Source organism: Vipera berus (genome assembly GCF_964194415.1).
Source record: "Vipera berus genome assembly, chromosome: 6".
NCBI lineage: Eukaryota > Metazoa > Chordata > Lepidosauria > Squamata > Viperidae > Vipera > Vipera berus.
This window is the reverse complement of record NC_138208.1, coordinates 58,299,670-58,371,758: the sequence shown is the minus strand read 5'-3', so window position 1 is coordinate 58,371,758 and position 72,089 is coordinate 58,299,670. Positions and strand designations below refer to the sequence as shown.

Below are 72,089 nucleotides of genomic sequence, written 5' to 3'. Positions count from 1 at the left end.
GAAAATAGTCAGAACATCCAGAACAGATTTGATTCTAGATTCTAGCTAGATTCAGAAAAATGGGGGCGGGAGAACGGGGAAGCTGGGTCATCTGAAAGAGCTTTTGTGTATTTGGGAAAACTGTCATTAGGAGTAATAAACTATTTTTTCAGGCAACAGATTTTGGGTGAAGAGAAAGAAAATAGATGATGTAGGAATTACACTAAGAATTGAAGTTTCAGAGCAGGAATCACTAATTACAGTAGGTTGACAGCCAACTGCCACTTTGTACCATTTCTGAAAATCACAAGGAAAGGTGTCTGTTAAGCCAGGGGAAAGATGGGGAAAAGAACGGTTGGGTTTCAATTTCATTTCATATAGGAGAGCGCCACAATCCCTGAATGACAGAAGGAATGAGTTACATAAGTGGCTTCATTCTAGCATGCATTAAAGATTCTTATCTAATAGTCCTATGCTCTGTTCAGCTTTTAAGTAGCTTTTGTTCAGGTAAGCTGGGAATCCTGAGTAATATGACAAGTTGGCAGACAAGCTGTATATGTGCCCTGAGCAGTATATAGACCCTGTGTACGTATCCTTAGGCTAACCAACTGCCTTCAAGTATGGAGCAGCCAGCCAATGACTGAAGGCAGACTCAACAGCCTGTCTGGCCAACTTCTAAATGAGGGAGGGTAGTGCCTTTTTTATTTGCTTTAGGCAGCAAAACATTTTTTTTTTGGTTAGCCTAGGAAGAGGAAAACAGGCAAGAACAAGGCATCAGCTGCAAAGCAACAAATTCACATCTTCTGACTTGCCCAGCTTAAGGTGCAAAGTAACCAAGGCCACCCAAGTTCTGGCATCTGAGATGGAACATTCCAAGCTCATTTCTCTCTCTCCCTGATGTTTAAAATGTATTGGTATGTAATAAGTAAGTTTGTTGTCTTTCCAAGACACCCCAAAACTGATAGCTCTCCCTTGGGGTAGACCCAGATGACCAGATTGTTGTCTTTCAGTCCACAAGCTACAAAGTATACACAAATTTGTTCTGCTTACATACCTGATTTCTACCCCATTATGGTTCCTGGTCATTGCTTCTTTAATGAAGCCAGTGAATGGTATTGTTCTATCACTTTTGTTGTTGTTGTTGTTAGCTGCGAAGTCGTGTCTGACCCATCGCGACCCCATGGACAACATTCCTCCAGGTCTTCCTGTCCTCTACCATCTTCTCTATCACTTTAATATGGGGCAAATTAAGGTACGATGATTGATGGCTTTCCTAGGGCTAGAAAAGCATCTACCAATTTCTCTCCTTAATATGCTGGAGACTAAGGCTGGAGAAGTGAAATTTGATAGCTAGCTAGAGCACTGGGTTTAGCTTTGTCAAAGGCAAATCCATTGAGGCATTTGTGGGGTTCAATCCTCCTCTCCCAGGATACTCTGTAGATTCTGCCTGATGCAGAGGGATGGGATGGTAGAAGCTTAACCGGCTTCACTTAATAGAGCAACCAACTGTGAGTTCATGGCCTTTGGCCTGGACAGCTGTGCAAAGCAAACGTGTCTGTCAAGGATCACTCTGTGAGATAATGCAAGCTCAAGTGTCTGCACTATCCCACTGTGTAAATGATCAGCAATGTGAAACGCTGAACAGCACAGGCCCTTTAATCTGCTACTTCCCATTAAATGATCTGATGGTCAGTTGGGGCACTTCTTTCTAATCGACTGGGTTAGGGGGGAAAATGCCTTTAGAGCCCCACCATGCTCCCTGGCAAAAGCAGCCAAAAATCCAAAGAAAATATACATTTTTTTCTTTGTTTCCATCTGGATTTGTTATCTCTGTTTTCTTTGTTTCTTTTTTGTTTTGGGTTGTTTTCTTGTTTTTAACATTTTAATCATTAATGAACTAACCAGAGTCACTAGGAGTTGAGCAGCACATAAATGTAATAAAATATTATTCATTAGATTTATACGCCCTTCATCCAAAATGGCACTCAAAAGATCTAGGAAATTCTTGATTTTTCCTTTAATAGATTGAGAGCATTTTGTCTCATCTAGATTAAGAATCAATGTACTTACTTCAGTGCAGTATATTATTGATATCAGATACATCTTTTCAAACTCTCTTGGATAAATCTGTTGCTCCCAGAACAAGTGTGTAGATTTAAGAATATCTGCATGGTATAAAATTAAAGGAATGTAAAAATTGCATTTTTAAGCTGTTGGGAAAAAAGTAGCTTCTCATCAATTTATATCTAAACCAATGGAAAAAAGCACTGCACAAAAAGCATCTGTTGCTACTCTTTACAAAATAACCAGCATCCTTTTCAAGAAAAAGACAGCTATAGAGTCTCTCCTCTGTGTGAAAAGGTTTCCAGAATCCATTTCCGACCTCTTCAGATAGGGCCAAGAAAGATTCCCATTTGCTACTCTGAGGTGCCAGGGAGTTTCTATACGTCATCTGAATTAGTGGAAAGAAAAAGGGAAACTCATAAGGTAGCTATAGGTTTTTCAGTGTTGTAAGAATGTCACAAGTGTGGTACATCAAGAGTCAGATTTGAGGAATTTTTGAAAATTGCTCCCAGGTCATTTTTGCTTCATGGAACAAAATATCCTGTTGCCACTGCTGAGCCTTTTATGATCTTAATCTGTATTGCAGAGTTTCTCCGCCTTGGTGACTTTTAGATGCCTAGACAACTCAACTCTTCAAATTCCTCAGCCAGTTTAGTACTGCACTAAACTGCACGGTGCTATCGACATTGACACTGACTAGATTGATCCTGTGTTAACCAACCATATTAAATGTGAAACTATCAAGATGAAATACAACCAGAATGGTCTTTTTCAACCAGGTTTGTAATAATAATAATAATAATAATAATAATAATAATAATAATAATAATAATATTTATTTGTATACCGCCCTTCTCCCGAAGGACTCAGGGCGGTGAACAGGGCAATAAATAGTAAAATACAGAAATACAAAAATTAAGAATGGATTAAACAAAGAGCCCAGTATTTCAGAACAATAAGTTAAAATACATTTAAAACATTAAAACAATAATAAAACCCAAACCCATCAGGCCAGGCCAGCTTGTTCAAACAAGTAGGTCTTTAGATCCCGTCGGAAGGAGCGAAGGTCGGGCGCCATCCGGAGCTCAACCGGTAAACGGTTCGACAAATCCGGCGCACCCACAGAGAAGGACCTCCCCCTGGGGGCCACCAGACGACATTCTCTGACCGGTGGCACCCTGAGGAGGCCCTCTCTGTGGGAGCGCACTGGGCGGAGGGAAGTTGATGCCGGCAGCAGGTGCTCCCTAAGGTACTCCGGACCCATGCCATGTAGAGCTTTAAAGGTCATTACCAGCACCTTGAATCTCACCCGGAAGACAACTGGCAGCCAATGCAGCTCACAGAGCAAAGGTGTAACATGGGAGTATCGGGAGACCCCCAACACAACTCTCGCAGCTGCATTCTGCACCAGTTGTAGCCTCCGAGTGGTCCTCAAGGGCAGCCCCATGTAAAGAGCGTTGCAGTAGTCTAAACGAGAGGTCACGAGCGCATGAGTGACCGTACGCAAGGCATCCCGGTCTAGATAGGGCCGCAACTGGCGCACCAGGCGAACCTGGGCGAAGGCCCTCCTAGTCACAGCTATTATATGATCTTCTAAAGAAAGCTGTGAATCTAGGAGGACTCCCAAGTTGCGAGCCCTATCTACGGGGGGTAATAGCTCACCCCCCCCCATAGAAAGAGATGGAATATTCTGAATATCCCGAGATGCCGGAACACACAGCCACTCAGTCTTGTCAGGGTTGAGTTGAAGCCTGTTCCTCCCCATCCAGACCCGAACCGCCTCCAGGCAACGGGACATCACGTCGAGGGCATCACTGGGGTGGTTTGGGGTCGAAATAAAAAGCTGGGTATCATCAGCATACTGGTGATACCCAACTCCAAAACCACGAATGATCTCACCCAGCTGTACCCTTACAGCTGAAAAAAGGCAGTCCTGTGACTTGAATATACAACAGGATTTGTGCATGGTGCATTGACATGATTTGGGAGTCACGCTTGCATCAATGCCCTTTTGCATATAGCATATTCTGTATGCTGTTCGACTCACTCTGTAGGAAGTATGGTGTTCAGAAAAGAATCCCAGATGATGCTGACCTTTTCTAATCTATTCCTTGAAGAGGAAAGGTTACCTGAGATAGTCATCCCAGCCCCAAGAAAAGTCACCAGATTGCTTAACCTTTGAGTTCCATGGTTGACAGGGGGAAAAAAAATCACAGGCATGTCAAAACAAGGCATGGATCTTATTTTTCAGTAAGTACTGACATGTATACAGAACGAGGGTGAAATTATGTCAGGCTGAGGCTAAGTAAGAAGGGATGAAAGGGGGGGGAAATCTCAGCTTCTCCTCTGCTTTACATCTGCTCATAAAGATTTCCTTAATATTTTGACTTCACTTTTTTCCCATCATCTTAGCTCATTCAGCAATAAGGTATGAAAACTGTTTGCCAGATGCTTCTGGAAAAAATGTAGGCCAGGGAGTGACAAGAATTTGTATTATTTCTTTTCTGGGTTGCCAGTTATGAAATAATTCTTATCTTCTTGTGATTTCTTGCACTTGGGAACTATAGGTAGTCCTCAACTTACAACCATTTGTTTAGTGACTGTTCGAAGTTACCACAGCACTGAAAAAAGTGAGTTATGACTGTTTTTCACACCTACAACCATTGCAGCACCTTCCATGGTCACGTGATCAAATTCTGGATGCCTGGCAACTGACTCATATTTATGACGGTTGCAGTGTCCTGGGCTCATGTGATCACCTTTTGTGACCTTCTGACAAGCAAAGTCAAAGGGAAAGCTAGATTCACTTAACCGTGTTAATAACTTAATTGCTGTGATTCACTTAACTGTGGAAGAAAAGTCGTAAAATGGGGCAAAACTCACTTGACTACCTCACTTAGCAACAGAAATGTTGGGCTCAATTGTGATGTAAGTCAAGGACTACTTCTATATTTGAATGTTCATGCCTCCTGAACTGTCTCTTGGATTAAAACAGTCTTTCAGAAAAATGGAATCAAGGTCAGAAAAGAGAAGAATATGTACAGATAATCTAAAACTTTTCAACTATATCAATAGGAAAAGATACGATTTTTATTTATAATAATAAATGTATTTACAGCCAAAGGATCCATGTAGGAAATTACAAATATAAACTAAAATTTGGCATTAGATAAAACAGTTTAACAAAATAAGTAAGAAACACTACACAAAACATTTAAAACTCTAGGTTGTTGATGTATTAAAAAAGACCTTGTTTTTATAGCTATAGTTAAAAATCTGTTGCCTCTATAATTAAAGGAATTTCATCTGCAAGCAAAATTTTAGCATACTGAGAAATATCTCTTCTTGTCTTGGTTTTAAAATAGGCCAGATAATAGCCTGCCTAAAATTCTTGTAAAATTCGCAGTACAATGAGTGTACTGACCAGTTGGCCACTGTTCTCACAGACATCTTCAATCTCTCGTTGCATCAGGCTATGGTTCCACCATGTTTTAAGACTGCAATCATTGTACCAATGCCCCAAAAAACTAAAATCACATGCCTTAATGATTACTGTCCAGTTGCACTCACTTCCGTTATGATGTTTCGAGAGATTGGTAAAGGACTACATGGTTTCATGCCTTCCCCCTACATCGGACTCTAGAAGATGCACTTTCCTGTGTGCTTCATCTTAGCCTGGCGTACCTGGAGGGGAAGAATACTCATGTGCAAAGGCTATTTGTGGATTTTAGTTCAGCATTCAACACAATCATCCCTCAGCATCTGGTGAGCAAACTGGGCCTATTAGGTTTTAATACTCCTTTATGTAATTGGATACTTGATTTCCTTATTGATAAGCCCCAGGTTGTGCAAGTTGGAAAGAAAGTTTCCAGTTCCACCTCCTTGAGTACAGGTTCTCCACAGGGCTGTGTCCTGAGGCTACTACTGTTCACCTTGATGACCCATGATTGCTTCAAATCATATTGTGAAGTATGCAGATGACATGGCAGTGGTGGATCTTATCTGGGATGACAATGAAGATGCTTATAGGGAAGAGGTGAAGACTCTGATGGACTGGTGCAATAAAAGTAACCTGGTTCTAAATGTTGATAAAACAAAGGAGATCATTGTAGAATTCAGAAAGAGCTGGAATAGTCATACTCCACTCAGTATCAAGGATGCAGCTACAGAGATGGTAAACAATATTAAGTATCTGGGCATGCAGATAACTAACAATCTGAATTGGTCTCTCCACATGTCATCCTTAGTGAAGCTTGTAAACCAGCATCTGCATTTCCTGTGTCAGATGAGGAGAGCACATTTTTCTCCTTCTGTCCTGGCCATTTTTTACAGAGGGATGATTGAAAGCATTTTAACAAACTGCATCACTGTCTGGTTTGATGGCAGCAGTGCCTCAGATAGAAAGTCCATACAGAGAATGGTAAGGACAGTTGAGAAGATCATAGGAAATTCGCTTCTTCATATCCAGGATGCTGCTTATAAGTGCTATATTCTTAGAGATCAAAGCATTGTTAGAGATCCCACAGACCCACTTTACGGTCTGTTTCTGTTGCTCCCCCCTGGGAGGAGGTTTCAAAGTATTTCCAGCAGAACTACCCAATTCTGTAATAGCTTTGTTACCTATGCTATCTGTCTGGTAAACTCACAAGATTTGTTTTTCTCTCCATGCACATGTGTACATAATCTAAACTAGAGCATTGTTGCTCTGTGTCGTATAATATATCTGGGTATGAGTATAATTCTGTATTTGTTTATTTTTGTCATATTTATGTAGTGTATATTGGAGGTGGTGACCCTTTGAGAGCTGAATGCAACAAATGTATTATTCTATTCTATTCTATTCTATTCTATTCTATTCTATTCTATTCTATTCTATTCTATTCTATTCTATTCTATTCTATTCTATTCTATTCTAATTGACTGTTCCAAAATGAATACCACTACAGGGACAACATCTTTGAGAGATAGGAATCTTTTGAAATCTATCATGTATCATATGTTTTTTAAGACTTATTGTGTCCTGCCTTTATTATGTTTATAAATCTCAAGGAGGTGAACATTCTTAATACTTCTTCCTCTTCCTAATTTTCCCACAGCAAAAACCGTGTGAGGTGGGTTAAGCTGAGAGAGAGAGCTCAAAGTCATCCAACTGGCTTTCTTGACTATGGCAGGACTAGAACTCAAAGTCTCCTGACTTCCAGCCTGGTGTCTTAACCACTGGACCAAATGGGCTTTATTTATCTATTTGATGGCAACACATTTAATCTGCCTTTTGAAAAGGCTGTTCTGTATTTACTTACATATAAACTAAAGATAAATATGGAGCTGAACAATATATTTGCAATTAATTCCAAAAGTAGATGTGAGGGTGATTTGGTTGCAACGTCAGCCACCAGTGATTTTTACTTATTATTTGTTTTCTTTTATTAAGGAATCTTCATGCTTCACTTAAGAATATCATTTGTACTAACAATTGTTGGATTTTATATTTTCAAAAATGTGCATCAACCATTGCTTACTTGTTTCCAAACAAGAAATGTTTTACCAAGCTAGTTTTCAGCATCTGTATCCTTTCACATACTCTATAAATAAATGCAGATTATGTGACTTCAGCAGCATCATTTGGCTGTTTGTTATGTTTTTTTAAGCAACTTGTCTGATTGAGATTTCTGGGTAATCTGGAAGTTTCCATACTTTATCATGATCTTTGAGCTGCTAAGTGACTGGCTTCAAAATAGTTCTTGGATAAGGAGTTGTCCCAGAATCTGAGGTCTGTAGACTAGATTGGAAAGTTGAAAAAAAAAATCCCTGAAGAAGGCAAAAATGAACCATTTCTGATGTATTGCCAAGGAAAAAAAATGTGTTCATGAAATCATTAGGAGTTGAGCCCAGTATATTCTAATACAAAATAAGCACAACAAACTTTGCATTCTTAAACTAATTTAAGAAACTTGCATTTTCAGATAGGAAAGCCAAAACTGAAGACTTCATGATTGTTCTGAGCTTCCTAAAGATATCTGTGCTAATGGGAGAGTTTGTTCTGTGAATGAAAACTCTTTGTATTCCTCCACTTTTGACTAGGATATAGCAGGAACTGAGTTTGCCTTCTGAATTTTTTTTATGTATACAAATAACAACTCATCTTGGCATTAGAAAATACATGTTAGTAGAACAATGGAAAATTTATGCTGATGAGTTGCATCCCATAATGAGGTTATCATTGCAATGATAATCAATATGTCGTATTTTAATATCATGCTGTACCTTAACTGCAAACTAGTATGGGAAACATTGGAAATGCTTTATCCAAGAGAGGCCCAAGTGCGACAAATATCTGAGGTTTTTCATTGATAATCATTTGAGGCCCTAGAAATTAAGTGATGCATTGGTGGCTCTATTTGAAAGCATGAACCAGAACAAAACAAAAACTAAATTTAGTATAATTTAAATTTATTGTACTTATCCATTCTTAGCATTTAATAATTTTCCCCTTCTATAACATTAACATTTACAGTTCACTGACAATTTTTGAGCTATATTCACAAAACTGCCTTGCCTGGTCTCATTTCTAGATCCTGCTATTATGCTAACCCGGAAATCTACTCAGTCTCTAAGCCCAACAATTGGGTTCGTTGTTCATTAAACCACTTTCTCCCAGTTAGAGGTGTACAAACTAGAAATCCAAATACTTCTAAGTCACTGGCCTTGCGCTGCCATTTAAGAAATGAGGCCCTAGGCCTAGGTAAAAAGCAGCTGAAATTCTGTTGTCATGCCATTACATGATGTACTGCAAAGGCTAAGGAGCCATAGAAATGTTTCCCAAATATTGATTAGTTGCAGCTTTCAAATCATTCTCACTACTCTCAAAGGTGCTTTTTCAAAAGACAACTGGACTTTCTTGTTTTTCCTTGAAGACATTTCACTTCTCATCCAAAAAGCTTCTTCAATTCTGTCTGTCAGAATAGAAGCTTCTTGAATGAGAAACTAAATGTCTTCAAGAAAGAAAAAAGAAAGTCTTTGAAAGCCTTTTGAAAAAATACCTTTCGGACAACCATGACCTTGTTGACCGAGAATGTCCATAGACATTCTCACTACTGGCTGCCTGACCATTTTGGAAGGGTGTGTTGATAAAATGAAGGCCTACTTGTACTTTCTGGCACAAAGGCCTGTGGGATACCAGGCCGGGCTATTTCCTAAAATTGTAATCCTTGAGGCAGTCCACATTATTGTGTGCTGCTAGAGCTAATATAAAGGAGTTTATACTGAGTAAATAGCTGTGGGTTAAGCATATTGTGTGTTTGTGTGTGTGTGTGACTGGTCTTAGATTAATTCTTGGAACTGTACCCAAGCTCTGCAGTCAGATTTATACACCCTTATGTAAGTATATTTTATTCCCTATAGAGTTAATATCAGAAATACTGAGAAAATACTTAACAGGTAGGAATACACATTTGTATGGTTACTGCTGCAGTACTTTAGAAGGATCTTTTGCATCACTAATGCCAGCTGTGTTTGCACAAAAGGTGAAGTGGAAAGATGGAAAACAACAAGAAGTTGTGGTCCTGCTATTTGACAACAAACCAAAACAAGTGAGTCAGAACATATATACGGAAATAAGGCAGGTTGAATTTTATGAGCAACTTCACCCAAATCTGGCATCAACATTGCTGATTCTCAGCAGGGTTCAGTTAGGCAGAACATATACTTCATGTTACATTATGCATCAATATGTGCTTATTTTGAAAAGCACACAGCTGGGTTAAAATGTAAAACTGGATTAGATTTGCCTCTTTCAAATTTTTCCATTTTTGTGTTTTCAAATGCTTAAGAAAATATGAGCTCCACAAATATTTTCAGTCATGGGTGTTGTAATCTGTATTTGTAACTGATTTAATGAAGAAATAATGTATTGACTATTTTAAATTTAGGTTGTTTTAAACTATAGGATAAAGCAAAAATATAGCCCAAGTTGATAGTATGAACCAGCTGATTTCTGTGAGGATTTGTGGCAGAATATGGCAAAATGGTGACAGAGAGGAACAGATATAATGACTTCATCAACTCTCAGCCCTTCTGTTTTTCCAGCCTTTACACTGCATATTAAATATAATGGGAATTCTTTGAGAGATCTAAGCTGACATTCATAGCTTATAGAGCATGTCATCTAACAAGTCTTTGTTCTTGCCATTTTTAGACTGCTCAGTAGGGAAGTCCCCTTTCTTCCAATCTGCAGATCCTGCCCACTGTGCATTTGAACTTTTACAAGTACTTTTTACAAGCAAAAAAAAATGCCTTAATCCCCCACTTCAGAAAAATAAAACAATTTAGTTTTTCTTCCCCCTTTTAACTGCTAATCCATATATTTGTATGGATCTATTTTGTTTAGTGTTTGCAAGAGGGAAGAAAAAAAACCCTTCTGAGAGGCTCTTGATGGAGAAGGGAAATAATTACAACATGTAAACAAATACCTCTGGATGGAGCAGCAGGGTGGCAATATAGTATATGAAAACGTCCTGGAGAAGCTGTAATGTATTGGGCTTTGTCTTGCTTTGGAATATCACGTGGGGTTAATTGCTGGAAGGTTGCTTAAGCAGAGAAGCTGGCTAATGGCTCCTAGCTCCTCAGACAACCCGTCTCCAGCGCCGCCATTGGCTGCCTCTAGGGCGGCAATAGGTTGCTTTAAACCTATTGGCCACCACCTAGAGGCCAGAGTATAAATTGCTGCATTTGCAGCCCTTTTCCTCAGTTCAGTTCCTGCAACCAAATAAATAATAATTTTTGCTGAACTCACTCACCTCATCTCATCAATCAAGCAACGAACCCAGTATCTAACAGAAGCATTCCTAAATAGCAACAAATATGATATGACACCAGCAAGAAAGCTACATTTAGAAGCCCTCCCACGTGACAGCAAAATTGATGGTATCACTTTAAGCACAAAACAAAAATATTTCTGTGAAAAGTAATGAATACACAAATACCAATAGATGGCTGCTCCATGAATGAGGGGGTAGATGCAATACGTTTACAGGTTCAGGGATAGAATTGATTACATATCTGTAACTTCTGGTTACAGATGAAAATAAAATTCTGAAGCTTTGTACAGGCATAGGGAGATAGGATTTTAAGGATGGCCAATAGGACCAGACCCATTTAAACATAAGGAGAAATGATTTTCCATAGGGCTGCACTCCAACTGTGAAGGCATACCTCCTGAGTCCTGCCAGATGACATTATTTGTCTGAAATGGTATAGGGTTTCCTGCCTGAGCAGAGGGTTGGACTAGATGACCTCCAAGGTCCCTTCCAACTTCTTCTTCTTCTTCTTATTATTATTATTATTATTATTATTATTATTATTATTATTATTATTATTTATTTAGAGGAGGCCCAAAGTTGCCCATCCTGCTGGATGAGATAAACAAAGACAATTGTAGATTGGGAGTCCTGGAAATAATCTGGCATTATGCCATGAAGAGTGATATAGGTGATAACCAGCAACTTGAATTTCATCCAGAAATCTACAGGAGGTAGTGCAGTTCACAAAGTAGAATGTTACATCAAGGTGCACCCATAACTATTTCGGCCATGCGGTCTGGATCATTTGCAGCTTCTTGAAGGTTTTCAACAGCAGATTCATGTAAAGAGCATTATATGGTTCAAACAGAAATGTGTGATTGTAGACAGGGCTTCTTTATCTAGGAACAAATACAGTTGGTGTTTAAAGTGGATCTATGCAAAACTCTTCCCTCCAGCAGCCGCCAAGAATTCAAGAAAAACCCCTAATAGTGCACCAGTTCAGTCTGGGGGAGTGCAGCCCCATTCAGAATTAAAGGAACAGATTCCCCTGAAGTCCTCAGCCACTTGATGTTTTCTATGCTTGTCTACAGATGCTCACCATCTGTACGATCTTTTAGACATTAATTTAGAAATTCTGTTGTGTATACTGAACAGAAAGTACATCTATAACATGATGTACATATATCCATGTAAAACAGCGGCTCCCAACTTTTACTATACCCCACACTTCTAGAACGCTTCTGATATATTCTCACACGCCTTACAAAAGTTCGAAATAACATCAATGAATTATGCACATACACTATAATTTTGAAAACCCAATTTTTCGCACCCCCTGGAATATTGTCTCACATCCCCAGGGAGTGCGAGCACCCCCGGTTGGGAACCCCTGATATAAAAGGTCATGTATGCTAGAGTTATTAAATCTAGACTACAGAAATCTGGATGACCTGCATCTGGGAGCAATGGTGTATAGTTTTCTTTATCTCTTTGTTACTGCCTCATGATCATCTGGATTTTTGCAGCCCTAATGTATAACATAGGCATTCCCCTAAATATCTTCTGTGCTCATAAACACAGGAGCAAATCTGTTCCCTGAATAGTTTTATAGCTTTCTCTTACTATCAAATGCCAGAGGCCAGTTTAATAAACAATTATAGAGATGCTCTTATGATATATTTTGGACCACTTTAAGTGATTGATTTTGTCTTGAATGGTAATTTTTTTCCTCACCAATGGCAATAATGAATCTTCTGTTGGTTTCATAATCACTTGTGTGCTTGAAAGAAAGGCCAGTTGTCTCTTGCTGGAGTTGTTGATTCTTGCAGCACATCAATTTTATTCATCCCTTGAATACATAAACAACCTTGAGGTTTAAACAAATCCCAGTTCGTATCTTACTTTAATATGCAAATGCTTTGAAATGTATCACTCTTGTTTAAAAACCAAAACAAACAAAAAGTATTTATATGAGAATTGTCCAGAGCTTGGAGAAGTTATTGGGGAAGAGCTAAAGAGGTTGACTTAAATTACCCTCAAATTCTCCCTTCCCTTTTTGTTGAATCCTGGCCCTCCCCTTGCAAGACTAACATAGAGTGGAGGAATGGATTGGGAAAATGTCAGAATTTACAGAAATGGAAAAGTAGATTTGTTTGGTCAGGGGGAAAATGGCCTTTTTGCTTAAAAAAAAGAAAGAAAAAATGATATAATGATTTATAGGTTCAAAATTTTTAAAAGATGTAGATTAAATGAGGGCTGAAGGGAAATGCATAATATCTAAGAGGGAAGTGAGATTATAAAATTGTACTCATCTCTTGAAGAGAAAGTCAGTAGTCATTATTTTTCATAACTTTAGTTTCCTTCCTTCCATTCATCTTTATTTTAAATAAATAAATAAATAAATAAATAAATAAATAAATAAATAAATAAATAAGTAAGTAAGTAAGTAAGTTTAATCTGCAGATCTTAAAGGCAAAGTTACAGAATATTACCTTATGGATTTTGTTAAGATGTATGACAGATTGGAATCTTTATCTTGAAATGTTAATCCCCCAAAACATTCACAGCACACAAGTCTTAAGGCATAATAACATTACATGGTCTGGACTCTAAATTTGTTTTTCAGTCACAGTAAATTCTCTGACATGGCATTAATGCATTAAAAAAATAAACCATGGTCTGAGATTTCATTTTTACCATTAGAAATAGAAGCTCTCTTTTTCTCAGTTTGGGGTTTGGATGTTCTGATTTGTTAAAGCAGGGGAGGGAAAAAATTAAACACAGCTTATATTAAACAGCATACACCCACATTTTTAGAACAGGATAAGTTTTCAAAATACTCAGCTTCCAGGACATATGACTAATATAAACTGATATTTTTCAGTGCTTTCATTAGGAGATTGTTTCCTCCCAAGTTGGGTTCAAGAAAACATATTGGAAGGTTGTTTTAATAGACCTAATAAGATTTGTGAGCATAACACTGGAGTGCCATTCAGAGGTCAAATTTATGACTTATCTTACTTTAAATGGCCCCTTCATACTCTATTATGATATGACCCAGGGAAAATTATTATGGCAGATTTCTATATGGTTTCTTGGAAGGCCAGAATTATGTATATCTTTGACATGCACACATATGCGTATTGGCCAGAAATATTAGTCCTGTTATCTCTTTGTTATTTTAGGTTGGTTTTGCTTTTAAAAGAAGGAATGCTTTTAAGGATTATATATCAAGTTGGTGTTCACTCAAAAGCAGATTTTCTCCATGACAATTTGTCCCTAACCTGGTCCTTCAGGTTTCCAAAAAGTGATGGTTATCCTCTTCTTCTCAAGGTATTTGCATAATATGCCTGAAGTGGGATAATTTGAACCTGGTCATTTGGGCCTCAAGTGAAAATTCTGTATTCTGTTTTATGATCAGTTTGTTTCTTTTTCTTGGCTCTTGGTGGTATTCTTGGGAATTTTCTCCATCAAAATTCAAAAGTATCAATCTGTATTGCATCCTGCTTCTTCAAAGTCAACTTTTGCTTCTACTAAATCACAAAAAATATTATTGTCTATTTTCCATATGTATAAAAACATCATGGCTCCTGAATATCTTTTCCAAGACCTTTGTAGGTACTTACCAAGTACTAGTCTATAGCTTATTTCTTGACTGCTTGTTCCTTTATTTTTTTTTATCTTCAAGTCAGTTTTGACTCCTGATTACTCCCTGGACTAGTTCCTGTAATTTTCATGGCAACATTTTTGGGAGTAAATTGCTCTTGCCTCCTTCCTTACTTAGGTTGAGAGAAAGTGACCAGGCTGTTTCATGCCCTAAGGCAGGATTAGAATTCACAGCCTCCAGGTTCCTAGCCTGATGTCATAACCACTACACCAGGGGTGTCAAACTCAATTTCATTGAGGGCCGCATCAGCATTGCGGTTGCCCTCAGGGGGCCGGGTAGGTATGGCCAGTGTGGGCATGGCCTACTGGGTGGGCGTGGCTAAAGTGTGTATGGCCTACTGGGTGGGCATGGCCAGGTCTACATCATTCGCATCAAGGGTGCCTATGAGGGCCTGGGCAGGAGTGGGACATATCTGAGGGTCTCTGGCAGAAGAAGGGTCTCTGGGCCAGGGCCAAGGCAGTGGGGGCCGTTCCCTCACTCTTTCCAGGATGGCTTCGCGGGCCACATGAAACCACTTCGTGGGCCGGATCCAGCCCCCGGGCCTTGTGTTTGACATGTCTGCACTACACCAAACTGGCTGGTGGTTGAAATTATCTATGATTTCAATATCTTTGTTGTCACTTCTAAAGCTGATAGCTGTGCCTATTATCATTACCGTAGTTTGATCTTCTTCTTCATACTGTGACTTCTTGACCTGTGTATTACATTTCCCTTGAGGACAATGAGATCTTCTGGGATTCCCATTTTTCTAAGCACTTTTCACAGCTTGATATAATCAATACAATCAAACACTTTTCTATTTTCTACTGACTCTTTTTTATATTCTTGGCTTTCCCAACTAACTAGCATGCATCAGCAGTAATACCTTCTGTTGTTCTGCATTTTCTGCATAGAACTGTAATCTGTATTGCATGATCCTAAGCATTAGTTTGTTAGCATGTAAAAATAAGATTACCAAGGGACAGTTTGCCCACTCTGTTAAATCTCCTTTTCTTATATTGGAATTTGATTTTTTCCAGTCTGTTGGCTATTGTGTCATTCCCCAGATTTGTTGCCATAGCTTGGTTAAAATCTTTACTGCCTCTTCTTTTGTTGCTTGCCATGTTCCTGTAGCCTTCTTACTTGGTAAAGACCGAAGAATTTATCTAACTTCGTCCTTTAGCACTAGCGGTTCTTGTTATTAGGGAATATCTTTTGAAACATATTGAATGTTGACATACTGTATTTCAGTATTCGCCTTCCATATTTGTTTGATCACCTATGAATTAGTTACTATTTGTTCACTGATATCCTGCAGGATAGCAATTCAAGGTTGCAAACTTCTTCTGAGTTCTTTGGAAGGCTTTCCTTGTTTTTCTATTCCATCTTCTAATCTGTATCTTTACATATGTTGTTGTAATACTACTACTTGTTTCTTCTGATTGGTTTCTGAAACTCATTGTTAAGTATCTTCTTGAGATTTCCATCTTTCTTGGCTTTGGTTTCTATTCTCTTCTTGACAATTACTATGGTTGGTTTGATTTCTTCTGTTTCTTCATTTTTAGTATTTTCTTTTCACAGTCATGCTTGATAACATATTTAAATTCCTCTCGTTATTAATGAGGTTAAAGACATCAAAGTGATTCATGATGTTCTCCTTGGAAGGGTGGGCATATGCTCAAGAACACATTATGGAAACTGGTTGGCTTTCTTCTGCTTTAGCTTAACTTGGAACTTGCATATAAGCAGTTTATGGCCTGTTTCACAGTCAGCACCTGGTCATCCCTTTGATGTTGTAACTAAGTTCCTCTATCTTGTTTTAGCAATAATGTAGTCAATTAGACATCTATATGTTCAATACAATCAACATTTTGGTTGTTTGAAGACATTGTTAGCAATGAACGCAACACTACAGTGGCTGAAATTGATAAATCCTTCTCCTGCCTCATTTTGGTTTCCTACACTACATAGTCCAATGTTTTCCTTCTTAATATTTCCAGTCACCATTCACAAGAGGCATATCTTGCTTACATATTATGCCAATTTTAAATTGAACCTGGTCATAAAACTCATCCATCTCCTCTTCATTTGCATCAGTGATCCCAATTCACTGAGATGCCAATTTGTAGTCATTTTATTTCATCTTTCATCGTGTTGAATTTTCTTGCATTCATACATCTTATATTCCGTATTTCCACTGAGTTTGTTTTTGCAGCTTTAGATTTTTTTTCCCTTTATGGAACATCATCAACATGATGTCCAAAAGGTTTTAACGTAGCCACATCATTAGTAATCCAAAATATTATCAGCTTTTCCTCAGTAGGATTTTGAGTGCCATCTGATCTGAGGAACCGTCATAGAGTAGTATATTGCCAGTTATTTTATGTTTTCTATCCAGGTGTTTTTCTCGGTAGAAAATATAGTAGTGGTTTACTATTGCCTTATTCCATACAAATAAATAAACAAATGTTGTGTCTCATAGTGTGTTCCTCCTGTCACAAAACGTCTTCAAAAAGAAGAAGCGTGGGATGATGAGGCTTTGGCATTTAACCAAAGTGACACCATGCACAAGCTAATGCAGTAGGAAACTCTCTTGAGCCTATGTCACTTTTTCCCTTAAAAATAATTGCTATGTAGCTAAGGTTTTATTTTTACTTGCTGGTGCAGAATAAGGGTCTGTTATTTGACAGTATAATGACACTTAGGAAATGTTTCTTCCTGTGTAGAGATTCTGGTAAGTCACTGAATATCTCCAAGAACATGTTAATATTGCATCTTTTATGTTCATGTTACTTGTTTCACTTTTATATTCAAGCAATTATCACTTGCTTACAATTCATTTTCAACTAAAAATTTGGTGTTCAGGCATCCTTGATTTAATAGGGTAGTAGAATATCCTATCTTTTGTTTTAGTACAGTTTCTAAAATTATCAAGGAATCATCAATCACTCTTTTGACACAGGAAAATAATCATAAACAATCATTCAATTATTCAGTGTCCCTTTTATCACATGAGAACTGAAAATCATGCTTGATATTCAGGAAGTTCAGAAAATATAAATATAAATCGAATAAAATAAATAAATAAATAAATAAATAAATAAATAAATAAATAAATAAATTCTATTTCAAAAATTGTAAGTTCAAAAGATTGTAAATTGCTGGAAAAATATATTTTAAATAGAAGCAATTTCTAAAAGTAAGCATCTTTGTTGTATCATATTAATTGTCTTCCTACATCTTTTCAGGCTTCTATCTTACTTTCAAGTTCTACTTTTGAAGAGTTGTCTTAATTTTAACAAGTAAATTCCTTCAAACAGTAGCATTTTCTTTTTTCAGTCTCATCCAGGAGCCTGAATAAAAGGTTAGGTTCCTTTGACAAATAACAGAGAGATGCTATGCTTGCACAAGATCCTCATCACTTGTCTGATTTTTGAAGGATGCACAGCCCAGGTGTCTAGACATGTTGATTCCATATCTCAAAAATGTAGTTTTGAAATTCTAAAGAATTCACTATCTTCTAGTTGAACTCTTCATAATTATTCCAGGGTCTTCTGAGGACATCATATTACAGCTTTCTATGTTTTAGTACACGTTGGTCATGGACAATGTAGGAGAATTGGGGCCTTCTTAGTCAGACTGTGGTTCAGGGGTTTACTGTTTGAGATGTGCTCATCTAGACAAAAAATAGAGTGGATTAAACTTACCAGTGTGCACAACAAGCTTCTTTAAAAAGTTGTCTCTATAATTATCTGTGTAGACGTGCAGTATTGTGCCATGTATAATTCTTCTTCCAAGAACATAAGCATAGCCACAAGGCCCTGTTACAGTCTCTTTTATTTTCCCTCTAGTTTGCATGTCTAAAAGTGATTTTCATTATTATACATGAGAGGCTAATCAATAAAGCGGTTCTATCCCTTCTTTTGTTAGGATGTCGCTCTTCTCTACTGCTTACAGGGTACTTTTGGCCAAGCCATTTCCCTATTTATAAATATTGCAAGTATTTCATGAAACTGAAATATTAAAGTTTCTTTCAATACCTAGTGTTCAGATCAAGGAAACAATTTTAGATTCAATGTGGAAGATATCCCACACGGCAGACACAATTATATTAGTGAAGAAGTTCACCAAATTGTTGGATTAATTTTGCATACACATATGGCCCTTTCTTTCAGGTGTTTGGAGTTGAAGGGGATTCAAAATTTCTCTGGGGAAAGGAAAAATTCTTTAACCATTTCTTAAGAGTAGAATTTCCTATAACACCACTGCTGAAGTAATCTAACTAAATGAATTCCTTCTTAATCGCTTTCCCTGGGATTTAATGGACATGAAGAAAGGATTATATAATAAATGTCAGGCCATTCAAACATAGCCTTCAACTACCTGGTAACAAATAATGTAGAAGAAAATCACAATCCACCATAAAAAAATTCTCCTTTGATAGAATTTCTAAAGCAAATTCTCTTTCCTCTAATTGAATGATAATTTCTAGGGGAAAGGAAGAGCATCGTTTATCTGCAGAATGCTACTCCACAGGAAGTTTGCAAGTCTGCAAGTCTACTCTGAAGACTTCAGTTGCATGGTAATATGTGCCGTGTGAAAGCCTAACTTGTAATAAGCAGGCATCAAAGTAATTTATGGGGGACAAATCTTAATAGCGACCCTAATACTAAATTGGCTTTAATCAAGTCACATCTGAAATGCATTGGGAGAAGCGATCAATTTAAGCAGAACAGCCAATCCCAACACATTATACACAATGCAGCCCTCTGTATGAAACCTCCATCTGTCTCTGTAGCTGTTTTGAAAGTCGACTTACTTTTTAAATAGGTAAACTTGAAACTGATGTGAAAATTGTACTATTGGAATCAACACATTCTGAGTGTGGAGTATTTTTTAAAAAGGGTCCATGCACATAGGGCAGGGGTAGGCAACCTCGGCTCTTTTATGACTCATGGACTTCAACTCCCAGAATTCCTGAGCCAGCTGACTCAGGAATTCTGGGAATTGAAGTCCATGAGTCATAAAAGAGCCGAGGTTGCCTACCCCTGACATAGGGGGGGGAAATCCTTCCAGATCAAAATTTACTGTTGCTTCCCCAAGAGGAGAAGGGTTATTTTATTACTCTTTAAACAACTGAGCCTTGGAAATCTTTACTGTTTTATTACTCAGAATTCTATCAATAGATCCTGATCAATCTCCCAATTAATCTTGGTGTTTATTAGTAAATTATTAGAATCAAATTAAACCCACTAGTTAAAAAGTGGAGATATTTTCTATATTTTATTTATCTATTTGGGGACCAGATTTGCATGTGTTGTGTGTGACAGTGCATGCAACTGCTATGTGTGCCTATGTATATTGCTGAGTGTTTTTCTGATTGGATGCTCAGGGCAAATTACAAGAGATTTGCTTTCACAGGTCTAAGCATCGAACAATCCAATCCTCAGCTGTACCACTTTGATTCGTGCAGCCCTGCCAAAATACCATAATTTTGGCTTAATGATTCTGGTTGTTGATTAGTTCAACAAAGAGTAGAAAAATGAAGTTTGGGGATGAAAAAAATTAATGAGATAAAAATGAGACACCAAATGCATATAAAAGATTACTTTTATGACCCCTCGTTTTTTCTCTTTTTCATCCTAGAATTTCATGTGGTAAGATAAAGCTTTCCTTCAGAACCATTTTCCTTATATGGATTATTATCATACATTAATTTTGGAAACTTCAGGCTTCAAAGATGGTGGCTGAAGAAGATAAAGAGAACAAACCTGTTTTTTACTCTCAGCTGTGCTCTTTGGGCCAATCTCACACAGGAGCTGTTCTGTGATTTCTACTTTTGCCAGTTCTGAGCAGTTCTCTTAAAGCTGAACCCTTTTCAAAGAGACAGTGTGGTGACTGTTTGATGGCAATGGCAAACATTCCGGCTAGAAAGGGCTAACCATTCATGAGGCAAACACTTTGGCAAGGCTTCAATGGAATGAATCAATTTAAAGGAACAGAACAGGCTGCTTAATGTTCCAGTGACAAACATTTTTTGCAAAGGGCTTTACATTTACAACATAACATTTCCAAAGAAGGTGCTTTTATGGAACCCTGATTTCCTTTGTTCTAAGAGCGATGTATAAAAACAAACAACACATCCCTTCACGATGGATATGAGAAAACAAAAGCCTGTTACCCATTTTTTATTATATTTTTCATTCTGATAATGACAAAATTCTCAATGGCTTTCCTTATCTGATGTTTCTTTGCCTTTTTCATATTTCTCATTCCCACATTTTTAACTTTTGTACTTCCTATTCATTTGATTGAAATATCTTTGATTCATTTATTTCATATTAACTCAAAAGAAAATCTTAAAAGATTCCTCATCATGAGAAATTACTGTAAAAGTTTCTCACCTTCTTAAAAAAGAAACATCCCTCAAGCATTTTAGGAAATTTTAAACAATTTGTGAGAAGGAAAATTTCCCATCATGTAGGCATATTAATTAATTCTGTTGCTATCACAGTTCAGACAAGTTTATGACATAAAACAAAATCTGAAAAATCTGCTTATCAAAGGCAAAAAAATGAGATAAATGTATACAAGACAAGCAGAAATCCTAGGTCAAGCTACAGTATATTCAATACTATGTAAAAAGCTATTGTCTATTTCTACCATTGCATATTAACATTCCCACAACATAGAACATATTTTGGGAATATGAGATTTTTATTTAATATACAAACTCACAGCTTTATTTATTCAGCCATGTAATATAATTTATTCAAAATATAATGCAAAAAGTGTGTAGTATCTCCAAAATCGAAATGAAAGAACACAGTGTTTGAAAACTCAGTCAACACTTCTATGGAAATTGATTCCAGAACAGAATCATAATCTGATTTAAATGACAACCTCATACAGAGAAGGCATTTTCCTAGGTTGCTATTGATTATAGTAATTATAGTTGTCATATTTCTGTTATGGAGCTGAAAAAAATTCAGAGTTCCTCTCTGAAGAGTTTGTCCTCTGGTTTAGAGGTTTTTTCCTGAAACAAAGAAGAATAAAGAGAAACACATCAAATCACGAAAGAATATATATATATATATATATATATATATATATATATATATATATATATATATATATATATATATATATATATATATATATATATATATATATATATATATATATATATATATATATATATATATATATATATATATATATATATATATATATCTACGGGGGGGAAAAACCCAAATGACCAAAGATCTACATACAAACACCCGCGAAAACCTCAGAAAACATATATATATATATATATATATATATATATATATATATATATATATATATATATATATATATTGTGTGTCTGTGTGTCTGTGTCTGTGTGTTAAATCTTTGTCAAGTCATTTGAATATGCCTTGCTAATTAACTCTTTCTTTCCTGTTTTGGACTAACTCAAGGCTATCCACAGGATATAGTCACAACTTATGACAGCTCATTATTTGTGTAAATTATTCAAATTGCTAATAAAGAATTTTAGGGAGGCTGAAATGATCATTTCGAACTTATGTTCTCATCAGTCAGTCATACCCTTTTTATCTGAGATCAGATAAAAAGGGTATGACTGACAGATGAGAACATAAGAAGTTTGAAATGATCATTTCAGCCTCCCTAAAATTCTTTATTAGCAATTTGAATAATTTACATACACACACACACACACACACACACACACAAAGGAGTTAAGCTTAAGCCCTTCCACCTCTAATTTATTTTTTAATTTTAGCTCAGTGTCACTTGCACAAATCAGAAAAATGTAATCCTGAAAATTAAACCACCTTACCATAAAAATGAATTCCTGATCACTTCTTGTAGCTTAATGACAAAATAGATGTTATGTATTTCAAAAGCCCCAGATTCAGTTTCTATCATCATCAGGTAGGACTGGGAAAGTCTCATCTCTAAAAACTTGTAGAACTTTATGCATTAACCTTCATTAACTGGACCAACAGCCTCCTTCAGGAACAAAGCATTTTCCTCATTTCTTGAGTAATACATAAATGGGATATTGAAGCTTAATTCTAATACTTTAAAAGTAGCGTTTTTTAAAAATTTAATTCTCCTTATGAAATGAACATATAACTTTCATGGGAGCTTTCTCTTTAGGACTCAAAGACATATTACTGACACTAAAATTATGTTTAGATCTTCTTAATCTTAAATGGACAAATGCTAGAACAAATGCTGGAAAATATGCATGTGGTACTTAACCATCACTCAATTATATATTCCTTGATAAAAGCAATTTCTCCCATTGTCCTCATGATATTCTCATTTCATTCCCAGCCTCTGGCAAGCCCATGTTAAGTTGTCTCTAAGTGTTCAGGTATTAAAGTAGTCCCCCCCACCCCACCCTATTTCAACACCATCCAACAACAGATGGCAGGTAAGTAAAATCTGGTGTGTTTTGCCACCTATTCAAGGAGAAGGGTATTCAGGTGAACAGTAGTGGGTATGAGCTTCTTCAGCTGCTATTCTGTAACTTAAAGAGGTAGTGTATATATACTGGCATGTGCAATCTCAAAAAAAAACTTACAAAGAATCAAACAGTAACAGACAAAGCAGCCTCAGGAAAACAAAGCCTTGAACTCAGATCCTCCCCATTTCTTCTCATTGGCGGGTATTTTTCTTGTTAGCTGATGTAATGTGAAGATGGAGGAGGACACAGCCAGAGGATTAAACTAGTTACTTTGCATACCAAAAGTGTTACACAAAAAATTAGGATAACATCATTGGCAATGGTGGCATTAGGGACTGTATATTGTATACCAATATTGTTTTCTAACAACAGAGTAATTGATGGAGAGCACTTGTATTTAATAGTGGAGAGAGGTCCTAAGGCAGGGCTTTTCAACCAGTGGTAGGGGTACCACCTGTGGTACTTTGGCACCCAGCAGGTGGTACGTGACCATCCTAGAAAAGTTGTAGCTGGGGAGGGGAATGAGCTGAAACGGTGGCAGCATCGCACAAGGCTGAGCGAGAGATGGCTGGAGCTTCAAGGTTGTCAGGGCTCAGCGGAAGTGCCAGGATCAGTGCCACTTTCCAGCTGATTGGGGCTTCTTCGGGGCTGTCAGGGCTCAGCGGAAGTGCCAGGATCAGCGTCAGGCTCCAGCTGGAGCTCAGCGCTTCTGAGCCCAGAAGCTGGTGCTTCTGAGCCCAGAAGAAGCACCAATCAGCTAGAATGTTGCAGCATTTCCAGGGTCTTGTGATTTATATTCAGATGCTTGACAACTGATTCATATTTATGACAGGCACAGTGTCCCAGGGTCATGTGAAGTGACCAAAACCTGCTGCAACCACCCAGCAGACAGGGAGAATAAAAATGAAATACACCCCACCCCATCCCCGCTACCAATCCTCAACAGAAATGCTCACAACAATGAAAACCTTGGAAAGGAGGAAGAGTGCCGCCAGGCGGGCAGGCAGGCATCTTGCTAAGCTGTAGCTTGGGGGGCACTTTTTTCAGTGCCATTATAACTTCAAACAGTCACTAAGCGAACTGTTTTAAGTTGAGGACTACCTGTACTTCATCACTTTTTTCCTTTTTTTTTTTTTGGTCATCAAGTTTTTGACACCTTGCTAGGTGACTGGTGGTACTCAGATGTTGCCATATCCTAAAAGTGGTACAATGGGTGAACAGGTTGAAAAGCCCTGTCCTAAGGTACTTAATTAGCAGATTGTTGCCTTTTTTGGCTAACACTCTTAGCTTAAGAATTTGTGCAATGACAGCATTTGTATGACACATGGCATCTGATATGCTGAAGTAGTAGTACTCATGAATCAACTACCAGGCTGCAAAATCAGGTTTGAAAGGAGTAAGCTAATTATTGTTCAGTGACTAAGTATTTTATAAAACCGTTAAGCCTAATACCTTTTCCTTAAAGCAGGTGGCCTCCTAAATGTTCCTGTTTTTTTATAATAGAGACATTGTAATAGAAATGCACAATAGATGTATTTTGCCTCTAACAAAACACAATTCCTTGGTGGGAGACAGTGGTAGGCAACCTGGTAATTTAGGGAACAGAGAGCGTCAGGGCTTTTGACAACAAACGCATGTCATTTCTGATTCTTTACATTAGAAGAATAGGTCTTCCTTTTTAACAACATGGGTAAGGTTTATAATTAATTCTTAAGATTGCTTCTGTCAAAGAAGTGAACCAATTTTATGCCTACTAATTCCCAAACATTGCCCATGGTCTGAAGTATCTGTACACACAAAGTTTACCACAGTTCTCTATTTTTCCATGAGTCTAAAGCTTCCTTTCTCCAATCCTTAGAAACACATAAATAAACACCAGAACCCAGAATTTCCAGAGGTAGGGAAAACAATTTGTGCAAAGGAGAAAACATAACACACTGAATATAATCATTCACACTAGTCCAATTTGTATTACATAGCCCCATTCTAGAGTTTCAGGTTTAAAGATTAATAACCAATAGAAAATTTCTATATGTTATGGAATTGCACAGCTTTTCAAGAGGAGAAAGCAGTTCTTTTCATGTGAGCATTTTTATGGATAAGCATGAGCTCCAAAGACACTTAGAGAACACTAGATTTGAGAAAGAGATTGGATCAAGAATAGGAAGAAATGTTTTGAAATTCTACAGTTTTTTCAGGCATAAAGTTGGAAATGATATTGACAGGGAGAGAAAAGCTTGCACCAAATTACCAGAATGATGTCAAGGGAACAGCAAGTGGTTGACTAGTCAAGGAATCATGTGTGCAAAAACTCATTCTGTACACTCACTCCTTCCTTTCTCTCCAAGAAGGCATTACAAAAATCTGTTATTTTCTCCACAGAGACTTCATCCAGAAGCTGCACATCCTGCTCCTCATCTGCAGTATAGTAGGCAGCCAGGGCAGGTAGTTGGGACTTCTTTAAGTGGAAATAAGACAGAACGCGATCATTACCTTTGACACTGATGTCCACCAGGATAAATAGAGCCTTCAAAGAAAGAACAAAAACATAATTTTAAAAAGTTCATGGAGCAAATAAATATGATAACACAGATTTATAATGATGAAGAATTAAAGGATGATAATGTTTTGCCAGAGTTGTCTTTCCATACCCAATTACTAAGGCTTCCAAATTTGTCCAAAGAAGTGTAAACCTGATGCAAGTTTATTCATTAATTTTATTTATAAGTAATCATAAAGAGTATTGTAGACTTAATTCCACTATTGAAAAAGCCAGATTTCACCATGGGAAAAATATTTATATCAGTAGTTATTTTACCATTATTCCCTATTTTAATAAGCTTTACATTCCTCTATGCATCAAAATATATATATTGGCTTTGTTAATGCAAATTAATTCAATATATATATATATGGGCTCACATTTGATGAATTGGACCATTTTGTTCAACAAAAGATTTGTTAATTGTAAATTCTTTAAAGTTACAATTATTTTCATACACATGCCCCAGATACTGTATAATAGAAAAGCTGAAGAAATAGAAACATAGAAAAGTATAGCCTGAATGTGCTATAAGATACGCAATATTTTTACAGCTGCAGTTGACTACCAATGTTAAACAAAAATGACCCAATTAACTTGTCTTTTCACTGACAAAATAATTTATCATTGTAGCATGGAGCCATTGGGTGGTAGAATGGAACAGCTGAATGATGAGCCTTCTTCATTCCATCAGCTTTCCTCTAGACTAGAAAATGTACGTGGACGGAGCATATGTTCCAACTCTGTGTTTACAAAATTTTCCTACCCATTGATAACTTTATGGAAAATGAACAAATTCTGCTTCACCATAAATAACAGGGGTGTGTGTGTGTGTGTGTGTGTGTGTGTGTGTATACACATATACATTTAGTATACACACACACACACACACACACAAACAAACACACAAACCTGTTATTTATGGTGAAGCAGAATTTGTTCATTTTCCATAAAGTTATCAAAGTTATAAGGTTATCATATACGTATTAGTATACGTATATGTATATGCGTATATGTGTGTGTGAAAATATGATGAAGCTTATAATTTAATTTAATAATATGAAATGAGAGTAAGAGAAAGAAATGTGCACTTAAAATTGGGTCCTTCCACCTCCATGCATTTGTTATATATGTTTTTAAAAGTGTTCTGTGTCAAACTGTTTTCCCCAAACAAAATGCTTAACCTGGATTGGTGGACAGTGGACACTACACAGCCTGGGGAAAGGAAATGGGGGGTTTACTATGCTATGCTTCGCGCCAAAACCTTAGAACTGGCTTTGCTTCTTCTGTACTTATATGGATCTGTCAGTAAAGTTATAAAATGAAAAATGTCCAAGGAGTTTCTTTTAATGTATATGCCAGTGGGACAGTTGGCAGTCGTAAAATGGGGCAAAATTCACTTAACTAATGTTTCACTTAGCAACAGAAATTTTGGGCCCAATTGTGGATGTAAGTTGAGGGCTACCTGTATATGAAATTTGATATAAGCAGTATTACCACTTCTAAAAATCTTGTGTGGTATTGACTAGGTTTATTTCAGACTTACCTTGCCTTGAAAGGCTACTGCTGCTTCACGGTACTTGTTCATCCTCTCAGTGTGCAGTGGGGAAGTCTTGTCACTGAACAGAAGAAGATGGAGCTGAACTGCACTATCAAAAAGGCCTACTGCAGTCTGTCATGATTAACAGAACAGATGAAGGAATATGTTGATTAGAGAATTTAAGCATTAATCCTTGCATGTTCAAAATAACCCTGATCCATGAATGAATTTATAGTCAAGGGTTAGAATAGAATACAACTGAGTTGAAGGTCTAGAGCAGGGGTCAGCAACCTGAAACAGTGAAAGAGCCACTCGGAACCGGTCCCCTCACAAAAGGAAAAACTGGGAGCCGCAAAAAATGTGTGCGCATGCGCGTACATGCGCGCATGCGCAGAACAGGGTTTGACTGAAGAGTGGAGCCAAGGCGAGATATGCACCTACCCTGCATATTTGAATTGATTGGTTGAACTTTTTTAGTCCCACTTTTTTTGGGGGGGGGAACTGCACATGGCAGAGGACTGGGAGCTGCAGGAGATGGCTGAAAGAGCCGCATGCGGCTCCGGAGCTGTTAGGTTTGAATGGACGATCGACACAGTGAGGTTTTATGCAAGAACGTTTATTAACACACACATAAGTCAACTGCTGATTAACCGTTTAACTCCCCCTTATATAGTCAGATACGTTCAAACAGTGGCCAATCCCCTGCCCAGAAACTCCCGCCTAAAATGCACCAACCAATAATTGCACTCAGAGTTTCCCGCTTCAAGGAAGGCCCATTTAGTTACTCTACAGACACAACACCCCTTCCCCCCCACTAATGTTATTTATTAACATAGTCTTTCAGATATAATGGTGGCTTGTGAACCCTAGTAGGGTATCTATTATTCTTGTTGGTAACAGTCTCATTCGCTGTCTGGCAATTGGCTAAAGGCCCAGATGTTTGGGGCAAGGGCTCTGTTGACGCAATGTTAGTGTTTTGTTGTTGTTGTGTTTGTTGTTGTTGAACTGGACGTCTATGCGATACACTTGTGCTTCCCACCGGAAACAACTCCCAATCAGCATTGCCATGCTGTGGCACTGTTTCCGGTACCCTGATTTGCGTTTCTACTCCTCCCTCTTCATGCCCACTAGTTGCTGAGCCCAGCTGGTCAGGATTGAATGTGACATCATGAGTCTGTGTGTATTGACCCACATCATTTTGCACAATTTCTGGGGCCCTTTTTCTTAATTGGTCTATATGTCTCTTAATTACTCTATTCCCTTCCCCCTCAATAGTGTACGATAACGGCCCCGTGACATCAATGACCGCTCCAGGTACCCATTTGTCCCCCGGACCATAGTTCCTGGCCCATACTAAGTCCCCGATGTTGAGAGACCGGGTTGGGATAGCTGCCTCAGCTTCTGTGGGTAGTCTATCAGGGTGAAGCCTGTCCAGCTTTGTGGTTAATCTTCGTCCCCACCTCATTTCAGCCGGGCTCTTCCCTGTGGCTGTGCACGGTGTCGTATGCTGTGTCAGTAGGAATTGTGCCAATCTCTGTTGCCAGTTGCCGCGGATGATCCGTTTCAGAGCGTCTTTTGTTGTTCGGACGTTCCGTTCAGCCAAGCCATTGGTGGACGGGTGAAAGGGTGCCGACGTCGTGTGCCTAATCCAATTGGCCCTGAGGAAATCCTGAAATTCAGTAGAGGTGAATTGGGGCCCATTGTCAGAGACAATCACGTCAGGTAACCCATGGGTGGCAAAGAGGCCCCTTAAAACCTGAATTGTTTTAGCTGATGACATAGATTTAACAGGCACAACCTCCAACCACCGGGAAAAGCTGTCCACCACAACTAGGAATGTCAGGCCCTGAAATGGCCCTGCAAAGTCAATATGAATGCGTGACCATGGATTCCTAGCCACCTCCCACTTGTGGGTTGTTGTGTGAGCCTGTTCCGGCCTAGATCGTTGGCACAGATAACAACCAGCTACGCACTCTTCAATTGCTGTGTCTAACCCAGGCCACCACAAGTGGCTTCTAGCAAGGGCCTTCATGCGGACAATTCCCGGGTGACCTTCGTGTAGTTCTGCTATTACTGACTTTCTATGAGTCTCAGGAATAACCACTCGGCTGCCCCACAAAATGCATCCCAAATGGGATGATAATTCATCTTTTCTCCTAAAATAGGGTGTGAATTTAGGGTCCGGATTTTTATTGGGCCATCCCCCTTGAACCCAGGCTGAAATTCTGTTGAGTATTAGATCTTTTTTAGTGGCCGCTGCAATATCCTTTGCAGTTAACGGGCACTCAGGTATTTTGTGTAAGGACAAAATTTGGCCCGCCGGAGCAGGATCACTCTCAGTGTCAATTAGAGGCAGTCTGCTTAAAGCATCTGCATGGCCCATCTCTTTGCCTGGTCTATGTTTCAGGGTGAACGAGTATGCTGACAGGAAAATAGACCACCTAAGCATCCTAGGAGACATGATCTGAGGTGTCTGCTTATCTGTAGTAAACAATCCCAGTAAGGGCTTATGGTCAGTATATATAGTAAAGTTCCTACCATAAAGGTAATCATGGAACTTTTTTACACCTGCCACTATTGCTAAGGCTTCCCTGTCAATTTGGGCATAATTCCTTTCAGCTTTTGTAAGCGTCCTGGAATAATATGCAATTGGCTTTTGTTGACCCTTGTCATCCATATGGCTGATGACAGCCCCAACACCATAAGGTGAAGCATCACACGCTAAATAAATTGGCTTATTTTCAATAAAGTGTGTAACAGTGGAATGGCTGGACAAAATGTCTTTTAAAGTTTGAAAACTGATTCTATGTCTTTCCTGCCATTGCCAAGGGGTTTTCTTGTCTAACAGCCTATGTAATGGTTCAGCAATGGCAGCTTTATGTGGTAAAAATGTATGATAAAAATTAACTAATCCTAAAAAGGCTTGTAATTCAGCCTTGTTCTTTGGTTCAGGTGCCAATTTAATTGCTTTAATTTTTTCAGTTGTTGGGTGAATGCCCTTCTCATCAATTCTAAACCCTAAAAATTCTGTTGATTTAACCCCAATAAAACATTTTTCCCTTTTTAATTTAAGCCCTGCATCTCTAAATTTCCCCAATACCTGTTCCAACCGGTCAGCTAAAATTTCTTCAGTTTTTCCAGCAATCAGGACATCATCGAAGTAAGGGCATACACCAGGTATGCCCTTTAAGGTCCTCTCCATCACCTCCTGAAAGATGCCTGGAGCGGCTGCAATGCCAAATTGAAGCCTGTGAACTCGAAACGCCCCCTTGTGGGTAACAATCGTTTGGGCCTCGGCGGCTTCCTTAGACACGGTAAGCTGTAAATATGCCTGCGCCAAGTCAAGCTTGGCAAAGATGGCGCCGTCCTGGATCGTCGTGAGGACCTGCTTCACCGTTGGGACCGGGTAAGCGTGCTTTTTCATTCCTAAATTTAGAGTGGTTTTATAATCGGCACAAATCCTCACATCCCCATTAGGTTTTAGGGGTGTGACGATTGGTGTCTCCCACAGGCCTCCCTCGACCGGTTCTAATACGCCTTGGCCTACAAGCGTATCGAGCTCGGCCTCAATTTTTTGTTTAAGGGCAAAAGGCACCCTCCGGGCCTTCAATCTAATAGGTTTTACTGCAGGGTCCAAATTAAAATTGATGGGGGGGCCTTTATATTTACCTAAAGATCCATCAAACACGTCTGCGAATTCATCGCAAACAGATTTGAGGGTCTTACTTTGAATTGTATTTATTCCCCCGACCCAAATTCCTAAAGCAGGGAACCAATTAAGGCCTACCAAGCTAGTTCTTTGGCCCTCGGTCACTAACAGGTCCAGTGACCCATTAAACCCCTTATATTTAACCCTAATGGTGATTTTTCCCTTAATTGCTATGGGAGATTTTTGGAAATCGGCAAGCTGGATTTTAGTCGGCTTGAGTGGAATTTTTTGACCACTTTTTCGTTCAATGTGCTTCAGGGTTTCACATGAAATTATTGATACTGAGGCCCCTGAATCTACCTCCATTTTGCAGGGTATTCCTTGCAATTGGACTACAATTTTTAATTTAGGCCTCAGTATGTGATTAATTTTTTGTTGTCCTATGTGGTTGACTCTCGCCTCCTCCCTGCGGTTGGATTGTCGTGCCCTAGGTCTAGGGGTCTCTATGCCACGATCCCTGGGGGTTACCTTACCTTCGGCCCAGACGTCGATTTCATGGATTCGGTTGTCTCGCGGCCGGCTGCAGCAAATGGCCTGGATGTGGCCCGTCTTTCCGCACGATCTGCATTTTGCTGAGCGGAATCTGCATGTTGATCTGGGGTGGTTACCCCCACAGCTACCACATCTGGTGTTGGAGTCTCTCGGTCTGGACTGGCTGTCCCTTGGTGATCTTTGCGCTGCTTGCGGCTGTTGTCTCCGGCCCTGATCTGGTCCTTCGGTGCGCGTCGGTCTAGTCGCCATTTTTCCAAATCTTCTGGTAATCTCGGCTATGTCGGCCTCCCATTGCTGATCCACCTCCCCGCTGTCCACATGGCTTTCAGGATTTATTTCGGCCGAAGTGCCCATGCTGTTGCGGGGGGGGGGGGGTCCCGAGTCCCCGTTGATTCATAAGTCAATAATTCATCAAGGACTTCCTGCAGATCTCCCGTGGGCTTAGCAATTATGCGATTTTGAAGATTTTCGTCTCACAGGCCAAGTACCACTCGATCTCGAATTCTAATTTCGAGATTGTCATATTTGCATCGCAAAGCCGCTTCTCTCACCGCTGCCACAAACTGTGTAATCGATTCACCAGGTCTTTGATTCCTTTTTTCGAAAATCCGTCTCCAAAATAATTCAGACCTTTTTGGCGTGAAGTGAACCTTCAATTTCGCCAATAAGTCTGCATAAGAGACACTGGACACCGGCAGCGGTTGACACAGGCCGATGGCGATCCGGTACACGGGCGTACCGCTGATGGTCAAAAGAGCTGCGGCTTTCTTTCGGTCGTCCGTAATGCCGTTTACTAACAGGAACCCTTCAACCTGGCCAACATATTCTTCCCAGTCTTCTGGGTATTGCGGATCGAACTCTTTCAGAGAGCCGACTTGTGCCATTACTAGTTTTATTCGGCAGCGTTATTTAGCGGTTGACTGTGTTTCAATTTTTCCGCCTTGCGCACAGCTGACTTCCGCCATTCCTTCACTGCTCCGCCGTTGATCCCACCTTCGTCGCCAATTGTTAGGTTCGAATGGACGATCGACACAGTGAGGTTTTATGCAAGAACGTTTATTAACACACACATAAATCAACTGCTGATTAACCATTTAACTCCCCCTTATATAGTCAGATACGTTCAAACAGTGGCCAATCCCCTGCCCAGAAACTCCCGCCTAAAATGCACCAACCAATAATTGCACTCAGAGTTTCCCGCTTCAAGGAAGGCCCATTTAGTTACTCTACAGACACAACAGGAGCCACGGGTTGCAGACCTGTGGTCTAGAGAAACAACAAAAGCAGATGATGTTTAGCATCAGAGGCAGGCATTGTAGAAGTCACAAACACCCGTTTTGATATTTACAAACCTTCGCTTTTGTTTTATTTTTTACTGTCCTTTAAATAACATTTACTTTTTTAAAAGTGGGAAGTTGGTATGTTCTAGTTGGATCTGAAACTGCAAATAGAAAATAAAATTGGTGAGTGACTGCAGATGAGGGCTTATTTTGGAACTGCAATGATATAGCTACATCTATTATAACAGGACCAGAAATTTTCCCAGCATGTCTGCTAATCTTTGAAAGACAGACTGAACTGACTCAAAATTGGTTATTCTTCTGAAGTTTGCCTGATGTTTGATCTGTTTCATTTTGTTAAATCTCTTTATTTTTTTAAAATCATTTGCTAGTGGCATTGCTGATATAAACACTATTTCCAAATGATGTATTCAAAACTATTGAACCAAGATATAGGCCCGGTTTCAAGGAAACCAAGAATATTTCACATATTTTCACATTTTAAAAAACTAATATGGAGAGGAGGAAAGCATGTCTAGTGTTGGCACAACTTCTACTGAGTAATCTGTATACCTTATCCTCTATATTTGTACAACAAACATGACATTAATAAAAGGATGTGAGAGAAGTTAGGTCAAAGACTAAATCACATTCTTCGACATAGGGCTTGCTGCATTCCACACTGGAGGTGGCAAATTTTCTTTAACATTCATTTTAATGTTAGTTTTTGTATTTGCCATAGTTGTTGCAGATGTACATCTAAATACTTATTTGTAGATTTCCATCCCACACTTGACTTGACTTTGGTACCTTGGTATTTATCCAACTAATTGGTTCCAGGAGGCATGAAAACTACTAAAAACAATGAGTACCAAACAAATTTTTCCCATAAGAAATAATGTAGCAAATCACAAGGCAGCCAACACCAAGTTCTAGCTTCTGCGTTGAGTACCAAACAAATGATGATTACCGGGACAAAATTTTCATGTCAAAATGCATTGAGTACCAAATCTGATGAATTTCAAAGCAGCTGAGCACCAAGGTACCACTGTAGGTTAATTTAATTTACTTTATTTTACCTTACCTTACCTTACTTTACTATTCAACAGAAGGAAGTTCCGCTGAGTTCAATGCTACATTTCTTTCAATTGCAGTCTTCTTCATTTCTTACTGATTTAAATTCCTTGCAATTTCATGTTCCAGGAATTTTTAATAAATGGATTGTTTGCTTTCATCATGAATTTAGCTAAATTTGCCATATGGCATAGTCGGAACAGAGTGAAAGCAAACCTTCTGAAAATACTGGCGCTGAAATGACCACGTGTGTGTTCTCTCTAATATTACAATCATAACTTATAAAAACACAGCAGAAACCTGGAAAACATCATCTGGAACTGGAAGCCACAAGGCTGAGGCAGCTTGGATGAGAACACTAAAAGAAGGCACATATCACCTGGGGGGCGGGGGGGGGGCGGGATGATAGAGTGGCACACACTAACTCTCTGTGAGCATCCTCCAGTCACCTGGCACTGCCAGTGGTCTTATTGCATAGTCTCTAGGTGGTGGGTGATTTCTCATATGACTTTTCCTTTCCCCTTTCTCCCCCTAACACTTCCTGGACTGCAGCTGCTGCTCCCACAAGCCAAACAGAGGACTGGAGAGTCTGCAGCTGACCTGCTGCTCCTTCATGGGCCTCATAGAACCACAGTGAGAGAAAGAGAAAGACCTCTGTGTCAGACCCTGCCAGCTTTTCCATTTAAAAAAAAAAGAAATATGTGAGAGGATTCCAGAATTAATAAGAAAAGGTCACTGAGTGCACTTCTTGAAGAACCTTCCAGCTCAGACCTCTGGGACTCTACGTTGTGGGAGGTCCAGAATATTCTGACCTTCAGTTTCAAAACTCCATTTCTCTTTCCATGAAAACAGCTAGACTACAAAACTCAAGAAAAGACCAAGTCAGACATAGGCAATGCTCTGACTATTAACCCCCAACAGGGACAAAAAAGAAATTTCAGCAAGAGATGTTTTCCTCACATGCAGAGTTGAAAGGCAAATATCTATTATAAATCTTAAAGGACACCTGGGCAACTTTTTCATAGAGCAAGGACTGCAATTTCCTTTTGAAAGGCATTGCTTACAGGTCATATTTCAAAAAGAAGACATTAAGGCAAGGAGCAAAAGAAAATAAATGTATGTTTACATTTAATTACAATTAAATATACTTAATACAGTTGTTTCTCTTTTAGAATTATAAGTCATTAATTCTGGAGGTCTCTGGAAGCCACACGCAAGGCTTGGTAGGGTCAGCCTAATTCGGAGCTCAGTCTAACTCTGAGGTCTCCCCTTCTGCTCACAGGACATGCGCCAAGCATATGTCATTGTGAATTATTTAGGGCAGACATGTCAAACACAAGGCCCGGGGGCCAGATCCGGCCCGTGAAGTGGTTTCATGCGGCCCGTGAAGCCATCCTGGAAACAGTGAGGGAATGGCCCCCGCTGCCTTGGCCCTGGCCCAGAGACCCTCCTTCTGCCAGAGACCCTCAGATCTGTCCCACTCCTGCCCAGGCCCCCATAGGCACCCTTGATGCGAATGATGTAGAGCTGGCCATGCCCACCCAGTAGGCCATATGCACTTTAGCCATGCCCACCCAGTAGGCCACACCCACCCAGACCACACCCACCTGGCCCCCTGAGGGCAACTGCAATGCTGATGTGGCCCTCAATGAAATTGAGTTTGACACCCCTGATTTAGGGTAACAGATAATCTGACAGTAAAACTCTCCTCCTAATATGTATAATAATAATAACAATAAAGTTGGAAGGGACCTTGGAGGTCATCTAGTCCATATCTTTCCTTATAAGAATAAATCATACCTATATAAATCATTATAAACTCAGCAATCAAATAAACTGAACTAGTTAGGTTTTAGAAAATTCCTTTGTTACCATGGGGTTGTACTCAGTCACCCAGCGGAGTTCATTAATCCGGACAAAGCGACTCAACTTGTCAACATCGACTTTGTTGCTGTCCTGGATTTCCAAATCTTGCCTTTTGTTATCCACCTGAATTAAAGCAAATAATCTTGCTATCACCATTGCACTTCAGTCATCCTTGTTCTTTAAAACACTTGCAGAAAGCATTTCAAATGCAACAAGAAAGAATAGCCAATATAATCCTTCAAGATCCAGACATTACTTCCCCACTTCTGAACAGTATGTTTTCTACATGGATTTTTAGCCTTCTGCCTCTCTCCAAAAAAGTTTCTCATTCCATTCATTTCCCATCCCATATACATATAAACTATGCTTTTGCTCAAGATTTTCATAGTACTGACTCTCCTAGAAAATCAAAACTATAAAGTCTTTGCTTTTTGGTTTAGCTGGAGAAATAGCTAACAAATTTCTGAACTATTAGCAGTTGAATTAAACCATCCTGGATTCTAAATAATAAGGTGAAATATTAAGCAGTTGTGGGACTTTTGTAATGAGGTCTTTAAAAAAACTAAATTCTACTTTTTGCAAAAGTTCATCTGCTAATTTCATTACTTCTAGATTTAATAAACACTGGCATAAGCATGTATGGATTTCCTGGAAACTTTGTGCAAGCAGGAATCTTCTCCAATAAATACAGGCATTTTTCCAGAAGATCAAGGAAAAATATTCAGACTCCAAAAACTCCATTTTGGGGAACAGATCTCCCACTGACATCTTCCTGGATCTTACAGACAGTCCCCAAACAGACAGGCAAGTAACAAAATTTAACAGCAAATCCCAGAGGATTAAGTCAATGCTCAGTTAAATTTCCTAATTGATGTATGCATAGCTATATAGAGTATAAGTGAATGATTTGTATGAGGGAGAGAGGGGAGGAAGAGGGAGATCCTAGGCAATGCATATCACTATGATCTATTATATCCACCAAGCAAATGTGTTCTTTTCCCCAGAAATACCTGCCTCAGTCTTTTCTTATAGAAAGTCTTTTGACTTTATTGTTACTAAAGTAAAGGTAAAGGTTCCCCCACACATGCGTGCTAGTTATTTCCAACTCTAGGGGCCGGTGCTCGTCTCCGTTTCAAAGCCGAAGAGCCAGCGCTTGTCCGAGGATGTCTCCGTGGTCATGTGGCCGGCATGACTAGACGCCAAAGGCGCACAGAACGCTGTTACCTTCCCACTGTAGTGGTCCCTATTTTTCTACTTGCATTTTTACGTGCTTTTGAACTGCTAGGTTGGCAGAAGCTGGGACAAGTAACAGGCACTCACTCTGTTACACGGCACTTGGGATTTGACCCGCCAAACTGCCGACCATCTGGTCGACAAGCTCAGCATCCTAACCCACTGCATCCCTGTTGTTACTATATGCCTTCAAATATCAAAGCAACTGTTAACATCAAATCAAGGTTCATAGTAAAGAAGCAAAATAGAGTGAAGGCCCTAAAATATGCAAATGGAAATATACCATTATAAATCATATTAGATAATAAATACACATCACTGTCAAGTAGATCTATGCAAAAGGTTTCATGGTGAAAACTCTGGAATGCATTGCTCCAACTCAACCAGACGCATTCTGATTTTCATTTCAACCGCCTCAACATTTCTTTCTGTATTGTCATAATGGTCTATTTTGAGGCTGAAATGTTGGTATTAAAGTCAGAATAATGTTGGAATACTTCTGCTAAGACAGAAACAGCCAGTTGGAACAGCACTTTTTAGAACTGGGTCATTTCAACCACAAAAACCTCTTATAGACAAGTGCCAGTTGGTGCCTTTTCATATTACAGAAAAGCAACTGGCATATTTAATGCTTTTGCATGTTTAGACATACAAAGATATGTAAATGCAGAGGCAATCCATGCCAAACCTATCAAAAAAGATGTTTTATAATAGAATACTAGTGCAATATGCTAGAATACTAGTGCAATAAATAACTAATACTAGCACTGTAACTCAGCCAATCATTCAACAGACTTGCTATTTCTCTCGCTTTCACTTTTCAAATTCTGAATGAGAACATTTAGGAAAAAAGATATCATATGCTACTTTGGGTTTCATGGGCCCAAGTTTGATAAAGCAGATAATTTATTTCTTCATAAAGTACATAACACCCATATAGTTTGGAGAATTCTCCTGGGATGTAACTAAGCACAAATTCTCCAAGGGAAAGTGGGGATGCGTAGATTTTGGGGCACAAGGCAATGAACAAGTATATTTTAGAGAATAAGCACAGCAGAAATGTTATTATTACTTCTGCTGACTGCCGGCTGCCAGCAGGTCGGCAGTTCAAATCTCACCAGGCTCAAGGTTGATCTCAGCCTTCTATCTTTCCGAGGTCAGTAAAATGAGGATCCAGATTGTTGGGGGCAATATACTGACTTTGTAAGCTGCTTAGAGCGGGCTGTAAAGCACTGTGAAGCGGTATATAAGTCTAAGTGCTATTACTATTGCTTTTATTTAATTTTGAAAAAAATATAAGTTACCCAAATTTATAAAAATATGTACTGATTAATATCATTTGATCCTGCTTTTTTAAATGCTAGAGTGATTCCAAAATATTCTACTGACTTTGAAGAGAGAAGTTCTTGTTTTTAAAAGAAGCATCCCCATTGGATATCTTTTCTATGCAATACATTGATAATTTATTTCTACTACTCTTGGAAACATCTCTTCATACCTCTCTCTCTGCCTGCATCCAGATGATGTTTTAATGAGGTAATTGCTTTGCCATATTTATGGTATCTTAAACCAGACTAAACAATATTGTTATCCTTTAGCTGTAACACTCCCATCTGGGATAGTTACAGAGTATTTTGATTGTTTGCACTTAAAGTTTCCCCCCTGGAAGTACTCTTGGGTTGCATTCATGCTTCAGCCAGTCAATGATCAGTGAAACACATACGGTAGTCATGGAAACTTATTTCACAGTTGCCATTTGGGTAAACCAAGAGTTCATACCAACTATGTTCAGTCCTGCCTTTGTCCCATAAGTCCTTATGCCAGGAGAACACTGGTAATTTTTTGTTCTGTAAATAGTGCCTCCTCACTGATAATATTGTTGTTTTTAATATTTGTTCTACTTCATTGTACAGTTTACTTGTTTTGTATTTGAGCCACCTAGTTCTAGATAGCATGGTACTCAACAGGTTTAGTTTTTTAGATGACTTGATACAGTGTCTAATTCTACTTTGGGGATTTGACTGGTTTGGGGGCACTCGGTCTCTAAAAGGTTTGCCATCACTGGGATATAACAAGTTTTATAATGAAACATCTTGTGGTTTGGGCAACTCTTCACAACTTCCTCACTTTACCTTTGATGACTACCTGAGCAGGATGCTCAACAGTCTACTGAGTTTTTGAATTCATACAGCACAGCTGAATCTAATGGAAGAAAAATAAAACAAAAACTGTCCTAATATTGTTTGGAGTTAAAACTAATTTGTTCTTACTCCAAAATTGGTTGGGTTAGCAAGTTGCTAGACATTATCCTTTTATGAACCAAACTTTAGAATATCATATAGATTCCTACGTACCATAAGCATGGCTAAAGAAAAGTCCCAGTTTATACCTATTAGCAGCTATAGCATTTAGATATGATTCAAGGAAGAAGCAGAACTGCAAAACAAAACCTACCATACGAAAGAGGGAGATGGTATTTTTCGTGATATTATAGTGAGAAAGAACTTGAGAACTGGTGCAGATCCCAAATGGTACATCTGGTATATTTTTTACCATAGTAAGGAACTTTAAAGTTTCGGGTTTTTCTGAATCCTGAAAAAATAGTGAACAAGTTGAGAAAGATTTTGTGACACTATGATGTATATAGAGATTGGTTTTTATCCCCAGAGCTATCCCATTCATAATTCTAAGAAAAGGAAAAGGTATAAAAATTCTCTTAGAGCTTTTCCTGCAATGCAATTCTGTCACCACAGAGCAGGTCCCACTTCAGAAATTTAATTTAAAGTATTGTTTAAATAATGGTTTATCTGCCACTGTCATTCAATACAGCAGCTCCCAGAGCAAGAAGCAAATTAAACAGAAGTACATTTGAGGCTTTACCAAGTTTTATTTTATGTTAGGGTACAATGATAGATGATGATGATGATGATGATGATGATGATGATGATGATGATGATGATGATATAGATAGAAAGATAGATTAAAAGTAAACAATGAATGAGAATGTCCCTACATCCCACATCACATCAAAAGATACCCTGATTATTGCCAACTAGACAATCTGTGTTCCCTTGGGTCATTGTTCCAGAGATAGTTTCTTACCAGATTCCTCCATACCTTCAACAGTGGCAGAGCTTCTAATGTACTGCCTTCACTGAAAAAATTATTCAGGGAAATTTTCAGACATGTAGCTGTCTTGAAAACAGCCTATGTTGAGCTATATAACACAGTCAAACATCTACAATTGATCACAGGAAATGTTTTGTGATCATTTTTATGTCATAAAATGTTTTATAAAATTTGCGAAATTTCAACTTTTCAGGAGCCATGGGTCCAGAATTTTGGATACATTCTGTAGTTAGCCATTTAATATACCTTGGTTCAAAAAATGCTGCCTTATGATGCACCGTTTCACCCAGTTAAAGGTTACAGAGTTTAAACAGTGTGTGTATGTACACATATACACACAGAGAGAGCTTCCAGGGAATGGTGGAAAGAGACAAAGAGACATCAACCTGCAACAGCCTTTCCCAATATTGGGTTCTTCAGAGGGCCAGTTAGGAGACAAGACTGGTTATAAGCCAGCTCTTGACTGTATTTATTAAGAAAGGCTGGCCTATGTTACAAAGAGGACTGTGTGGTGTTGGTGAATTAGAACTCCCAGCATCTTCTTTACTAGTGGTCATCATGGTAGGATTTTGGTAATTGTGGTTCAATAATATCTAAAGGGCTACAGTTTCCCTACAGCATTTCTGAGTAGGATGGCTATTCTTTAGTGGGAGGAAAAGGTAGAAAAAACAAAAAGAGGACAGGAATAGGAAGATGGTGCAGAGGAAAGGCCAAATGGAGAGAACCAGAATTTATTTTAAAAAATACAACATACAATGAAAGCAAGACATATTCTAAATGAAAGTTGTAGTTCAGTAAGAATTTCTTCCAATTTGGCTATGACTTTTACACTTAGCAGCAATTTAAGGGGAGAACGCTGACATCTGGTGGCTATTTATTTTCACAGACTCCATTGCAGATTCATTTACGATCACTTAAAATGCACAAAACCTCAGAAAGGTCTTTTACATTTGTAATTTGTTGTAATTTCTCTTATAAGAATGAAACTGCATACTTTAAACAGTTAAAACTGACATATTGGTTTATTACAAATTGTTTATTATTGTTATGGTATTTTTATTTTTAGAGAGAAGCATTCTTGGAATATTTTAGCACTGCTGTCAACTTTATTTAGCTACATTCAGATATAATGTGCTTGGTACAGGAAAGGGGATTCTGGTTCCCCCCTCAAAGAGCAAAATGTTTTGGATTATCTTTATGGAAAGAACAGCAGGTTTCTGCCATTTTAAAACCATAGTAGAAAAATGTCTAATGTGCACACATTCTTGTGGGTAGAATTTACATGGGCCTTCCTTAACTTCACACCTGTTTGATAAACTGGACCATAATTTTCATAATTCCCAAACAATGTAGATTGAGATTGTGAGTTGTAAGTCAATAATGTCTAACGGGATTTATTGATGCCCTTTGAGGAGACTGCGGGGGAGACCCTCTTCTAGCTCTGGCAGCTGCAGGAAGGTATCATGTGCTCAGCTGGCTCTGATTATGAGAAATAACCTTCAGAAAACATGTTGAGAAAATAGACGAGCATATTATGTGCCCTTGAGGTTAGTTTGGCACTGATTCAATAATACAGCCTTCCCCTAACCTGATGTCCTCCATATGTTTTTGACCTAGTACATCTTGGAGGGTAGTAAGTTGGAAAATATGGCTGTAATACAGTAATTTTTAACATGGATTTGTCTTGAATCCCTGCAACAGGCAGATGACTCTTTCCTGGATCAATTGATATCACATCATTCTCTAACATGCTAATTATACCTTTTCAGCTTCCCACAGTGAGCTCCTCAATTAGCAAAAACTTGTTAGCTTAAAAAACTTCTGTGGCATTTTTAAGTCCTTACAAACAGAATAATAATAATAATAATAATAATAATAATAATAATAATAATAATAATAATAATAATAATAATAATAATAATAAGAAGAAGAAGAAGAAGAAGAAGAAGAAGAAGAAGAAGAAGAAGAAGAAGAAGAAGAAGAAGAAGAAGAAGAAGAAGTAGTTGTTGGAAGGGACTTTGGAGGTCATCTAGTCCAACCCCCTGTTCTGGCAGGAAACCCTATACCATTTCAGACAAATGGCTGGCCAGTCTCTTCTTAAAAACTTCCAGTGTTGGAGCATTCACCACTTCTGGAGGCAGGTTGTTCCACTGGTTAATTGTTCTAACTGTCAGGAAGTTTCTCCTTAGTTCTAGGTTGCTTCTCTCCTTGACTAGTTTCCATCCGTTGCTTCTTGTCCTGCTTTCAGGTGCTTTGGAAAATAGCTTGACTCCCTCTTCTTTGTGGCAGCCCCTGAGATATTGGAACACTGCTATCATGTCACCCCTAGTCCTTCTCTTCATTAAACTACACATACCCAATTCCAGCAACCGTTCCCTATATGTTTTAGCCTCCAGTCCCCCAATACAGAAATAATAATATAGAATGTTAATAAGCTGTTTTCAAAACAGTGTTAAAGTAGGAAGGACCAGTGCTTTTTTGTAAAAAAAAAAAAAAGGTGCCGGAACTCACACACATCATACAACCTGCCTTGCCTACCCTACAAGGTTCCATCCAAAAAAGGTGCCGGAACTCCGTTCTGGGCTTTCTATGACAAAAAAAGCCCTGGGAAGGACTGTTTAAAAGTCTAAATTAAAAAGATAAATCTTGATTCTTTTTTAAAGCAATGAGTAAAAAATCCTTTCTGTGAGATTGAAAACTGAAACTGGCCAGCCAGGATATCTTCAAAAATCTCCTTTGGCAGACTTCAAAATATGGCCAGAAGAAAGATGGTCCCTCAGATCAGTGTTTCTCAACACAGCAACTTTAAGATGCATAGGTGAATTGAAGTCCAATATTTAAAGTTTCTGAGGTTGAAAAACACTGCCTCAGATCCCCAGTTACTACAGTAAGCTGGTTAGTATTTAAGCTTCCAGATACTTACTATAAAGTAAATCATATTTGTTAATACTATATTCTTCAATATATTATATATTATTATAAGAGACTTATAATATATGAAAATAAACTATCTTTGGGAGGATGATATAGCATGCTAAATATGGTTACCTTAAATATAGTTTATGAAATCACATTTTTCATAGTTGACACAATTGTACTAAGCTACAATTCATAGCTAATAGCCATAATGCAAACCATTGTGCCCTTTCTGTAAAACCAATCACTCAGTATCTTGTTACATTTCAACAGACCTGAAAGAATCCAACAACTGCCACCTCAGCTCCATCAATGAAGGCTGCAGTACTTGGGATATCTTCCAGAAGCACAGGATTCCTTTCCTCTCTGATAGTACCTGGAGGAAATAGAAGGAAAGTACTGTTTAGCCAGCATCTTTTTATGGTCCAATTTCTGCCCACTATCATAACAACCTGCTTCGAATATTCCTATCAGCAAACCTTCAGCTGGACAAATTGTTTTTCACATATTTGAACACTGCCTGGGAATAACATAACCAATAGAAAAATGTCCTTTTCTGGTTTTGGTGCCAGCCTGCCATGATGCAAGAACTGTTGCAGCGTGGAGCATTCTTGGACGAGGTACTGGATGTTTAAAATTCCACTTCTCAAGTAAGGCCTAAAGCCACTTGATTCTTCGGATGGGGTGCTTGTTCCATCTGGTTTTTAAGGGACAGGTGGAGCTGAGGGATGATTAACTGCATTTAGGCTTCAAGTCTTATCCATGACAAAGATATTTCCTCTTAGTGTTTCTTTTACGCTGTTGGATTTTATTCTTCTTTGTGAACTCTTTTTCCAATACAAGACCAAAGCATGAATTGCTTTACTATGATCAATGGTATTATTTCCCACCATGAAAACTGAGACTGCTGTCTGAGTGATTTTGTAATAAACAGGAATTTGGAATGAAATAAATAGCAATTGGGTTTGTGGTGATCCCACGTGATTCTACCAATGAAGGGGACCCGTCTGTGCTACAATCTCTTTTCAAGGTTTCCTAGGAAAATCATGCTTCTGATTTTCCCTGAGGTTTTCTTAACTTACTTGGGTATTGAGAATTGTGTTTTAGCTAGGAGTTGAGTGTGCTGCCTACTACAATAGCATTCCCACAGTACCCCTCAGATGGGTTACTCTTCCTTAATCCAAGCTAGTATAGCCATGCTTACTTACTGCAGGTGATGAAGGCAGGAATCTTGTACCTTTGAACAGCATCAGCTTCAGAAAGCTGTTTTAGATGTTGTTCTTGTCCACTGGTATGTTTCTTGGTCTATTCACTTTCCCTTTTTCTAAACTTGAGACAGGTTTTCTTACCTTCAGATGAAGAATTTCTCTCTCCAGATCCTAACAGGAACACACCACTGAGGAAAAGAATTGTATGCAAGAGGGAGTTTTCCATTGCTCTGACTTCTCTTCTCCTTGCCAGCTCTTCTATTTCAGGCAGGAAAAAACTGTCATTTAATCAGATCCCAAAAGATGTGGGAGTGAAACAGTTGGGAATGGCCACCTGTACCTTTTCTTTCTTCTGATAAGAAATTAGTGGGCACATGAACTCCCAAATGTTTCCTCTCATGTAATAAATCTTATTATTACATTATAAAGACAAGCTCCACTTTCATAGCTTAGCAAATAAAAAGCAAAACCACTAGCATTCAGGTAAGTTAACATAAACAGAACTCTGCTGCTTATTTCTGTACAACCAGGAATCCTTGGCTAGCATTAAAACCGGTTTTGAAGAGTTCATTTAATTAAAAAATCACTATAGATTTTGAATTGAATAAAATCTTCATATTGTCATGAATTCCAACCCACCGACTGGTGCCTGGTGAGACACAGAGGAAAGGGAAAGGGAAAGAAACCTTCTCAAGGAAGCTTGCATAGGAAGAGATACCAGCGTGTTGTCAAACATTATCTTTAGAACTTCGTTATCTTTGAAACTAGATAGCACTACTTTAATTATAAAAATTAAATCACCAATTTCATTACAGACATATTTTCAATTGAAACAAATATGTTCATTGGTTCAATATTGCAGTCCCATTTTCATAGATGTTGTTTGTAACTTGTTTGCTGGCCTTTACTAATATCACCTAGAAATCTTATGGACTGAAATTTAGAGAGTCTAAAAAATCTTTTTCCTAAAAAAATTGTTTTGTGGCTGATTTATTTAACCTCTCTTATCTCATGCACATTTTGCCTGCACCATCTCCCATCACTTTATTTTAGGTTTCTATGAAATGAGCAGTGCTTTCTCTTACAGAATCCCAGTATTTTCTGCCTATTAGACAGAATACTGTAGCATTTGTAAAGCAAAGATTCTTCAAGTTGTTTGCTTAGTCATTTTGTTCCTTAATTCTGTGGTTCTGAATGTAGCCTTAAATCATCAACTAGTCCTTGTTTCACCTTACCTCTCAACAGTGCTTTTTTTGTAAAAGAAAAAGGTGCCAGAACTCACACATGTCATACAACCCGCCTTGCCTACCCTACAAGGTTCCATCAAAAAAAGGTGCCGGAACTCCGTTCTGAGCGTTCTATGAGAAAAAAAGCCTTGCCTCTCAGGTTACAAACCAGGGGGGGGCATGCATCCCCTTCCCTGATTTTGCAGGTCTGTCAGGCACAGCCAAGATCAAACTTCAAAATCCAGAGCAAACTGTTGCTTTTTTGTGGCAAAATGGTTTATATTTTAGAGGAGAGAATGTTACACAGATGCACTAACTCCTGCAAAGAAAACTCCCAGCCAAACATTTCAGCTCTACAGGTTCAGAGTTGTCATTGACCATTTTAAAAAAGGTCCTGCCTCCTCCCCAGAAGCAAAATGTACTGCCTACACCTATCTTAAATAAAAGAATAAAAATAGTCCCATATACCGATGACAAAACAACTTATTTCTCTGTACAATCTACTTCTCATAATACCCTGAGAGTGATCCAGTGGCAATACCCATTATGTTTTGTATTATCCTAATCACTAGAGAGGGACGCGGTGGCTCAATGGGTTAGGACGCTGAGCTTGTCGATCAGAAGGTCGGCAGTTTGGCGGGGCGAATCCCAAGTGCCGTGTAACAGAGTGAGCGCGTGTTACTCGTCCCAGCTTCTGCCAACCTAGCAATTCGAAAGCACGTAAAAATGCAAGTAGAAAAATAGGGACCACTACAGTGGGAAGGTAACAGCGTTCCGTGCGCCTTTGGCATCTAGTCATGCCGGCCACATGACCACGGAGACGTCCTCGGACAAGCGCTGGCTCTTTGGTTTTGAAACGGAGATGAGCACCGGCCCCTAGAGTCGGAAACAACTAGCACGCATGTGCAGGGGAACCTTTACCTTTACCTTTAATCACTAGAGATCTGCTTATTCCTTAAACTATTAAAATAAGGCCAGAAGACTAAAGTGCCTGGATCTGAGGGCAAGAGAGGTGTGTGGCAAGAATTGAAGTTTGATATCCTTGTGTGTAAAGAGCAAAATAAATCTATGTATTGTGAGAAACACAAGAAGCTTACTCTGAACCAAAGGACAAAATTGGCTTTATTTTCAATGACACTGTTATCTTTACAGACCAGGTCAGGAACTGTATCTTATATTGCTAGACAAGGCAACTCCAAATGCAATTCTGGGAAACAGATTTAAACAAGACATTATCTGCTGACAGAACTTTTCATATAAGGCAGGGGGAAAGAGAAATTCCAAAGCCAACTCTCTTTCAATCAACTGATGTGCCACGATAGCAATCGGTTTAAGTTGGTGACTATGTATCTTCTGACCAAAGGCACTTCAAGAACTGATCCTGTGCAATCAGAGAAATGCTTTGTCCCTGTTGGTTTTTGTGTGATTATTTTCAAGGTAGCAGGAGGAGAGACAGAGTCTCTCCAATAGCCTCTATTGGCTAAATTTGTGTTTACAATAGAAGGGTTGGGTTATGTGGAAGAAGCATGGCATGCATGTGCCAGAAGCTGACACACTTGGAATAAGCACAAGCAGCAGAAGAAGCAAAAAGAAAAAGAAAACCAGGTAAAATTCATTCTGTCCATTCCTTTTTAATAGCCAAGTTCCATTCCCAGGTGAGATGGTTGTGCTTATCATCGTCAGTGAAGAGAGACTTATTGCAGTAGTTTCCTCGGGCCACCAGGCCCTTTGGTGCTTCCTCCAGAGGTGTCATGAATTCATATTCTTCTGGCCGTGGCCCATAGCTGCCTACCATGAATACAGCCTTATCCACTAGGAAAAATCCAAGCCATAAAAAATCAGTGTATCAGAAGATAGGACAGAATAGGATAGAACACAAAACACAAATGATTTTAAACACAATGCAAACGTTTAATGTAATAATGACTGCAGTTTTCCACCACATCAGCCTTTGGTAGAGTTATTATCTGCAGCTGCTACTGCAACTCACACACAGAAACTATCCCGGAAAGGAATTTGGAACAAACTTTAATTAATTTACAACAATAGCATCCCCCAAACTCCAAAATGCAGTAAAAATGTCCGAAATCCTACAAGATTATTAAATGTTTCCATATTTGAGTGTTGTCACATAGGTTTTCAACCTCCTTCAATTTCCCTAGTGATCAGATCGTTATTTCTTCAGAAAGTCATTAAAACTTTGCTATTTCAAAGGGTCATGAGAATGGATTTTTCTTTTTTGTGATTTCTTTTTTGTTGATACAATTTATTGTTTTAAAACTTATTGTAAGCTATGTAAGCTTCTTAACAGTTTTTTCTGACAGTTTTATATAGGGAGGAAGGGAGGGAGGGAGGAAGGAAGGACTTTGGGGCAATTAAAATTAGGATAGAAGAGACAGTTTAAGTTAGCTCAAGTTCTCTGAAGTTATACACATAAGAGAATTTTCTCTCTGATGTCTAAGCATACCATACAAATGTCTATAGAAAAGGGGGTGTTCAGGCAATTAGCTATATGCCCAGCATTTACCTTGCAAGTAGAAATATCAACAGAACAATTTCTGCTCCTATAGATAACAGTCTCTGTATTACAACTTAGAGGCAAAGGATTTCTGCAAGATTTGCACTATACAAACAGGGAAAGGATCACTTTATCTATAAAGTTTGAAGGTGAGCTATTCAGCACAACCACATCAAGGTGATTTTTGAAAAAAACACCTAAGCAAGACTATGTTTATAGCAGTATCATCTACAAGTACGGGAAAGAGAAGAAAAGAGAAGAAGAAATTATTTTATATATTCACCTTTCACTCCTTTCCGGTAAGTGTTCTGGACATATTTCAAACCAGATACAATGTCTTTGTTTACCTGTAAGAAAAACAGCCCATTGAGTGAGGTAATTCAATTTAGGTTTCCACTAACCTTACTTTGGGATATTGTAGGGAGAAAACACCATTCTGTCACTACAATAAATAATTTATTCATTTATTATTTCAGTTTATGATGCTCCTGTAATTAATCATCAAACCCTAAATTCAAAATACTGTAAAAGGTAAAGTTAACAGCCCAAATCTTCATACACTCAACCATAAAGGCCTGTAGTTCAATTTAAGATAGATTACTCACAGCAGCTTGAACAAGTCATGTTAAATCTTCAGCTAGTTTTTATGTTGTGCCAAGAAATGAAACTGCTGATATCTCTTTGTGAGACATTTAGAATGTGAGTTAATGTAATCATCAGTGGGAATGAAACGCTACATCCAGCCTAATTACTAGTTATATTTGTTCCATTTTGATTGCTCTTCTTTAAGAGAAACAGGAAATAAAGCAGTTTTTAGCAAATTAGCCTATCAGTGTAACAACTTCTGCATTTTGCCTAGATCTGTTAAAAAGCACCATTTTACATTTTAGTGCTCAAATAAAGATTTTGGGCAAGGCCATATTACGAACAGGTTTTTAAAGACCAGCAGTTGGATATATACTGCTGAAAAAATAAAGGGAACAGAAGATAAGACATCCTACTATTAAATACAGTGTGTTGTGTTGTTTAAGTGTTCCCTTTATTTTTTTGAGCAGTATATTTAGGATTAAATACATTTGGGGAAAAACCTAATATATTTTGGGACAATACACTTAGTAATGATATTTGTTCTGATGCGCTGTTCTGAAATATACTAACAGATTTGCAACTCAAACAATTATATATATTAAACTAAAACAATAAAAAGCCTATTTAAGAAAAGTAATCAAATTCATGTTTCTTTTTTCTGTTTCTAATTAAGTTGCACTATGAAAAAAATAAAACCTTTTTATCAGTTTTGTTGCACAATATATCGTAATGTAAGAATAATATATCATTTCATTTAATGAATGAAGGTGAATATACAGTATGTGTCCCAGGATAATGTTGCAGAATCCAATCTGGGTGGGTCACCAGGACCAGAGAGTTTTATCTTCCAAGCTTGCAGACTCATGCTGGAGCCCATCTTCAGGGAACTTCATTTAAGGTTTGTGGGGGTTTTTTTGTAATTATAATTAGTCCAGCCAAAAGAATTAAAGAATACAAGATTCACTGGGAATGCTTTCCTTTCTGCAACGGTCTGCTGTTCTGCCTGTAGACAATGTGAACTTCTTATTTTGGTTAATGCTTTATTATTTAAATTGACAGATGTGACATTTATGAACCGCAATGTACACCTGTGCACTGTAAGAGGCTGCAATAAAGATATGAAGAATGGAATAGAATCCAGCTCTGGAAAATTTCCATAGGAAAGTCACTCACTTTGAAGTGGATCTTGACTCTATATTCAGCTCCTTCTTTTAATACAAAGGTCTCTTTCTTCAGGGCTTCAAGGTCCCCTGGAACAGAGAAAATGCCTCAATCAATCATGTTAAAAGATGTGGAAGAGAACAGCTTTCTTCCCATGGATTCATTTGATTGCTGAACACTGGAGTACGGTACAAATGCATAAGCAGTGGTGTGCTTGTACACATTTAACAAAAGGCTCTGCTGGCTCCATTGCTACCACACAGCTATTACTAAATAGCTGACAGGCACACTAGTTGCGGTGGCTCAGCTCTGCTCTCAACCATTACCTGGCAAAATTGCAGAAAATCAGTTCTTACAAGCCAATATAAGCCAGTTCCAGCACTCAGTTGCATATAAGCATATCTGTGTTGCAAATATATGTATTATGCTTGTTTTAAGCAGCATATGGTAGTTTAAAAATAAACAAACAAATAAAGAAAATAACTTCCCTCAAAGAAATCTAGAAATTACATGAAAAGAGGTGGAGGTTTGTTAGTTCTATCTCCCTATTCTTTCACTGCAACATAGTGTTTTTCCAAGGAAACAGAAACCCACTTTTTATGTTTAATTTATTTAATATGTTCTTTAGATGTAGCAAATAAGTATGCAGTAAGTATCTTGCCAATGAACATAAAATGTGAAAGTCCATGCATTAATGAGCCAGAAATGTCTATAACTGTGCATTTGTGCATATGAGCACACTTGTGTCATTCCAATTAACTAAAAAGAGCCTATGCACTGGAAACATTCTTGCATAGCTACAGTATCAGTATGCATATTTGTGTAAGTAAAAGCTAGCAGCATTCATACAGATTGTATAATGCATTTATCAACAAAACATTTGTGGACTTGCTTCCCCTGGAGATTTCAGTTACAGAGGAAGCATCTGTGCTTTTCTAAGCCATGACTTCCTCTCTTATCAAGCAAAAATCCATATAAGGCAAACTATGACTACTTCTTGCTGATATTAAACTCCTAGGAACACAGATTGTTACTCAAGTATGCAGAAGGAATTATTGCCCTGGTGCTGTGCCAACAATGAAGAGATCTAAAGCAGGCAGCCTTCTGGCTGTACTTGAATACACTAAAAACTTGAGCTGTGAGAAGATTAACTATATCCACTACCACTATATTTTAGTTATTTAGCTAATTTATATTACATACTCTCTCAACATACAGGACAGTGTATAATTAAAACAACAATAATGCTATAAAATATTTATTATGCCAGAGGCAATTGAACAAAGATAAACTGTCCGGAAAGATTCAGAAAACCACCTGATCCAGTGCCTGGAAGAAAAGCAAGGATGAGAGCTATCCAGTTCTTATAACATTTCTCAAAGGATATGGAGCATGTCAACTCTGTTAGAGCTTATCAGAACAGGCAGAGATAACCAGAGACAAGTGGTTCCATAAAAAACTAGGTCCTGTTCCATGAAGAGTTTTGCCAGTGATAACCAGCACATTGAGTTGTATCCAGAAGCTTAGTGACAACCAATGCAGGTCATAAAATAACAGTATAATGTAGGTATACAAAGATGAGCCCATGACATTACATTCTGGACCAGCTATTAGCTTTAGAGTAGAATTCAAGGGCAACCACACAACTAATCCAAAGGAGAGGTGATGAAGGCATGAGTGACTATGAGTTGGGCAAGATAGATTTCTGCAAAGGGCCTTTCAATCATGATTTCCAACTTCTCTTCAACAGATGTCATGAGCTTAGAGGTTCCTAGTCTGAACACTGGGTCTGCCTGGCAGAAATCAACCCCATTCAGAACTAAAGGTGGAAGATCTCCAAGTTCATCAAGCCTCAACATCTTCACCCACATGATCTTGTTCAGGATTGAAGTTGACTCTGTCCCTCCCCATACAGACCACAGAACTCTAGACATTGAGTCAGTGACTTGATAATGTTGCTTGAGCAACTAGAGGCTGAGATGTATAATTGACATCATAAGCATATGGGCAGTCTTACTCTATGCCAAAGGATGACATAAACCAGAGCCTCATGTAGATGTCATACAAAAGCAGGGAGATAACTGAGCCATGAAGCACCTCATCCCCAACAAGGGTCAAGGGATGGACCTCTTCCCCTCATCAACACTAACTGGAACTGGCCCTGGGGAAAGGAGGAAAACCATTGCAGAACACTATTTCTCCCAATCCCAGCCTAGAATGATATCTTGATCCATGATGCCAAAGCTGCTGGGAGATTAAGGATAGCCAGGATGGGCACACCACCCCCACTATGTCCATCCTGGTCTCACCACAGGTCATCCACAAGCAACTTAGGCCTAATCCAGACAGAAAGATAGTCCATTTCTTCCTCTGAAGCTGCAGCCAAATACCTCCTTGCCAATCCTTCCAAAAAAGATTTGGAAATAGGTCAAAAATTACCCAATAGCTTTTTGGGGAGGGGCAGACTATTGTTTCCTTAAGAGCAGAGGGACAACCCCTCACTCAAGTATTAATCACCCCTGAACTCAGCCATATGACATCTTCCGAGAAGCCTTGATCTAATAATCATGTAGCCACACTAAGAGCTCTAAAGAAACCTGCCATCTTCCTTGGGATTAACAGGTTTGAACTCTTGCCATTTTATCCTCCAGAGTTCCTCTGAAAACCCGGGGATCCTTCCAGGATTCATGTACAAAGAGGCCACAGGTAGACATAAAGACCAATCCAATGCTAAAGACATCCGATCATTCCAAGAGGAGACTAAGGGTGAATTGGGTATTAGAGACTTACAAACCTCTACAGGCATTGTCTGAAAGCCAGTGGGGTCCATCAGATGCCTGAGGAAGACCAGTGGCTTTCAGAGAGTTCCTGGGGAAGTTCCTAAGGTGGACATGAGCTCCTAAGCCACTTCACACACTGCACCCAGGGAAGACTGAGGGAAGTTTTTCAGTGCCATAGTTCTAGGAAACTCCAAACCCAGTCAAAGCATCATGCAGCTGAGAAGGGAAAGCCACAACACAGCAAAGAGGCTGGCAGCAGCAATCCCATCTGTTCTTTGGAACCAGTTACACAAACATCTATAGAAAACTGCCTCTGAAAACCACAAGAGATTTCCAGACAGCAATATCCATCCTCCTATTCCTGCCTTGAACATGTAGCTGGTGCCACACCCCAGGCACAATTGGAAACATTTCTAAGAGCCTCATTCTTATCCACTAAGTCTCAGTAATACATACCAGGTTGGGTCTCATAAGGGCTTTCATTAATGCCAAGCTGACCTGGCATTAAGCAGCAACTGCTTGAGCATTTCATATCCTGGCATGGGAGCTAAGCCAAGGAGGCTAAAAAGCAGTATTGGTACCAGCCACCAAGTGCACTTTCCCAGAGAGTGGCCCACCCTGCTTTCTACCTTATCTCTCTCTGCCCATCTCTACTAAGATGTCGCTGTCTGCCACTACACTCCAATCAAGTCAACATAATCCAAACCTTGTCTCTTTTTCCCAGATCGATGGATCCCATCCCATCCAACAATCATGTGTCACCAACTAATTCCAACTAATCCCAGACTAGCTGGTCAACCACCACAGACACACCATCCATTAAGGATTCTAAAGTTGGAAAGAGCCCCATAGATCATCTTATGTAATCTTCAGCCGAGTGTAGGATCTTTATGAAAAATCCAGCTTTAACATCTCTAACAGATGGCCATCCAGCCTCTACTTAGATACCTCCTACACTTCGTTAGTTCCCTTTAAATTTTACTTTTAATTCTTTTTTAAAAATAGGAAATAACTCATGGTGGCCAGAGGAAATAATAATATTAGGACATTAGACAGATTAAAAGTCAGAAGTCCCCTGTTCGAAACCTCTCCCACCTGGAATCTCAAGAAACAGGCAATAAGCTGTTTCTAAGATTTATCACATTCTGCTCCCAGCCCATCTGCAACAGATATAAATTATCAAAAGCTTGAAACACCTTTCTTATAAGGAAAAGATGGAAGAATTAGTGTTTTTAATTGGTCATGAGGAAATGAATTAACTGAAAGGTTTACTTTTCTGTCATAATTACTAAGACCAACATAATTAAACTGGTTGATAATGGATTCAAGTCACTGCCACAAGAGTTGTTCACTCAGAGCCAATGAAATGTGGTGGTTTAAGGCACTGGACTAATAAATCTGAAATTCACAAGTTCAGTTTTGGACTATTTTTAGATAGTGGTTTAAGGGGAAGAATAATATAGGCCAGGAGGCTACCCATTCCCACTCCTGCTTTTAATTCCCTCCCTCCAACTGTACAAGAACCTCACATTCCTTCAAGTTACATCACTGAATCACCAGTTGACCTTAAGTAGTCTTCCAAAAGGTTGAGGACTGAGTTGCACTATCTAATACTTCAAGAGGTTATTCATCCCAATCCTACTTAACTCAACATTCACAAAATCAACTTTAAAATGCAGCAAGGCCCAGGAATTCCATTCAACCTGCTATAAAATGAAAAGAGAATGTTTCCTACCAGTGAGGTCCATGGTGATTGGTCCTGGGGCAGTGTCACATACAAGAGTAAGTCGAGTGACGGTCACATTCGGAAGTGTTGGGTCTGTGGTGTCAGGAAAAGGACAAAAGGTTTAGTAACCAAAAATTGAGAAACCAGGGGTGCTTCCTTATCTTTTTAATGCAAAAAATTATCTTCATAAAGCCTTCATGTGCACAGTAAATTAGCATGTCACTTAATAGCTAAGATAAACTTTTTTCTGACACATTATTAGTTTCTGTCATGCAGGGAAATTCAATCATACCTCACTGTTCCCACTCACACCCTCCATAGAGGACAATAACATTATCTCTCTTCTAATTTGTTTCTTTAATAAATTTACAAGACTGTCATATCTCTGGCTAACAATTAAAAAAAATAAAAGCTAAATAAAAACACAACCAATAATTAAAAATATAAATAATATGACACAGTGTAAAATAGTTGCCAACAATAATCAAATACCTTCCAAGAATAAATGTAATTAATAAGTAGCAGTCAGCATAACCAAAAGTTATATGAGTTGCATGAATTATCTTTGCTGAAATAACCATGAGCAGTAACTAAATAATGCTTCAGGTTTTGTTGCTAACTTCAAGCATAAATAATAGAAATATGTCTCAACTAATTTCTTCATATGCTAAGAAATACACCAATAAGAGTCTACCTAGCATTGTTGTCAACTTGACTGGAAGCTTTACTCCAGAACTTTTCTAGAAGCCTCTCTCAGCATTGCTGGTTTGATCCTTTTAAGCTATGTTCTTGCTCCTGTGCTGACTAGCAGTCTTCCACCCAACTAAGATGACAGAAGTTGACTTGCATAATGAAAATAGAATCCATGTCATCTTAAAAGCAACTTTGAAAGTTGATCTTCAATAATGGTAAAAATATACCGTATTTTCCGGCGTATAAGATGACTGGGCGTATAAGACGACCCCCTACTTTTCCTGTTAAATTATAGGGTTTGGGCTATACTCGCCGTATAAGACTACCCCACTGCATACAAAGTCTGCTAGGATTGGGTGGGTCAGCTCTCCCTCCCTCCCTCCCTGCCTGCCCAGCCCTTCCTGTCTCCAAGACGCAATTTTTTTAAAAAAAAATCCCATTTATATCCCGCCCTTCTCCAAAGACTCAGGGCAGCTTACAATCTAAAGCACAAATCAATGTGCTTAGCAACGTACAAAGTACACTTCCGGCATCCAGAGCCTGCCTGCGTTTCTTTAACCTCCACATGCTTCCGACTCTCGACAACTTCAGCGTTGTAAACCTTGCTGCTGTTAGTATCCTGGGTGACTCTTCTCCAAACCCCCTCTACCCCAACCCGGGTGAAAATGCTAACGTGCTCCCAGTGTGTGCCTATCTCTCTCCAACCAACTGCCCCCCCCCTCATCCGTATCTGGCTCCAGCGGGCTCCTCCACACGTCCCAGGGCCACCCTCCAGCAGTCCCCGGCTCCGGTCCATCTGACACCGACGGAAAACAGCCGGCCCTTGCCTCCAGCACGCAGGCTATAGCATGCAGTCCCGGCACAGGTCCGTCGGCAGGCAAGGGAACAGCTAGCATGTTTTGTAGTGCCCAGGCTCCCTGTACGGCAAGGCAGACTGGGCTGTCCTCGGGGTGCTCAGCAAAGCCCTGTGATGCAGGCGCGTGCAAACGCCGTGAAGCAGCTGGTCGTCGGGTTTGCAGAGCCAGGAACCGGCGATCAGCTGATAGTCGGGCTTGCTGATTACGGGTGACCTCCTCCCTTGTTTGTCGGAGCACCGGGTCATGGAGCAAGCCGTGTGTAGTGGGAGGGGTGAGTAGGTGAAGCAGGGCTTGTTTTTGGAACGAGACCCCCTGTGTAGTGTCGGGCCTGCAGGGCTCAACAACAGACAGCAATTTTGTGATTCTCTCCCCCTTCCTCCCCCCCTATCAATGAGCTGCCGAGGTTGCCTGCGTGTGTGTATGTGTGGAGGGGTGTTGCCTCTGGTTTTTCCTGTAACATCGGACAATAAAACCGCCCCTAACCCTAACACCCAGTGTATAAGACGACCCCCGACTTTTGAGAAGGTTTTCATGGGTTAAAAAGTCATCTTATACGCCGGAAAATACGGTACTCAGATCAACGTAATACAGCACTTGGAGTCATTTTATCAGTAGGATGGGCAGCACAGAAATTAATAGATAATCTTTTCTCTTTCATTTTTAGGTTCAGATTTAATGTTCTCCACCATTAACAATATTAACCTCATAACAAAGCAAATACAAATACTGCCTTTTTTCTGCCCCAAAAGATGGTTTTTCCAAAGGGCCAAAACCTTTTCCCAGCTGTACCTGCAGCCACTGGTGCATCCCCCAGCAAAGATTTCTTGTACTTTGCAAGGCTTTCGTCATCTTTGTCCAGCTCCTGTAATTCCTGAAGTGTCTTTTGAGGTGGAGGCTTGTAGTTTAGTTTATTGTCTAGCTCATCGTCATCTTCTTCCACATGTACCTCAGGGTCTTTCTCAGTCATGACTGTGGGCTTCAGAAGAAAGATTTGCCAGTTAAGGGCACTGTGTAAGATACTGATTACAGAGAACAATTGTGGGAGTGAGGGTCACAGGCACAGCCATTTAAATATTTTCATAAGCAAAAGGATCAAAGACATTTAACCTGGCAATAGATACATTAATTTGTCAAATTCAGATATCCAGTAGATGGACTGGTTGTTTTTTCTATTAGGAGAGATGCCATTTCTAGATGGAAGGATATAGTCGCTCTTAACTATTGGACCAAGAAGAGCTGAATATTCTTCTCACCTGTATTTGCTCATCCCAGATTCATGGCATTGTCAGTATAAAAGAACATGAACTGATCCCCAGAATTTGTCAATCATTCCAGCTCTCAAACACTTTAATGGTGGGGGACATAGCAAAAGAAAGCACCTGATCTGGCCAGTGAAACAGCCACTGATACTCATTACTTCCAAAAATAGATGTAATCAATAACTACAGCAAGGTAATTTTTAAACTATATTCTCTCTCTCTCTGTTTACCCACACGGATATATACACATGCATATATGTAAAATACTATACAAGCTGAGTTCTCTTAACAAAGCCAATATGAGCTATAAAATATGAGCCATGGTAGTGCAGAGTTTAGAATGCAGTACTGCAGGATACTTCTGCTGACTGTTGGTTGCCTGCAGTTTGGTGGTTTGATTCTCACCGGCTCAAGGTTGACTCAGCCTTCCATCCTTCCGAAGTCGGTAAAATGAGGACCCAGATTGTTGGGGAAAATATGCTGATTCTCTAAACCACTTAGAGAGGGCTGTAAAGCACTGTGAAGCAGTATGTAAGTCTAAGTGCTATTTCTATTGCTATAACCATTTTAAGGTGTGTGGACTTTAATTCCTAGAATTCTCTAGCCAGCATTTTCTAGGTTGAGAATAGTGTAGTAGATTCATGCATCAAGATCAGCTCATGAGGGAAGACTCTACCTCTGGACCACAAATTAAGGGACATCCATCAACACCTCTTTCTTTTTACCATTCACACCTTCATATATCAACAGAAGCAGCAGCAGAGTCTCAACTGCTGCTGTAAAAGCTTGATAATTTTTTTGACATCTATATTTATGCTACAGTAACCAAAAAAGAAGTCTCTGTTCTCTGCAAAATACAAATTCTGGAATATGAGCTATTCGTCCTCATCTTACACAACAACGCATGAATGCATATTAAGGCATCTTTCCCAATCTGGTATCTCCAGATGTGCAGAATTTCTGCTAAGCTTGTAAGCCGCCCTGAGTCTTCGGAGAAGGGCGGGATATAAATGGAATTAAAATAAAAATAAAATAAAATAAATTTCAGTTCCTATATTCCTGGAATTCTCCTGGCTGACAATTCTGGAGAAGGCTGTTAATGTGAGTTTGCGCTCATTTACTTCCCACAATATACTCACCTTCCCTTAAGACATAAATCTAAACACGGTCATACATGAGAATTTGTATCGGTAACAAAATACTTCATACTGCTTCCAGGATGACCAGCAAACCCTCTAATTAAAGAACCTCTTTGTGTCACATTGACAAAGACAAATGACCTTCAGAAGCCAGAGTAGTCACATTACTGAACAACAGTTATTTCAAATCTTCATTGATATGACAGCAATAGAAATAAATCGAATAGTTCATGCAGTAACATACAGAGATTTACATCAAAAGCAGACAATGAAGGAAAATACCTGAATGGAACTTATTAACAGTTTTTTTAAAGCTGATCAGTCCAATTGCAAATATCATGTAATTTCCCGACTGCACAATATTTAAAATAGCTGTTGTCTGTGTGGTGACCAAGTCCCCTTTTTATGTAGGAAGGAAACATGTGCCTTGTTCCTATGACAACCCATGCCCTGGCTATAGACTCCAAGGAGCTACCACAGTCTATAACACTGAAACTTCTCTGAAATGGAGGGAAGCAAAACAAAATTCAGTAAGCAATACGCTCAAGAAGGACTTAAAATGAAACTCCCTTTTCAGCACTAGAAGAATCAGTCTGCTGTTAGGTCCTTGGCCAAGGAAGGATAAACAAAATACAAAGTAAAAAAACATAAAAAGCTGAGTAGAAAATTATTGCTAATCCATGGTAGACAGTATCATTTGCTCTTGTTTTTAATCTGAGTTCTTGAACAACTGCAATACAGGAAATATATGATATTTGGCTCAAGACCCGATGCTCTGTTCTAATACCCCCCAATTTCATATGTTTCAGATGCATCAGAGTTGCCAAAATTCATGCGTGCAATGATAAAGAATGGCATAAATTTTTGCTAATCGTTCATGCCCTTGCATGGATAACAGGAATAATACATAAAGGCACAATAGGACAGGCAACCTATTTTGCTCAGAAGAACCAAATGTATTTATTTGAATTTACCAGGCTGCAGCCCATTGGGAACCAGGCCACGCAAGCAGAGGGTGAGCATGTTCCCTTTGTGCAAGCAGTGGGCGCATGGGTGCAAAAGCATCCCCCTCCTCCCCCTCTCCCCCCACTGCTGCTACCAGCACCGCCACTGCTGCCAATCCACAAACCTTCCTGGCTCTATTGCAGTGATCCCCAACCTTTCTGGCATTGCAGTCCAGGGCTGGGGACCCCTGCTCTAATGTATGTTTGGATGTGGATATTTTTCAGTGCAGATCATAATTTGAATTATGGCTAGTTTAAAGCAAGAGTTATTCATGAATCATAGTAAGAAGTTGGTTTGTTTGAATCCTTAATTTGTCAGATTCAAGCAATACAAACTAACTAATCTAAGCTAGAAGTAAAAGTTCTCAAACTTGCAAATAAATGCAAATTCAGCAACCTACAGGATACTGAAAGTTGTAATTCAATACCAACAGTCTGGACCTCAGATTCTTTACCCGCATATGATAGTAGCTAACTTAGTATAAGACTCCAACCATTATAATCCTCCAGCTTCACTTTAAATGAACATAAGTGATTTGTTTTTCATTCAAATAGACCTAATATGGTGTTATGGCTTGCTCAACATCACAGAGTGATGCCTAGCCAGTTTCTGAAGAACCTGTTCTGATCTCATGAAAATACAAATCTGAGATTTCATATTTCAGTTTTTTTTCTTACAGTCCAAAAGCAGTTTATTTTTTAAAAAAAACCTCATTTTTAATTGTAAGAATGGTTCAGAAGATATGCAAATGAAGTTCCTGTTAATCTGAAGCAGATACTGCAGAGAGAGTTGGGATTGTGTGATAGATAGATCATTAAAATGTAAAGAATGACAAGAAATATTAAGGAGTTAATTGTGCCTCAGATAGTGCAGACAGCTACTGATCTCATTTTAATTATGGAGGATTTTGGGATGGTGTTTTACAAGCAGGGTAGCTTGGGATCTCTTGGAAACAGATTGCATCCAGGAATGGCTAAGAACCAACAGGGTTTAGGATTTATGATATGGATTGCACATAGCCCATTTTTATGAAGGAAGCAATTTCTTAAATTAGAGGGTCTGAAGTAACATGCAAACTAGCTAGTATTTGGGAGCAAAAGAGTTCTTAGAAAAGCTACAGGTTAGTCCAGAATCCACATATTTGTCCTGTAACTAACATCTGTAAACTGTCAGGAGTCAGCACATCTCCTAAGCTATAGAAGTTAAAATCTTCCACAGAAGACTTTACTGTCAGTCAATAAGCCCAGTTAAGGAGCTTGCTCCATCCTACTAATGCTCTTAAACTTATTATGTCATTTGAGCTTACATTAGATGCCATTTGGAGCTTCTCAGACATAGAATTTATCATCGCTATCACTGTTGGTGGTCATAAATAATGGTACACCTCATCCAAAAATGCAGTTGCTTCAGATTTGGCTGCCACTGCATGCCAAGCATGAAGGGGAGAAAGGTTGAGGAAGAAGCAGGCATGTGCTAACCAGACCTTTTGGTTAAGAATGCCATAGGAAGTCAGCCACACCCTTACCCTTTGCAGCCAACAAGCAGTTGCTGCTTCCTGTCTGAAAGTCAGATAAGAATAGGCAATAGGTTGGCAAATTTCTCAGCCCCTAACTCTAGGTTATTTGTTCTGGTGCTTCCTGGATGCTTGCTGACTGCAACCCCAAAAATTCAAAGGTCACCAGATCACCCATCATTACCCCACACTAATGTTCACTGAATATCTATAAAAATAATGGAAAAATAGAAGCATTCAGTCTATATAGGAACGAAGGAACCGGATGCGCAATAGAATTTTCTGTGGGCGAGGACTGCTCCTTTCCCCCTCCCCTCGCCTCCGAATTGTGGAGCAAGCAAAATTCATCAGTTTCTTGCACCAAAGACGCCAAGCAGTGCTTTTTGCAATCTTCCTGCGGCCGGGTCTCCAAGAAGTGACCCCCTCCCAGCAGCGGATTGTGCTGAGGCTTTCCCTGCATTGCAGAGCCATCGCCCTGAAGGCGTTGCTCCTCCTAACCTCCCCCCTTCCCTTTTGCTCTAGAGAACCACCTTTCTGCCCGGTTTCCCCGGCTTGAGGGACTCCTTCCAGGGGGCTTCAAGAGCTTCCCCCCATCAGGAGCGCCGGGACGCGTCGCTTTTCGCCTCTTCTTCCACTTGCCCTGCTCGTACTTACTTGCTGGCGGCTGCGTCCGGGGTTCCTCTCTGTCTCAGCGTTGGCAGTTAAAAGCAGGAAGGAAGTTGGTTAAAAAAATAATAATCATTTGCAAAAAAAAATCCGACTCGAAGAGGAAGCTGCGGCGTTACTACTACTTCTTCTATCGCGCACAGTTCATTTAGAGCCTCTCTGAACTGGGCACAGATATACACAAAAGTACAATAAAGCATAAAAGATGATTAGCTGTATGTGTGAACTCCTTAAGTATCCTCACTTGTGGTCCTTAGGAATTCGTGCATTATTTCCCCTTGCTTATGATACGTATGCGTTCCTTCTGTATGTAGATATTGGAAACTGTACAAACAATGGTTAGGTGCCTTGGATGATATTCGGGTTTGGCTGCGATAATGCCGAGGTTTCTAAAGGATGCTATTTCTGGGGAGAGAGAGTTATTAGAGTAGAAAAATCACACGGCTCATTTTCCACCCTCTCCATCAGCTAGTGTTTCATTTCTCTGCCATCTGGATGTTCTGCCTTATCTATAATCAAACAGTTGAATCAGAAGCATTAGGTATTTGGGGAGGAGAGAAGTAATGAGCTATGTTTTTGTTAAATCCTAACGCAATAGAACAATTATTTTATTTTATTTGTATATGTATCTGTATGCAACCTATTTCATGAATGTGTTTTGCAAAAATCTATACAAACTTAACTACTGTCTAGGCTGTATTTCAACAGTGTCCAGTCATGAATGCTTTCATTCTGAATAAAATTTGAAAACAGGAAAATTATTGCTGAAAGCCCTGGTAAATACATCCCCAAAAAGTAATTCTGCTATTAATTGTAGTGGGACAGAAACTTGTTTTCATTAAGATCAACTGACACAAGAAATTCCTTATAGAGATGAATCCAAATTTTTTACTTGGGGGAAAAAATTGACATCTGTAATGCTGTACAGCCTAACACTTTGGGTATTGATTCATAAACAAGTCTTATGTATTTCTTGGATTTTATTTAGAAGAATAAACTTAACATTTACTGATTACACTACAGTGGAATATTTCAATTCCTTGACTGAAACAATCTTAGATTGTTTTTTAGTGTATCAGTATTAATGTTTCCATCACAAGCCAATAGCATCCAAAGGCAGCCAAGAAATGTATGAACTTAAGACCTGTCGTCCATTATGCTGAAGCAGAAATCAGGGGACCAGCACTGTGTGATAACAGAACTGGGCCTAAAGGCTGCTTCAAGCTAATGTGGACATGCCCTTCCTCTCATGTTCCTAGCCAGCCTTATCTGCCAACATTCTCAACTCCTAAAAGAGCTGGCACAGCAGCCTCAGGCCAATGGTCTGTCAAAATATGTATTAACAATTGACTGCTCAGCCAGCAGTATTGCACATGCTCTAGCTCTGTGGCCCAAGTGGTTAGCTCAAGGCGGAAATAGTGCAATAAAGGAGGACCAAACAATGTGGAAACCAGTATTTGTTGCATATAGGATGGGGGTAGGGATCCTAAACAGTCTTGTAATGCAACTCCTTTATGACTCCAATTTTTTGGCGGGCTTATGATGGCGTGGAGCTTAAGCACCTAGAGATGAGTGACAGAATCCTGCAGCCAGAATCTTTCCATTCCTGCCAAAGCACCGTGATAGGAAGATTTTTCCCACTCATTGTTCATACACAGAAGAGGGAAGACAGCAAAGCAGGAGGAATCAAACAATTGCTTTGCTTATCATGTGCTGCACATGCCAAACCAAGACAAAACCATTCAATAGAGAGCCCAAAACTCATTAACAGAGGCAAGATAAGTGTTGCTAATAGGCACAGCGTATGCATATAATGTTTGGTTGACTCAATGAGGGATGGATAACATTCAGAAGGAGAATGCTCATTCACCAAACTTGAGGTCACTTTAAAATAGAAGTCCTTCCTTTTTTAATTGATGTATTCAAACAAACGTAAGTGTAGGGTTATAGTATCTCTGCTGAACAGTAGAAACATCTGTAGTGGGCTTTGATTCTGTCAGTGTTGACAGTGTCTTGACACCCACAGATACCACAGATTCACAGCATTCATTATTTGGTCTCATCTATGAATTAAAGTGAATAGATGTACAATAAGAGATTTCAGGGCTCTTATTCTCTATATTCAACAGCTATAGAGAAGATATTTCAGTTAGTATAGGTCGTCATACCAGTTTTTCTATAAAGGGAATGTATAATTTTTTATAATTTATAAATTTTATTTTATTTTATAATTTTTTATAAAAAATTATATTTTATTTTATTTTATAAAATTTTAAGGTGCAGATATCCTGTTCTTCACCTCCAGCAGTTCCATTATCAATTGAGACATTCTGTGTTTAATTGGAAGAGTAATTAAAATAACTGAAACAATTTGAGGTGTGTTACTTTTTATGATTCACTTTCTATGACTTTCTATGACTTTCTATGATTTAGAACTATGATTTTATTTCCAAATGTCCTACATTACAGCATAAGAAATGTAAATGGGGACAGTTTTATCAATATCAACTGCTCCTAAAAGACTGGAAAATTTGGAGAAATTATGACTCTGGAAAATATGTCTGGAAAATAGAGCCCCTACATAAGTGAGATGGATGGTTAAGAAGTTTGCTAGATAGATAGATAGATAGATAGATAGATAGATAGATAGATAGATAGATAGATAGATAGATAGATAGATAGATAGATAGATAGATAGATCGATCCAGATTAAATCCTGCCAATTTCAAAGTTTAGCAACATTTTACAAGTCAAATGGAAACCTATCCCCCTATTATTATTAATTATAATCACTCCCTTATGAAGAAATAGAATCACTGTAAAAGCGCAATGGTGCAAATCCAACATTTTACAAGTAAATGTGAATCTTTAATTCACAGGTAAACGATAGACTAAAACAAGACTTTTAAAAGTAACCCCAAAAATATGAGTGTTATTAATGTAAATTCCTTGACCTTGAAAAAATAAATTATGCAGTTGTTCAGGAATGTTAACAGTTTTCGCTAAAAACAGCCTCAAATTCATATGAAATCTCATGGACATTCTCAATTCTCAAAAATAACCAATATTATATGTGTAGTTTATTTGTAGTATGTCTATCTTTTCACCAGTAGAATAATTTTCTGGAAAATAAACAGAAGTGAACCAAATTTGGCCTGGAGAAGAGAAATTGGCAAAGGAAAAATCAAGTTCAAATATAGGAAGAATCAGCAAGTCTGCAAAGGGAAAATAGGGCAAAGCTTGTTGCTGATTCCTTCATTCTAAACCCCTTCCTTCCCACTCATATGACCCAGAATGGATCTATTTATTATTAAAAGCTTGGAAGAATTCCAGAAGTCATACCCTACACATTTTCCTTCCTTGTTTGCAAAACACATTTTTCTAATGTTAACTATTACAATTGCCTCACATGGAGATTTCTCTGAGTTCTTTGACATTCAGTTCACTTTCAGGAAAATAACTTAGTGATATGCATCAGTGTGCAAGCTTCTCTTATTGCTAGTTTCCTGTTTGCAAATTGTACAAATGATTTGTAAAATATGGCAAGCTGTTCAACTCTTGGGTATTCCTTTTGAATACATGTACAATTAACCTACATTAAGAGCCATAGAAGAATCCCTTATGTATGTATATTGGAAGGCAATTGGTGTATCAAATTGTTTTCTAGTCACTTAGCAGTTGATAACTGTGTATCTTAGTTAATTACCAGTTTAACAGTATCATAAGCTTTCTAACTTACAAGAAGCAGCAGGTAAAGCTAGGCAAAATCTTAACAGATACCTCTACAATTAGCACACACACACACACACACACACACACACACACACACACCGCGGGCTGTGAGCTCTCTTCACTTCTCTTATCTCTCTATACCAACAACTGCATCTCAAAGGATCGCTCTGTTAAAGTAATGAAGTTTGCAGATATACAACAGTGATTGATCTCATTCGAGACAATGACGAATATGCATACACTCAAAGCTGTAGAAATGATAGGAGATTTTAGAATTTTAAGAGAAACCCCCCTATTCTATCACCTCTACCACCTCCTACGATGCTAGACAACACAGTATCAACAGTAGAGGCCTTCAGGTTTCTAGGTTCTATAATATCTCAAGACTTAAAATGGACATCTAACATCAAAAATGTCATTAAAAAAGCACAACAAAGAATGTTCTTCCTGCACCAACTCAGAAAGCTCAGACTGCCCAATGAGCTGCTGATACAGTTCTACAAAGGAATTATTGAGTCTGTCATTTACACCTCTATAACTGGTTTGGAACTGCAACCAAACAAGACAGACACAGACTTCAACAGATGGTTAGAAGTGCAAAAAAAAAACAATTGCTACCAGCCTGCCTTCCATTGAGGACTTGTATACTGCACGGGCCAGAAAGAGGGCTGTGAAAATATCTACAGACCTCTCACATCCTGGACATAAACTGTTTCAACTTCTTCCCTCAAAACGATGCTATAGGGCATGGCACACCAGAACAACTAAACACAAGGACCGTTTTTCCCCCCATGCCATTACTCTGCTAAACAACTAATTCCCACAACACTGTTAAACCTAGTAAGGCTATATTACTATTCTTCTTCTCATCTTTCCTATTACCAATCCTTATCTTCTTATGACTATAACTTTGTTACTTGTATCTTACATTGTATATTGTTTTATTTAGTATCTTAGTATGATTTATGTTGTTTGTTTATTTAGTATCCTATGACTAAGTGTTGTATCTTATGATTTATGATGAATGTATTTTTATTATGATTATTGTCATGATTTATCACCTGTTGCTTATATGTACACTGAGAGCTTATGTACCTGAGACAAATTCCTTGTGTGTCCAACCACACTTGGCCAATAAAGAATTATATTCTGTTCTGTTTTGTTCTGTTCTGTTCTGTTCTATACAAACCTTAGGATGTAGATTGGTACAGCAATGAGACTGCTGCTAACTCATGTATAATAGATACATGCTTAAATAAACCGATATAAAATAATAAAGGCTCTATATTTTACATTAGCTCATTTGATAATTTCATAAACTGCTTTATCATTCCAAGACCATTGGGCTATCTTGCTCAGTTTAATTTTTCCTGAATGCTCACAATGCATTGAACTACATCTGAACCCTAATATAAATTTCTTTTATGGTTTAGTAAGTAATGCAAACTTTTAAAATGGATTAATTCAATAAACAACAATTAATTTTAGTTGTTAATTTAATTTTTAATTGTTAATTTAATTAATTTCACTATGAGTTAGCAAGTTGACAAACACCAATAACATATTAATCTATAATGTTTGGGTTAAATGTAATGAATAAATCCAACCACTGATCTGTGTACATTATGGGATGCGCACAAGATGGTGTGACTTGCTCAACAAACAATGATTATGAACCAAGCTACTGATTCTGGTCTACAGACTTTAAGAAAAAAGATGGTTTTAGCTTTACTCTAAAATATTTCAATTAAAATATCCCAAGTTCAACAACATATTTTCCTCAGTCACGTACTCTAGATCTGGCAATGAAAGAGGAGTCATCTACCAAGAAGTAAGTATCCCTGAAACATCTAACAGTTACTTTTGGTTAACTGAAAAACAAGATATTGCAACTGAACTTTTGTTATAGAGGAAACTGCTCTATTTTGGTGACAACCTTTGATTCCTCCTCTTACCGTAGTTACAGATGTTTAGCCTCTGATTCATGTCATTACAAGGCAGCTGCTTAATTCCTGTCCAAAACTTAAAACTGAGTAAAATTCATAAGATAAGTGACTATCCTTGAGCATGCCAATTATCCAACAAAAATTTGATGAATATCCTTTTTTAAAAATTGTTTGGTTAATTGAATGGAGAGCATTATGGAGGGTAAGAATCACACTGCAGTCTTTTACCACTCTAAATAAAGTAGAAAATTCCATTGATTTTAATAGAACATATTTCCAAGTAGACATATATAGAACTTTAAACTTATTTTCTTCTCTTGACATATACAGTATTTTGATCTTATTTTCTTCCTATTAAGTCTTGTATGGAAAATATTCCGTATTCTAATATTGCTTCAGTAATTTCTTTTAAAACTGTCAATTCTTTGCATTTTAAAATTATAGTATGAAGTAATTGCAATATAAAGTTCACAATTTCTTCTAATTTGAACATATTTTTACTGGACAGTATAACTCATGCGCATTATTTTTGTACAATACATTAATAAACAAAATTGGGAAGAAGACAGGTAAGTAAAGAAGATAAATATCAAATACATAGCATTATAAAATGTTGATTTCTTAAGGCTATTTTTATTACTGAGCATTTTCAGATTTTACAACATCAGTAAGAAACAAAAAAAAGTCATACTCTGGGTATGGGAACAACCATTTAACCAAGTAAAAAAAAAGATTTTGAGCAAGTACTATTTTAAGTTTCCTTTCTCCCATATAATTTATCACAGATAGCAAGTTGCAATTTTATTATAGCAGCTTTCAGCTTCTGTATAAATCAATCTAACTAACCTACATTATTGTCTAAAAATAACACTGCTGCTGCTAGTACTAAATGCCAGATTGCTATGTAATAAGGACTCCTACATCCATGATTTAATAGCATGGATAAGGCCAACCTGGCATGGATAAATGAAATCTGATTGGGCATAGAGGGAGCTGGTAATGTGAAGCTTTACATCTCTACTCTTGGCTGATGAAGTCCTTTCCCAATTACATGGAGGGGGGGTCTGGATGAGGAAGAACCCACAGAGGACTTAGTAACTGTGAGTTTTAGGGCTTTCCCCCAGGATGTAAAGATTTTCCACTTCAAGAGGATTGATCTCCCCCAGACTGAAATGGTGCACAATTTAAGGCTTTTCTTTAATTCTCAACTTCTGATTGAAGAGCAGGTGGCAGATATAGCTAAAGGGCCTTTGAAGTCCATTATGTGCCTCATTTGCACTTACTTCCTGGATCCACATTCAGATGGCTCCAGCCTGCTGGCTTTCTGCAAATAAATATTTGTTGTTTGCACACCTTTGAGTTATACAAGAGCCTTGGTTATACAAGAGCCTTGGTGGAGCAGTGGGCTAATGCCTCCTTAACTAACACCAGCTGCCTGCAATTAGTGCAGGTTCGCATCCCACCAGGCTCAAGGTTGACTCAGCCTTCCATCCTTCCGAGGTAGGTAAAATGAGGACCCAGATTGTTGGGGGCAATTAAGCTGACTTTGTAATAATGCCGCTTGGGGTGTGTGTGAAAGCCCTAATAAGCAGGCATATACATAGAATGAAGGCTACTGCTAAGCTTGTAAGCCGCCCTGAGTCTTCGGAGAAGGGCGGGATATAAGTGGAATTAAAATAAAAAAATAAAAAATAAAAATACATCAGTTGTGCCCACTCTTGGACTGCTAATGGTCACTCAAGCTCTCATGACCTCCAACATCCAACATAGTGTACACAGGGTTGTTTTAAAAAGTGTTTAGGAGCTTCAGCTGGTGCAGAATGCAACAGTGCAAGCAGTTAATGGCAGCATGTGACATACTACTCCATGAGCTGCATTGGTTTTCAGAGTGCTGCTGGGGGCAATTTAAGGTGCTAGTAGTAAAGTCTTTCAGGGATGGAGACTGGGCAACTATAAGACCATCTCTCTCCAATTGTTTTGACCTGTCCCACTTGGTCCAGCAGGCAGGGCATGCTCTGGGTGACATTGGCTAAGGACTGTAAACTGCCAGAGCTAAAAATGAGAGCCTTTTCTGCTGTGCTGCCCACACTGTTTAATACCATTCTTCTTGAGATTAGGGTAGCCCTGGCCTTGCTGGTTGTTCAGAAATTTGGTTTTCTGCCTAGCAGAGGCCCAGATGTGTGATAGAGCCTATATCTTGACTTTGTTCATATTTTATGAAGCCCTGCTGTCACGTGTTTTCATTTTATATTATGTATTTTATTTATTTTATTGTAACCTGTGTAAAGTCACATATGTGAGACAGGTGGTCCAGCTCAATGTTCTGATGAGCTTATCAGTCATCAGGGATGCTTTAATTTAAATTTCTGCATGGAACAGGATGGTGAACTGAATACCCCTTTTCAACTGAACAGTTCTATGATCTTGGCTTTAGCTTCAGGCATCAGAATTTATTAGACTGTCACTGAACAAAGCAAATTTGCAGTTGCTAAAACTGTGTAATTTCTTAATAATTGAAACAGACTCTTACAGTACATATTATTTGCCAACATCATGGTCTTAATCCTTTTGGTCACACAGCAGGGAGACACTTTCAGTGCTTGCTATATACAAGCACACAAATTTACAATTTCTTCATCCTGCGTAAGTGCTATAAATATTAGGTGGACTCTCAAAAATGTAACTAGCGAAGAGAGAAGAAATAATAGCTAGAGTTTTAATCACACAAAGTTAATTTTGTCCTTGCTGCTTAGCTTGAACAAAATGGCTTATAGACTGTTTGGACGTTGTTAAATTCTTTATTACAGTGAAATTTGACAAAGATAAAAAAAATAAAACTGGAAGATATCTTGTATATACAGTAACAGCCCGCTCCTATCTCAGGAGAAGTCTGCTCTGGCTTCCAGTTACTTCCTGGGTGCAATTCAAGGTGTAGGTTATCACCTTTAAAGCCCTGTATATGGCACAGTTGCAATGTATGGCAGTGAAAGCTGGACCATAAAAAAGGCTGAGCGCCAAAGAATTGAAGCCTTTGAACTATGGTGCTGGAGAAGACTCCTGCAAGTTCCTTGGACTGCAAGGCGATCAAACCGGTCAGTCCTAGAGGAGATCAACCCTGACTGCTCTTTAGAAGGCCAGATCCTGAAGCTAAAACTCAAATACTTTGGCCACCTAATGAGAAGGAAGGACTCACTGGAGAGGAACCTAATGCTGGGAAAGATTGAGGGCAATAGAAGGGGACGACAGAGAATGAGGTGGCTGGATGGAGTCACTTGAAGCAGTAGGCGTGAGCTTAAATGGACTCCAGAAGATGGTAGAGGACAGGAAGGCCTGGAGGAACATTGTCCATAGGGTCGCAATGGGTCGGACACGACTTCGCAGCTAACAACAACAACAACAATATGGCACAATATGACTCCTAAGGAGTCCTCGGGGATGCTGCCTCAAGAGGGAAGAGCGTCGGGCGGGAGCCGGCAGGGCAGTCCTGCACACGCGCGCACTCCCCAGCTGCTAAGGAGTGCTCCTTAACAGCCGGGGAGCGCGCGGGTGCGCAGGACTGCCCTGCCGGCTCCCGCCCGATGCCGGACAGCTCCGCTGATGCTGCCTCAAGAGGGAAGAGCGTGAGGCGCCTGCCATGGCTCCCCGAGGACTCCTTAGGAGCCAGGGAGCGCGCGTGTGCGCAGGACTGCCCTGCCAGCTCCCGCCAGATGCCAGCCTGCCCTGCTTCCTCCACAGTGGAGGGGAGGGTGTGCCTTCCCGGGCTAGCTGATTTTCCGGCGTATAAGACGAAAAATCTTGAAAATCATCTCAAAAGTTGGGGGGTCGTCTTATACGCCCAGTCATCTTATATGCCGGAAAATACGGTAGCTGGAAATGAATCCAGCTTTAAAATTCACTTTCATTTTCAGCCCTTTTCTCTGCTTTAGCTACAATGATTCTCTCTGGACCAGCTGATTACAGTTGCGGTCTAATCCCTTGCACCCTGCTAGGACAGCAAATAACTATTGCTTTCTTTTCTGCCCTTTCCATAGATAGAATCTTTGTGTGCACACCTTTAGGTGAGTCCTGTCCAGAGCATTTATAAATAGACCAGTAAAAAGAAAATATCAGCCTTTTATTATTCTTTTGGTAAGTGCTTCAGCTAAAAGAGGAAGCTGGCAAAATTCTTGCTAATTTCAAGGAAGAAAGGACTGACTCAGCATTCCACTATTTCATGTGTGAACTTGTGCAAAAAAATTCAGAAGGTCACTGGTGAAATCAGCTCAGCAGCCTAGATCAAAATGACCGTGGAGGACAGCTATTGTGGGAGGGGATACTCTTGCCATAGCACATAATAGCCAAGGCAAAAGGAGTGGTCTTCGCCTACTGAAGTATGCCAGGTGAATCAGCCAGAAAGGAAAACTTGTTTTGGCACAAGTTAGAAAACTTTACTTTGTAGTAGGAAAAAAATAGGCATAAATTAAATTACCAGTGGGCTGGAACAGATAGAAATTATGGTTAACTCAAGGAATAGATAGTAGGTGGTATTCACACTTAAAAGGCAACCATGTAATTTATTTATTTTATTTATTTAATTAGTTTTCTATACCGCCCTATTCCCGAAGGACTCAGGGCGGTTTACAGGGCAGCATATAAAAGACAATATAAAAGATAATATAAAATTAAAATGAATTAAATTAATTAAAGCCCAACAATTAAAACAATATTAAAAAGCTAAAACCCCTTCAGTCCAGGCCTGATAGATCGAAAAGCCAGGTTTTCAGGTCCAAACAGCTTTTCCTTTTCTTTCCCTCCTGCTTTTAAAATAGTTGCGGTTTCTGATTATGGATTGTTAATATACTCACCATAATTTAACCAAGATTTTAGACAATCTGATGGAATTGTTTACCCGTTCAAATATACAGAGATTGAAAACCGCCATTGGCATTGACAAAATCATCATCAGGCAATTGCAAAAGGCAGCTTTACTCACAACAGCTTACATCCCACCATAATATGTTTAAACACTATCAAACATTGAGATCTACCTATCCCAGGTCCTTAGGAAGGGTTCGATAGGTAGATAAATAAGTCAAATCCATTCTGAACACCTGGCTGACTGTGTGATGAATCATAAGTAAATTTATTTGTTGCCCATCTTGGCTTTTCTAAACTGATGCTGTATAGTGTACCTGACTTGCACCATAAGTCTGGACATGATAGGAGTTACATTTCGTATCAAGAAAATACAACATGGGGTAAAGGACTGATTAGGATTACAAAGAAGCTCATTGTGATCAGTAAAAGATAATGCCAGTGGATGAGAGAAGAGGTTTCTGCCCA

General features: G+C 38.8%; 2 protein-coding genes across 3 annotated transcripts; both read right to left on the bottom strand.

Annotated features, from left to right (window-relative positions):
- Positions 1-25,265: 25,265 nt before the first annotated feature.
- LOC308669758 (endoplasmic reticulum resident protein 27-like) lies at positions 25,266-44,184 on the bottom strand (the record flags this gene model as incomplete). Its single annotated transcript, XM_081330634.1, has 6 exons — positions 25,266-25,496; positions 27,058-27,183; positions 35,479-35,595; positions 39,160-39,297; positions 43,026-43,126; positions 44,100-44,184. The coding sequence occupies 6 exons, from the start codon at positions 44,182-44,184 to the stop codon at positions 25,266-25,268; spliced, it is 798 nt and encodes a 265-aa protein (XP_081186760.1).
- Positions 44,185-46,288: 2,104 nt separating this feature from the next.
- On the bottom strand, positions 46,289-61,116 carry ARHGDIB (Rho GDP dissociation inhibitor beta). 2 transcript variants are annotated; one of them, XM_081330436.1, is made up of 6 exons: positions 61,078-61,116; positions 56,297-56,483; positions 53,967-54,050; positions 49,464-49,540; positions 47,986-48,049; positions 46,289-46,996 (listed from the first exon to the last, which is right to left on the bottom strand). In XM_081330436.1, the coding sequence occupies exons 2-6, from the start codon at positions 56,472-56,474 to the stop codon at positions 46,797-46,799; spliced, it is 603 nt and encodes a 200-aa protein (XP_081186562.1). In that variant the 5' UTR covers positions 56,475-56,483; positions 61,078-61,116; the 3' UTR covers positions 46,289-46,796. The 2 variants fall into 2 exon arrangements, with proteins under 2 accessions (XP_081186562.1, XP_081186563.1); XM_081330437.1 differs by lacking the exon at positions 61,078-61,116 and adding an exon at positions 60,954-61,063.
- Between the last annotated feature and the right edge of the window lie 10,973 nt (positions 61,117-72,089).

Coding starts and splice junctions, on each gene's coding strand:
- ARHGDIB (XM_081330436.1), bottom strand. CDS start 56,474: ATGACTGAGAAAGACCCTGAGGTACATGTGGAAGAAGATGACGATGAG. Junction 54,051..56,296: donor GGATGCACCAGTGGCTGCAG/GTACAGCTGGGA, acceptor CTGACACCACAG/ACCCAACACTTCCGAATGTG. Junction 46,997..47,985: donor TTACCGGAAAGGAGTGAAAG/GTGAATATATAA, acceptor GATTTTTCCTAG/TGGATAAGGCTGTATTCATG.